General features: G+C 36.0%; 1 protein-coding gene across 1 annotated transcript; it reads right to left on the bottom strand.

Annotated features, from left to right (window-relative positions):
* Positions 1 to 47,266: 47,266 nt before the first annotated feature.
* Positions 47,267 to 49,220, bottom strand: LOC110876173. The gene is made up of 2 exons (XM_022124349.2): positions 48,106 to 49,220; positions 47,267 to 47,555 (listed from the first exon to the last, which is right to left on the bottom strand). Exons 1-2 carry the CDS (start codon positions 49,168 to 49,170, stop codon positions 47,493 to 47,495), a joined length of 1,128 nt encoding a protein of 375 aa, XP_021980041.2. The 5' UTR covers positions 49,171 to 49,220; the 3' UTR covers positions 47,267 to 47,492.
* Positions 49,221 to 72,089: the final 22,869 nt, after the last annotated feature.

The raw sequence follows: 72,089 nt of genomic DNA, 5'->3' as shown, positions 1-72,089 counted from the left end.
TACTAAAATATGTGCTACAATGATCGGCCCAGTTTAACATGGCATCTAAGAAGAGTGTGTGTGTGTGGCCCATCGGAGCTAGGTGTGGTTTAACACTTGTGCAGCCCGGTTAACCTAAAAGGCCCAATCAATTACGTAAACATCACAACCTCCTACTCCTACGGCGAAAGATCCCATGGCGAAATACCATGTTTCGTCAAGTCAATGTGTGGCGAAACGTACTATGTTTCGTCGAGTTAAAAGGTGGCGAAACTCATTATGTTTCGTCGAGCTAATTGGTGACGAAACGTGACCGGTTTGTGATGAGATCCCACTATTTCGTCGAGGAGACCTAACCTGCAAACCCTAACCGTTTCTTCGCATCAACAACATACCACCATCCATTCTATGCTACTCGACAAGACAGAAGCACTTATCATACTTATTATCCCATATACACACCAATCGATCAATATCAGCTAATAGTTATTTAACATTATGCAAGTCTGAATCACTATCCTTTTATTAACATTATCATCAATCAAAGCATAATCAAATACACAAACATCACACTTACACATACAAATCTGTTAATCGAATTCACAAATAAACAAGAACAAACAAATAAGGAATAATACAAATACGAACCTACTAACCAACAGTTGGCTCGAACAAGATGATGTCTTCAATGATGGGGGGGGGGGGGGTTGCCGTCGAACTTGAGGGAATGGAAGAGGGTGTTTAGGGTTTGCTATCTTTCTAAATCATAGTTTACGTACATTTCTAAAGTCACTAAAACAATCCTTATAACCCTCATGAATACATAAAACATGGAAATTGGGCTTTGGGTTTCGGCCAGTTGGGTTTAAATAGAATGTATGTCTGTATGGGCCGAATAAGATGTATGAGCGTATGGGCCGACTATGTGTGATCCGAGTGTGTGCAACCAATTAATGCAAAGCCTAAACATGTTACTACCAAACATTTAACAACTCAATTATAAGCCTAGACATAATAAATATTTCAATCATTCACATAACGCATTCAAGTTACGACATAAAACGAACCGTGACAGCAAGTTCTACATAGAAAAGGACCTTGAGATCTCGGGTCGTCACATCATCCCCAACTTGAAAGAAATTTCGTCCAGAAATTTTATAGGTAAACCAAAAAGGGCGAAGTGCCAGATTAGGATGACTGTGGATTTTCCTCGTGTACCACATTTTAAACTAGAAATATGAAACATTCTCTCATATCAAGGGATTATCTCTGACTCAACAATTTTAGCGATTTAATTGCCTGATCTGTGAGCTAAGGCTTGCAGATCAAACTTTCACAAATTCTGCTCTGAGTCACAGATTTATGAGATCTCTCCCTGATAAATGGGATACAACTGCTGGTTTGTTGAGCAACTATGTTGGTTTTAAGGAGATGAATTTGACATAACTTAATGCAAAACTTCTCACTTTGAGAAAGAGCTGACCGGAAACAAAAGTGATGTCCTTAGGCAAAACTGTTGATGATTACACATGTGGTACCACAGCGATGAGTCATTATCATTAAGCAGAGTAAATGAACAAGGTTATGATCATTTATTTCACATAACTACTGGTTTTAATTCTCAGAACAACATGTCACATACTTGAAATCCCAGTTATACCTTGATGAAGCATGATTAGATACCTATGGACCTAATTGACCAGGAAGAGTTTTACCTCCTTGACCAACTTCCATTATTGAATATCAAGTCAAACAAGTTTTATAATAAAACAGGTTGGAAGTTTCCTGGATTTGAGGGTAAGGGGTAAATTTGAGAAAGATAAAATCAAGGTTGAATGCTTTAAATGTCATAGGTTAGGACATTTTGCTAGAGAATGCAGAAAATCTGCACATAATTCTTTACCAATTGTGACTTATCCAAATCAATCAACTGTTGGTCAGTATTCAAGTTTTCAAAATGGACAACAATTTTTTTCCCAAATACCCCTATTCCAACCACACAGTACACTGCATAATTAGCACATGGAATAGTTCAAATGACATATCAATATGATAGTGGGCCACCTTAATATCAACTTTTTAAGTTCTCACACCTCAATCACATGCTTAGTTGCCTTCACACCCACATGCTACTTCACTAGCAGTTTCTTAAACTACTGATTGTCCTCCACCAGAACCAAATCGCGAAAGCTTCTTCACACACAACTTTGTTGACTGGAGTAGTATGCCTAATGAGATCACGAATGATAACTTGGCTATATTCATAGTTGATATCAAGGAGTAAGCACCCTTACCTGATCCCAATGAATCTGAAGATCCTTTTAAAGATAAACTTATCTATGAAGTTTCTAAAAGAACAACTATCAAGTCTCCAGAAACAATGACTATCAATCTGGCATTTGTTTCCACAAATGAGCTCATAAAAAATGGTCTTGCACACTTCGACAGTCTGTGGTATGTTAACAGTGGTGGGTCAAGGCATATGACAGGTTGTAAGAATCTTTTGTTCAACTTTAGAGCTCATGGGGGGTTTGACATATCTTTTGGAAATGATTCAAATGGAAAAATTCTTGGGTCAGGGGAAGAAAATGCTGGTAAATTGAAATTTGAAAATATTAATCTTGTTGACAACTTGAAGTCTAACCTTCTAAGTGTACCACAAATGTGTGAAAAAGGTATGGCACATTTTTCACAAGAAAATTGAGTGCTTAATTTCTAATGAAGCTCAACTTGTGGCTAATGGGAGTGGAAATGTATATGTATACATTGTTGATATGTTAAAGAATAACCCCATGCCACAAAGTGTATATCTACTCTCTTAGGCATCACCCAAAGAAACTGAATTGTGGCATAGGAGGTTAGGTCATATTAACTTAAAAACAATCAAGGATTGTCGCAACCCCCGCCCCCTATCTGTCCCAAGAACGGGCGGCCGCGAACTCAGTGTCGGTGGTATCGGTGTTTATTAATTTGGCAGCGGAAATTACATCAGGACCGTAGTTAGGAAATTTATTTTATCAGAGTAAAACACTATATTTTATATAAATAAGCACATTGGGATAAAACCCAAGTTTTTATTACAAACTGAATTATAGGGATAAATCCCATTTTATTTGAAATAAATGCCTTCTTTAGTTAGGTAACTTTTATAGCCACTTTTTCAAACCTTCAGTGCTGTCCAGCTAGCTTCTAATTGGCTTTCACATTGTGTTACCTGAAACGCGTTTTAAAAGCATTTGTCATGGGGAAATACTGGTGAGTGAATCCCAATTTAATCAAGAAAAGTGTTATCAATTTAAACAGTATTGAGAGCGATTACAATGTCTATATCTACACAATTACTCATTCAGTACTTGCCACTCGACCGTATCTGTGGCTATGGTCATATCACACATTGGCTAACCCGTTGTCCAATTGTGAAGGTTATCAAGTAATGTATACAAAACCCCATAATATCGGCAGTAATTGAATAATTACAAAGACTCAATCACTGCTAAATTGCATTGTAAAATATTTAAGGTTTTGTAAAAACTGTTTACAAAAAGGAGATTACTCACATTGCTGTCTTAGAGTTTTTAGTAAGGAGTTTCTGGGAATAATCTATAAATTACACAAACGCACGCGTGTTAGTATAATAACCCATTTTAACGTTAGTAATACCCTCCCCGAACGACTACGTCGGGTAGAACCACGACAGCCGTTACGGAACCCTAGATCAATCGGGCAGAGTATCTAATACGTCTCCAGGGGTTATGATACTTACATTGTAGCAGAACCTCGCTAATTAGGGGGGTATAATACCCGAGTATTATGCCTACACTTCAGAATTTAAGTAAGAAAGAAAGTTTTGAGCGACGGAAAATGAAATCCCGAGCTCCCATTATATAGGGGCTGATCTGGGTTTTCTCGCGGCCCGCGTAAAACAAGGCAAGGCCTTACGCGGCCCGCGTCAACTATAGTCAACGCGATATCTTAGCTGGGTCATCGAGTAGGTCTGCCTAGCTTAAGGGTGTTGCCGCGTTCTTGATCTCTCGCGGCCCGCGTAAGCTTAAGGGGTGGCTTACGCGGCCCGCCTAAACCCCAAAAATCAGATTTTTGATTATTTTTATTAATATTTAAGATATTCGGGGCCCGTTTTCACGTATGGGGTGTTTTTAGGGACATATTGGGATATTTTAATTACTTTTAGGGTGTCGGAAAATATTACAAGGGTGTCGGCTTAGGGTTGTTATATCCTCTCCACCTTGTTTTAGAGCTCGTCCTCGAGTTCTACTGGAACAGATGTGGATATTTTCTTTGCATTTCTGATTCAAGCTCCCATGTATATTCAGGTCCTCTTTTGGAGTCCCACTTCACTTTGACCAGAACTAATCCGTTGTGCTTGAGATTCTTAATTTTTCTATCTTCAATCTATAGAGGCCTTTCTACAAATTTGAGTTATTCATTTACCTCTATATCCTTAAGAGGCACTACAAGTGATTCATCAGCTAGGCATTTCTTGAGATTAGATACATGAAATACATCATGTATTCCTGCCATTTCCTCTGGCAGTTGTAGTTGACAGGCTATAGGTCCTTTTCTTCTAATAATCTCAAAAGGTCCAACATATCTGGGACTTAGCTTTTCCGTCTTGATGAATCTTACCACTCCTTTCCAAGGAGAGACTTTCAACAATACCTTATCTCCTACTTGAAATTCTAATGGCTTACGTCTGTTATCAGCGTAGCTCTTCTATCGATCACGTGCTGCTTGCAGTCGATCCTTGACTTGAATGATCTTATCGGTTGTTTCCTGCACTATCTCAGGTCCAGATAGTTGCTTTTCCCCAATTTATGCCCAACAGACTGGGGTTCTGCACTTTCGTCCATAAAGTGCTTCGAATGGTGCAGCATTGATACTTGTGTGATAACTGTTATTATAAGAAAATTCTATTAAAGGTAAGTGAACATCCCAATTACCTCCGAAATCAATTACACAAGCTCTAAGCATGTCTTCCATTGTCTGAATAGTCCTTTCGCTTTGTCCGTCCGTTTGAGGATGGTAAGTTGTGCTTAGATTTAGCTTGGTTCCCATTGCTTTTTGGAAACTTGCCTAAAAATGAGAGGTAAAACGGCTATTCCTATCAGACACAATTGATAAAGGAATTCCATGTAATGAAACTATTTCATTTACATATAACTTAGCTAATTGTTCCATACTGAAAGTTTCCTTCATTGGTAGAAAATGAGCTGACTTGGTTAGCCTATCTACAATCACCCAGATTATATCATTACCTTTTCTTGTTTTGGGTAATTTGGTAACAAAATCCATTCTTATCAATTACCATTTCCAAACTGGCATTTCTAATTGTTGTAACAAACCTAAGGGTTTCTGATGTTCAGCTTTAATTTAAGAACAAGTTAAACATTTGGAAACATAGGCTGCTATATCCTTTTTCATTCCTATCCACCAGAAATTTTTCCTTAAATCCTGGTACATTTTATCATTTCCTGGATGCATCGTATATTTAGACTTATGGGCTTCTTCTAATATACGGTGGCGTAAGTTTCTTAATTTAGGTATCCACATTCTCTTTTTATGGAATCTCCAAATTCCATCCGTTCCTTGTTCTAATTCTTTAATTATTCCTTTTAATTTTTCAGTATCATCCTTGATTACTGATTCTTGTACTTTTCTAATCTGATCGTTTAAATCTACTTGTAGATTTAGCTTAAGAGAACATACCCTTTTTGGCTTTTCATGATACTTTCGACTTAAAGCATCAGCCACTACATTGGCTTTTCCTGCATGATACTAGATATTACAATCATAATCACTAAGAATTTCCATCCAGCGTCTTTGTCTCGTATTCAACTCTTTTTGCCCAAAAACATACCTTAAACTCTTATGATCGGTGAATATGGTAAACTTACTACCATAAAGGTAATGTCTCCAAATCTTAAGGGCAAAAATTATGGCTCCTAATTCTAGATCATGGGTTGAATAATTCTCTTCATGATTCTTAAGTTGTCTAGATGCGTAAGCTATAACCTTTTGACGTTGCATCAACACACATCCATAACCTAACTTAGAAGCGTCACAATAGACTACAAAGTCTTCAGTTCCTTCTGGTAACGCAAGTATGGGTGCATGGGTTAATCTTTGCTTACGGGTTCTAAAGGCTTCTTCTTGTTTTGGTCCCCATTCAAATTTAATGGATTTACAGGTTAACTTAGTTAAGGGAATGGCTATTCTAGAAAAATCTCGAATAAATCTTCTATAATAACCGGACAATCCTAAGAAACTTCTAACCTCGGTTGGTGATTCAGGGGTTTTCCATTTGGTAATCACCTCGATCTTTGTTGGATTCACATGATTCCTTCATGATCGACTAAGTGTCCAAGAAATTGTAACTGCTCTAACCAAAACTCGCACTTAGAGAACTTAGCATAAAGCTTTTCCTTTCTTAATAAACTTAAAAGTAAGTGCAAATGTTTTGCATGTTCTTCCTTACTCTTAGAGTAAATTAGAATATCATCTATAAAGTGTAACACCCCGAAAGCAGATTTGGTGATTAAACTACGTTAGTACTAAAAGACGGGTAAAGTACCGTTAGTGGTAAAAGTAACCCGGTAAATATTAGGATTTAAATAAATAATCCTAATATTAAATAAAAGCTGAACGAGAGCTTTCAAGAAAATAAAATGGATAAAAGACGCGATTTAATGGGACATAAAGTAAAACGGGTTATCACTTCTCGAACCCATTAAATTAACTAGGAATAATTAACCTAGTTAGTAATATGTGACTAAGTTATAAATAGTGAATTATAGTTTCATTTGATCAAAATAAAACACGAGGGACTAAAAAGGGACAGGTGTGAAAGTTGTTTTTAATTAAAAGATTTAAAACACCAAAACACACACATGAGTGTGTGTTTGGTCGAATAACATCAGGAGCACAAGATGGGTTCTTTCAAAACCCTAAAGCTCACAAATCCAGCAAAATCGAAGATGAATCAAGCAAAGAAATTGGGGCTTTAACTAAATCCGTGATCACCTAAGCTAGGAGGTCACAAGGTATGTCGATTTCTACAATTCGGTGATATCTTGAATTTATGATGAACACCCACAATCAAAATTCTTGAGTGCATGTTGAATGTATGAGTGATATATGTGTTGAATTCATGTTTAGAAACAAACCCTAGTTGAAAACTCGGTGAATTAATGTTAGAAAGTAGGGATTTGATGATCACCCTTGAATATGCTAAGTGGGTTTTTGCAAATAATGAAGATGATGATATGTTTGTGCTAAGAATCATAACAATTGATAGTTGAAGCTAGATACTTAAACAATTTGCAAGTTTGAGTATTGATCATACATGATTCGAAATGGGTTTTTGTATGATATAAAAGAATTGATGTTAAGATCGTGATATAGATGCTTGAAATCATGTTATCTAGTAGTTAGTGTGTAAAATTTGATTTCGTTAAGAGTTCGGATGAAATGCCTAAGCGAAATTCAATAAACCAAATGTGCATTGAATAAGTTGATAAGTCGATTGACTTTAAAAGTCAAACCGACCAAGTATGTGATCGAATGATAAATTCGATATAAGAAGCGTAGGATGGAATAGTCATAAATGATTATGACTAACCTAACCATCTTACAATTACAATGATAGTTTGACGCTTGGCAAGCTAGGTGAAAGCTTGGGGAAGGAAGCGGGTCAAACGAATCAAGAATGACGGAAAAGCGTAATTCGGATGCAAGGTAAGTATATCTTACACTAGTCATATATTTTGGAATATTCTTTGTCGTATTAATTACGAATAAGACAAATACCTAATTGAGATATGGTATTCCGGCGTGAAGTCATACGGAACAAGATAATCAAATATGATAAGAAACCATATTGATGGCTAAAAATGAGTTAAATCGGTAATTCGATCATATTATGACTAATGAAACATGTACTTTTAATGCTTACCATATAAGGTAAATCATAATAACCAATAAGGGCAAAATGGTAGACACGTTGACCATAACCGTTAGTTTTGAAAGACAACTGTGACGTAAGCCATAATAGGCCAAAAAGTGTTAAGAAATGAATTTATAAGTGAAATGACCGCACGGTGTAAATCGGAGCGAGTCATATATACGAGGTGGTAATAAATGTCATCTCGCTAATATAATCGGTCATTTAGACCAAACGGGTCAAAAGGTGAAATTATCACCCTTTGATAATATCGACTAATGGGTTTTCGAGTTGTATAATTTTAGGGAATAAATAGCACATGGATGTTTACATCACTATTACTTAGCAGCCACTGAGGCAAGGTATTGAAACGGGTCAATATATTGATCCGAGCCAGGTATGTATAATGATTCAACTCATCATGTAGAACTTGAAGTTCTATAAGAGGTAGACAAGGTTAAAATAAAGATATTCGGTTATCTTTTAGGTAAACTGAATAAATTGAGTTATGATTATGGTGTTTTAGAAACATATTGGTTTCTAAATAAGATTGTAGTTAAAAGGTCGGATTTTGGGTCATACAAGTATTTAAAAGTCCTTCGTCGTAAAAGAAGGGTGAATATTGACCAAAAAGCCCTTATAAGCTAAATTGAACAAATGACCTATAAAGGTTGTTTGACAACGAACTTTATAATTAAATAAATACTTAGAATAAGTATAGAAAGTGAAAGATGTAAATACTTGGGTCAAATGACTATATAGGAGTCTTTGCCGTAAAACAATGATCCGAGAGGTAAAACTCGGAACATATAGATATCCTCATTAAATCCACCACACATATAGTTGTGGTGGAAGATTACTCGATAAGAAATGTAGGAATGTGATGCTAGAAACGAAGGAAAGTGATTTTAAGATTTAAAGTGCTTAAATACCCATAATGGGTCAAAATAAGCACTTGAGCGTAAACAGGTTTTAATTAAATAAAAAAACCCGTGATTTATGATTAATATGATAGGAGATATTGAAATTATGAATCTCATGAGTTTATAGATCAAATAAACATGTTTGTTTGATAAAATCACGAATGGGTCAAAATTTGGTAAAAAGGGTAATAAGTCGAAGACTTAAAAGTCAGAAATTTTATTAATCCGGATGTTGGATTTTAACTCCATTAGATGGAGAATTAAATTACGGGCGCGCAGGAAAAAGAATCGGGTAAAACGGATTAAAAACGAGAGAGTTATGCCCGTTTGCGTGAAATCGGGTTATGCTGGGAATATGCAGCACCAGCTGCACACAATCTGTCGAAACAAGGCCGTGGCGTCGCGCCACGGCCAGGCCCTTTTGCCGTCGCGTGTGGCGACGGCCTAAATGCTGAAAATTTTGTTTTATTTTGTTTATTTCGATTATTTGACCCGATTTTCTTGTTGTACTTGTTATTTGACTATCAAAACTGACTTCTAAGTTGGTTTTGATCATAGGTGAATGTCAAGAGCCCCGGATGAAGATGAAGCGGCGAGCAAGAACCGAACACACGTTAAATGAAGCTTCCGCGTCAAATCTAGAGTTGTTTTGCTAAAAGTGAATTATGTAAACAATTATAAATATCTTTTTGAAATGTTGTAAACATATGGGAATGTTAGTGTGACATGATTTTGTGAAGACACATTTTAGCAATAAAATGTGTATCTTATTATTAAAATCTTGATAAATTGAGACGGACGTTAAATAAAGACAATTATGAATTTATCCAAATATGGCTTACATATTCGGTTCATCATGTCCATAAATGCGGCTGGGGCATTGGTTAAACCAAATGGCATGACAGTAAATTCATAATGGCCATACCTTGTTCTGAATGCAGTTTTAGGAATGTCCTCTTCCTGTACCTTTAATTGATGATATCCTGATCTTAAATCGATTTTAGAGAAAAATCGAGCTCCTTGCAGTTGATCGAACAGATCATCGATTCTTGGTAATGGGTACCGATTCTTAATCGTGACCTTGTTCAATTCACGGTAGTCAATGCACATACGCATTGATCCGTCCTTCTTTTTGACAAATAAAATCGGTGCTCCCCATGGTGATGAGCTTGGCTATATGAATCCTTTCTCCAATAATTCGTCTAACTATTTCTTCAGCTCCTGCATTTCGGTTGGTGCCAATCGGTAAGGTGCTTTGGCAATCGATGTCGTTCCTGGTAGCAGATAGATTCTAAATTCCACTTCCCTGTCTGGCGGTAGTCCTGGCAATTCTTCTGGAAATACATATGAAAACTGGGACACTACTGGAATGTCTTTTAGTTCTTTTCCTTTAGTGTTAGTGATTATGTAAATCAAATACACTATAGATCATTTTCTTATGTAACTTGCAGTTTTCATCACAGAGAAGAATTTAGTGGATCTAGATGGTTTATCTCCTTTAATTGCGATCTTTTCACCCCTTGGTGAATTTACTTGGATTGACTTTTGATCACATAAAATACTGGCTTTATTGGCTATTAACCAATCCATTCCTAATACAACATCAAATCCTGTCAGATTCATTGGGTAAAGGTTTGCAATAAATTTTTTATTAAAGATTTCTATTCTTGCTCCCTGCAAGATTTCAGAAATCCTAACGGTTTCTCCATTTGTTGTCTCTACTAGACATTGTTGTGGTAGTTTAGTTAATGATTGATTTAGAAGTTTGCAAAACGAAGTATTGATAAAACTTTGGTTTGCACCAGAGTCAAATAAAACTTTAGCAAAAATATCATTAACTAAAAATGTACCAGCTATGACGTCTGGAATCATCTTGGCTTCATCTGCAGTTAGAACAAATGCTCTAGCATTTTTAGTGTTCTTGTTGTTTGCAGCTGGAGCCAATTTCGGACAATTTGGCTTGATGTGGCCTTGCTCTCTGCAGTTGTAGCATATCCTGTTGGCTTTCTTTCTGCAGTCCTCTTCCTTGTGTCCTGATATTTTGCAGAAATTGAAATATATGGAGCATCTTCCAGAATGCTTTCTTTTGCAATACCTGCAATATGGTGCAGATGTAGAACCTACATTTCTCCCACGGTTGAAATTTCCAGAATGGTATTCTTGAGTAAGTCTTTGGGTTAGGTTTCTCCTCTGATCTTCTTCTCTGGTACGGATTAATTCATCTGTCAAGGTATTGGCTAGTTCTACAGCTTCTTCTATGGTTTGGGGTCTAGCTGCCTTGACTACATGCCTAATCTCCCCTATTAATCCCCAGATGTATCGGGAGATTAATACTGGTTCAGGTGATGCAAGGGTCAGTACTATTCTAACATATTCAAAGAATGTAGTAGTATAACCCTTACTATCTACTCCGGTCATTCTAAGGTTCAGAAACTTATTTGCTATCTGCTCCTTTTCATTGGGAGGACAAAATTTCCTTTCTACCATATTTTTAAATTCCTCCCATTCCGTGTTGTATATCCTATCACTTCCTCTTGACTGGAGGATAGTGTTCCACCATTCTAGGGCTGAATTCTTAAACAGATTAGAAGCAAACATTATCTTATCTTCTTCAGCACACTTGCTTATTTTTAGAACAACCTCAGTCTTCTCTATCCAGCGTAGAGCTGCAATGGGTCCTTCATTGCCCGAGAATTCTATTGGTTTGCAGGACCAGAATTCTTTATAAGAACAACCATATGGCATGGTTCTTCTTCTTTTGGGAATGGGACTTGAAGTACGGGTCCATTATTCACGCTGTGTTCCGGTTCAATTGGGCGCTTACTGCTATGATTACTTTTATTATCCGCTTCCTTAACAGTTTGGATAATAAATGGCATCGCATCTATGATTCCTTGTGCCACTATGTGTTGGATGGCACTATTATCCACTTGGTTTCCATTGTTATTGTTGTTCGGATTCTCGTTATTCAGATTATCATTATTCGAGTGGTTGTCGTTCTGCATATTATCATTCTGGTTTTCCTGATTCACTTCGTTGTCCATCTGAATTTTAAACATTTACCACATATTAATATTATCAATAATATTTGAATATAGCCAATCACATGACACGCACTTTGGTCAAAAGCGTCGAGCATTGCGACTTACTCTATTCATATATTATACGTCTATTACACACCAGTACTGAAATTAAAATTCCAATACCAACTGAAATTTAAAATGACACTACTAATAATAGGCATCCGTAGTTTTTTTTTCTAACACATACACACATATTTTATTATTATATTATTATTATATTATTTCTACCGTCTCCACCATCGATTCAAGAATATGGATTCATCCAAAAATCCATATTGCGCTCATCGTATTTCCATACGAGACGCTCTCCAACCTGTCGCATTCACTCACTACTCTCTAAAATCTCCTCACCAAAAGTCCTAAGTTCTTATACGTTTTCTGCACTCATTGGGGGTGCAGGTTCTAGGACTGGGTTCGGAATCTTGGGTGCGGGTTCCTGGTATGGAGGTGTAGGGGCCTGAAATGGGTAAGCGTTCTCTAAGATCTCCCTAATGTACACATCGTTGTCAAAATAGGGATCTAGAGGATCTAACCCTGGATAGGCTCCTAGGTTTTGCATTGGCATGTCTTCGTGTATCGGGTAGCGTTGCACATAGTCCCCGTTGTCGTCCCACCATGGGTCGTAATTTGGGTCTAAGGGATTTGGTGCAGGTATCTTAGGGATTTCCTCTGGATTGAAGTCGTGCATTTCTACTTGGTTTTCAAGGTTTTCTATCTCCATTGGTTGATCAGGAATTGGTGGTTGTGGTTGGGGTGCTAGCATTTGCTCCAGGTTAGGGTCAGCTGCAGTGGTTGCTAAGGTATGGATTGTAACATTCCTATTTTTATATAATAATTATAGGTTTGGTTAAATTTATTAACCACTAGTAACTAGTAACTAGTTTATTTTTAATATTTAACCCAAATAGTTTTAAACACTATTTTATATAGTTGGATGAAATATTATATTAATAAATTGGTCTGTATATGAGTGACCTTTCTAATAAAATAAAAAGTTTATAAAAACTTATATTATTAGACAGATAGCTTACGGGTAAGTTAATTATTAGAAAAATGAAGTACCTAGTCGGACCCAGGAATCATTTAATAACTAAAGTATAAAAATACATTATATTTGAACCTACTCTGTTTTTAATGAAACTTGTTCAAAATGTAGACACAAATATTCTCGTTATAATGACATATTTATTATTTTCTAGAACGTCATATTTTAGAAGTTATACGCGCCAAATAAGTTAAGTAGTTAAATTAATATAATAATGAAATTATAATAAAATTATGAAAGAGGTTTTGGAAACCTGCATGTATATCTCCACGTGGAATGAAGTAAATGAAAGAAATTATATGAAGTGGACGTGGCTCGATTTCAATAGGCTAGACAAACCTTCGCGTGAAATCTAAGCTAACAACATTCAGTATATATATACAGCACATACCTTTAAAAACTTTCTAATTGCTCAGTCTCTTTCATTTACCTCTCGATCTCACTCTCTACATAATATTCTTATCTTTTTATTTATTTATTTATTTATTTATTTATTATTTACAGTATAAAAGCCATGCCTCGTTTTAAGTATTGTAACTCCCAATCACCGCTACCCTTTCCGATTGATCTGAGCCTCATAACATATGTCAGGGCTCTGCCCGACAAAGTTGTTGGGATTCTATCTCGGGACTTCGGGACAAGGTGGAATTAGGGGTACTATACTTACCACGAGTGCATTATATATTTTTTAGCCCAAAATTTATACCAGGAGATTTTCTAGTTGAACCCTAAAGTTACACAGTGGGTCCATTCTCTTTTCTCACCATTTTATTTCCTTTTTGTGATTCACCCAAAACTATTATTTATTATTGCCCAATAGGAAACCCTAATAGAGACACCCAAGTAATCCTGCACAACTCCAAAAATTTTCAGAACAATCAGAATCAGGATTAGGGCCCCTAAAACTCAGGGGGGTATTCCCTACTCGACGATTATCCACATATCTTGCTGTCTAATTCGAATTTATCATTTCCGTCGACTCAGCTGAGCTACAAATACACGTGGCAACCATATGATGAGATGTTGCCCTTCGCGTCACGCGAAGCCCCCAGGGTGACCCCTCGCGTCACGCGAGGAGGTCAAAATCTCAGTATAAATAGAGGATGTTGGCACTTGATTTCTGGAGTTGGAACGCCGTTAAAATTCATCTTACACTTCGAGTTATAGCCGTTTTACTATAAAACACCCACAATCACGAATTCTGCTACGATACAGGGTATTAACTTGATCGCTGCTACGATTCGATGTCTGATCGATTGAAACTATCCAACAGATGTTTAAGTGCTGCCCACATTAGGGTTATACTTTGTCATTCGTCGTGATTTCGACTTGAATGTTTGAGTGCTGTCCAAACTCGGGCTATACTCTGTCATTCGTTGTGACTCCGCTGGATTTTTAAGTATCGCACTTTGTCATTAGTTGTGAGGGTATTAATCTCGTGAGTTATCGTAAATGCTGTATTAGTTAATCACCTAGTTTCGTGTGCGTTATCGCTTAAATTAGGTTATTAGGCTTCTCAGTAGACTAAACACTACCCCATACAATTACAATCAAAGTAAATGCTAATTCTCAGAAGAATCTGAATCATGAAGCTTGTTAAATCAATACTGCATGCTTATAATGTGAGTCATTCTCTTTTTATCAAATTTGTTTACAAAATCATGTATATTTTCAAAGTTATAATTACAGGGATTAAGTTTATGTAATCACCAAATTACAGCCGGTATGTGGGGTATTGTGCACATTACTGCTGTTTTATCACTTTAGGTGGGCGAGCCTAAAATTTGTGATACTCGTCACTATTGGGTGACAGGACCCAATAGTGGTATGACCATAGTCACAGATCCGGTCGAGTGACAAATACTGTGGGTAATTGGTTGATAGAAACATTGTAATCTCCCTTAATACTGTGAATTATAACAACGTGTCTTTTTATTAAAATGAATGATTCACTCAGTATTTCCTGCTAACAAAACCTTTTTAAAACGTGTTTCAGGTAATTACAGTAGATTGGAGTAAGAGTTGGATACGACACCAACAAGACTTACAGAAGTGGCTCATTTTTATCAATTAAATTAAATTAAGAAAAATTGTTTTATATAATCGGGTTTATCCCTTATTAAAGCTACCATTGTAAAATATGGATTTTTATCCCATCTATTAATTAAATAAAATCCGGTGTTTCTAAACTCTGATATTTTTCCTAACTCACGGTCCTGATGAAATTTCCGCTGCAATGCTTTTAAAATAAACCACCGGTACCACTTGGCTGCTCGCGGCTCCCGATTCCGTCCAGGGTGGGTCGGGGGTCGTGACAGTAAAGGTGGTATCAGAGCCATTGCTTTAAGCCTATAAGTGTTGTGATAATAATACTTAAGCTTAAATAAAAGAGTTAGGAGATTGCTATTAACTGGTAGCACATATGATAGCAATTAGACTTGAACATAAGAAAAGATGCCTTAGTATAAGCTAAGCCACTTGTCTAAGGAATTAGATGTTGTAATTATACCTAAGTTTAAACGGAGAGTTAGGAACTTAATATTATCTGATAGCACTCAGGATGATATTTAGACTTGAACTTAAGAATTTTGCCTTAATATAAGCTTCAAGATAAATTACTTATATATAAGTATAATGTGAGGGATATGGGTATGCCATAAGAATAGGGATTAGAACATTACAAAGTATGATAAATAAGCAATAACACTTAATTACTATTAATCCTTGCTTATTGATATTACTTGGTTTAGAATAAAGATAAGTATGGTAATACAAATTTCCTTGATGCTGGATAAAAGCCCTAATAAAAGAAGCACTTTTAAAATCTTGAAAAGATACTATTTATGGGAAATAGAAAATTTTCTCCGGCAAAACTGGGTATAGAGTAGCAGACTCTCCAGCTTGTCCGGATATACTGAAGTTACCTCTCTGGCGCGAACCGGATAAAACGGGGTAAATAATATGTCAAATTCAGTGACAAGATTTCCCTAAATAATATCATGACCTGATATCTGACTTGTTTTTGGAAATATGAATCTGTTAAATACATTGACCTTATAGAGGGTATGTATATTACAACATGTGAAATATATGATTATATAGATATATATCTATAAGGAATTCCAAAAGCCAAATAGGGATAAAGCACAAGCATATGTGTCTAGATTTCTTTATTAGGAATCTCTTTTCCGATATCAAACATTATTTCGTTTGATCATTTGTCTCGTAGCTCATGTGACAAAATAAACATTGGAAACCCTTTAAGTTGGTATGCCATCAAAAGTATAAATTTACAATGCGTTACCATAAACTATTAACGCAAGTAAGAAGCATGTAAAGTTGTGCTAGTGCACAAGAAAACATAAGAAACTTAAATTATACACAAATGAGTATGTCACACACGACTTCCAAGGCAAGACCTTTGGAAAATATAAATTGGGTATGACGATACCAATACTAATTCCGTCAGTACTACTAATCAAAAAGCGGCACTTTGCCACATGATCTTACAAACGATCTAAATCTCGCTGAGGTACGTTGGAACCATATTTCACAACCATCGGTGCACAGTCTAATCAGAGCCATAATTATTAGCACTACAAAATAAGTCATATACCTTTGCAAATTTCCTATTTCATTTTATCTGACATTCCTTGGTAATGTCACTTAACAAAGGTTATCACACGAAATTCTAGATAAAGTTCTTATATTCCTTTCGTTTCAATTTTGACTTTTGCTTATAATGAGTTGACCTTCGCGTTTCTACTTCCTCTAAATGGTCATCATACCCTGAGGATTTCTTTCAACAAATATTGATCCATTTCATTTCTTGGTAAATCCACACGCTACACATGCACTGTTTGTTGCGCATGTGGTTCATTTGAGTTATGAAAACCATAGGAGGACATCATTCCAATTTGTTGTTTTTATCAAAAGTTCAAATCTCATTTTGCTATACTTAATCTTTGCATTGTAAACCGCATTTTTGCAAAACGATAATTCTTTGATATTGAATCAGTGAAATTCTTGAAAAAACTAGATTTCATTTGAAGGGTATCCATGGTTTCTGTTGTGATTATGTCCGAACTTCCTTATTAAAACTCGTTTTATTCAAACCAAGTTAACTTATTCAATTCAAGGTCCCATATGATATTTTAAGCCATCATATTCAAATTCAAAATAATCCCAATAAGCACTTTGATTCTCTTGAACTATAACATGATTGTTCGGTATTCGACTTCACTAAATTATTTCTTTGATCACGATCACCTTGTGGTGACGTTTTCACAAAATCTGAAGCTTGCGCTAATCTCGGATTTAATTAATTATTTATTTATTTATATTGAATCCGCTTTGTTAATTTATTCTATATAAGAAATCTTAACACAATCATTTGCTAAGATAATGATACACAAATTCATGTCCTATTTCAGTATATCTCTTAATAGTTCTTACAAGCATCAATCGAGCCTTTCGTGATATTTATTTATTAATCGATAAACATTATAAATATATATTTTATTGATTATATATGAAAACTTACATAAGTAATTACCTTATCTACAATATAGTATTCCTATATCTAAAATTCTTGTTAAAACCATTAAGGTAAAGAATTTATATTTTACGTATAAAATTATGTTTGAGGTATACTCTCATTTAAGTTTATATTTAGTTATTTATTATTGGTAATTAATATTAGTTTTATTATTAGTAATAATATATTAATAGTGATAGTGTTAGTATTATTTTAAAAATACCAGGGTTATTGTCAGGGGCAGATATTGGATAGCCTAGCCTTAGTTAGGCATGGACTGATCAACCATGCTTAAACAAGGCAGCACTAACCAAATATCCAACCATGATAATGACTAGTTAAGGTATATAAATTAAGTCATCATACTTACTTAATAAATTTTAATGTATATAAATATATATATATATATATATATATATATATATATATACTTTGTACTGTAAGGAAAAGATATATTTTCATAAAACAATACAAGAATTAGAGGGACGAATAAAATTATCTAAATAACTGTCTAAGTAGTCATGGACAAGACATTGTTCATCTGGATTAATATTCTACAACTATTAAATACTTATAGAAATATTATTTTATAATATATATTTTAATATCTTAAAATATCAAATGTTATTTACTCAAAGCCAATATTTAAGTATGTTTGATATTAAAAATAAACATATATTATTTTACTTTTATGATATCTTATTGTAAAATCTTATAGTTAAACATACTTGATTTTAAAAATGATAATCGTGAGTTCTAGGATATTTGAATAAACATATTAATAAAAAATATATCATTATTTTATCGAAATTACCACGGGTTTTGATATTTTAAAACTATCTATATTAAATTATTATTTTACTTTATGATAACATAAAAGGAAAAGATATTTAATAAATTAAAATATCACCTATCTTTGATCGAACATTTTAAAATATTTAATATATTGACGTGACTAAGATTTAAAATATAATCTTTGTATATAAAAAAATAGAATATATTACTTTTGACATATTTTATTATAATATATATTTATTAAATAAACATTATTTTATAATGTTAATAGTAAAAGTAATCTACTATAGTAATCTATACACAGTAGTTATTATATACTGTATTCAAACACAGTAATAATTTCACATTATATAAATACTATATATTATATACTAGTACACATTTGGATCTAAGTTTCCTTTTACATAAATTACTATAATTGAATTGAATAATGTGAACTGGGCTCCAAATATAAGTATTTTCTTTTTACAATACCTCTAAAATAATAATAAATAATTATATAATTTCGACTAAGCACTAGGCATAGATGTATATAAATATATATTATTCAAAGAAAATAAAATTTTTGCAATTAGGTATTAAGACAATAATACACTAACTCTATTGTCTTTTCGTGTATCCTTGCAACTCACTCATCTCAGCACATTGATTTTCTCATATCAAAATTCAATATTTAACAAATCATTTTCATGCTTTTATTTCATTTGAACCTATCGATTCTAAGTCTTCCTCAGTTGCCAATCAAAGTAAGCTTTCTTTTGACAAAGAATTTTATTGATTCTAAGAGTCCTTGACATTCATTTTAAATATCTATTGATCATATATCTTTTGGTCTGAACCTAGTCACCTCGGAAATTATATCATTTCATCTCACTCGTTTGTCATCGATTTCTTGAACTAATTCAGTTGAACCAGTGAATCCTACTTATTGTACAACTCGTATTCACAAACTTTGATGCTTTAAAATTTTGTGTCATCTACCTTAATATTGATTTTATTGACTAAAATATGACATAAGTCCAAAAGAAATATCGTAACCCAAATCTCGAGGATGAGATTTAAAACAAGGTGGGGAGGATGTAACATTCCTATTTTTATATAATAATTATAGGTTTGGTTAAATTTATTAACCACTAGTAACTAGTTTATTTTTAATATTTAACCCAAATAGTTTTAAACACTATTTTATATAGTTGGGTGAAATATTATATTAATAAATTGGCCTGTATATGAGTGACCTTTCTAATAAAATAAAAAGTTTATAAAAACTTATATTATTAGACAGATAGCTTACGGGTAAGTTAATTATTAGAAAAATGAAGTACCTAATCGGACCCAGGAATCATTTAATAACTAAAGTATAAAAATACATTATATTTGAACCTACTCTGTTTTTAATAAAACTTGGTTCAAAATGTAGACACAAATATTCTCGTTATAATGACATATTTATTATTTTCTAGAACGTCATATTTTAGAAGTTATACGCGCCAAATAAGTTAAGTAGTTAAATTAATATAATAATGAAATTATAATAAAATTATGAAAAAGGTTTTGGAAACCTGCATGTATATCTCCGCGTGGAATGAAGTAAATGAAAGAAATTATATGGAGTGGACGTGGCTCGATTTCAATAGGCTAGACAAACCTTCGCGTGAAATCTAAGCTAACAACATTCAGTATATATATACAGCACATACCTTTAAAAACTTTCTAATTGCTCAGTCTCTTTCATTTACCTCTCGATCTCACTCTCTACATAATATTCTTATCTTTTTATTTATTTATTTATTTATTTATTATTTACACTATAAAAGCCATGCCTCGTTTTAAGTATTGTAACTCCCGATCACCGCTACCCTTTCCGATTGATCTGAGCCTCATAACATATGTCAGGGCTCTGCCCGACTAAGTTGTTGGGATTCTATCTCGGGACTTCGGGACAAGGTTGAATTAGGGGTACTATACTTACCACGAGTGCATTATATATTTTTAGCCCAAAATTAATACCAGGAGATTTTCTAGTTGAACCCTAATGTTACACAGTGGGTCCATTCTCTTTTCTCACCATTTTATTTCCTTTTTGTGATTCACCCAAAACTATTATTTATTATTGCCCAATAGGAAACCCTAATAGAGATACCCAAGTAATCCTGCACAACTCCTAAAATTTTCAGAACAATCAGAATCAGGATCAGGGCCCCTAAAACTCAGGGGGGGGGGTATTCCCTACTCGACGATTATCCACATATCTTGCTGTCTAATTCGAATTTATCATTTCCGTCGACTCAGCTGAGCTACAAATACACGTGGCAACCATATGATGAGATGTTGCCCTTCGCGTCATGCGAAGCCCCCAGGGTGACCCCTCGCGTCACGCGAGGAGGTCAAAATCTCAGTATAAATAGAGGATGTTGGGACTTGATTTCCGGAGTTGGAACGACGTTAAAATTCGTCTTACACTTTGAGTTATAGCCGTTTTACTATAAAACACCCACAATCACGAATTCTGCTACGATACAGGGTATTAACTCGATCGCTACTACGATTCGATGTCCGATCGATTGCAACTATCCAACAGATGTTTAAGTGCTGCCCACATTAGGGTTATACTTTGTCATTCGTCGTGATTTCGACTTGAATGTTTGAGTGCTGTCCAAACTCGGGCTATACTCTGTCATTCGTTGTGAATCCGCTGGATGTTTAAGTATCGCACTTTGTCATTAGTTGTGAGGGTATTAATCTCGTGAGTTATCGTAAATGCTGTATTAGTTAATCACCTAGTTTCGTGTGCATTATCGCTTAAATTAGGTTATTAGGCTTATCAGTAGACTAAACACTACCCCATACACTTACAATCAAAGTAAATGCTAATTCTCAAAAGAATCTGAATCATGAAACTTGTTAAATCAATACTGCATGCTTATAATGTGAGTCATTCTCTTTTTATCAAATTTGTTTACAAAATCATGTATATTTTCAAAGTTATAATTACAGGGATTAAGTTTATGTAATCACCAAATTACAGCCGGTATGTGGGGTATTGTGCACATTACTGCTGTTTTATCACTTTAGGTGGGCGAGCCTAAAATTTGTGATACTCGTCCACTATTGGGTGACAGGAGCCAATAGTGGTATGACCATAGTCACAGATCCGGTCGAGTGACAAATACTGTGGGTAATTGGTTGATAGAAACATTGTAATCTCCCTTAATACTGTGAATTATAACAACGTGTCTTTTTATTAAAATGAATGATTCACTTAGTATTTCCCGCTGACAAAACCTTTTTAAAATGCGTTTCAGGTAATTACAGTAGATTGGAGTAAGAGTTGGATACGACACCAACAAGACTTAGAGAAGTGGCTCATTTTTATCAATTAAATTAAATTAAGAAAAATTGTTTTATATAATCGGGTTTATCCCTTATTAAAGCTACCATTGTAAAACATGGATTTTTATCCCATCTATTAATTAAATAAAATCCCGTGTTTCTAAATTCTGATATTTTTCCTAACTCACGGTCCTGATGAAATTTCCGCTGCAATGTTTTTAAAATAAACCACCGGTACCACTTGGCTGCTCGCGGCTCCCGATTCTGTCCAGGGTGGGTCGGGGGTCGTGACATGGATATTAGCTATTCCCCTATTAAGCATATCCAGGGCATATGCATCAGTTTCTCTTTTAGCTGCGGTTAGTGCTCTCTGCTCTTGTAACTTTTTCATACTGTAGGATCGTTCTCGGACCCGAATGAGTCGATCAGAAAAGCTTTTCTCAATACGAAAGGCGGAAACAGACGTATCAAGGTCAATTCAGCAAGAATATCACTTTAAACTGTCGATATTATTGAATTAATGATGTTTTACAGCAAGTCAACACTTCGGCAGCAGTTCGTTGCTCTGACCGGAAACTGTTACCTTGATTTCGCTTGAAAGGCCTTTATATAGGTGTGGAGATTACGCTTGAACATGTACATGTTCATCTCAAGCGGAATCAGTACAATTGTTTCAAGCGAAACCATGATGTTCTCTCAAGCGGAATCATAATCTTTTGATTTCGCTTGAAATGATCTGATGACATTTCAAGCGGAATCACCCCTAATATCCACTTTCTCGCTTTTCGTGCCCTGATCTACCTAGTTCTATACAAGACTCGATACAAGACGAAGTTGACAGACGGATGCACCAACAAACTCCCCCTCGGATGTTGACGGAGCCTTTAGTGTCGAGTCTTCGCATCTTCAGTCTTTATCAGCCTTTGGGCTTCTCTTTGAAGTATCTGATGTTGTAAGTATCCTCAAATCTCTTTCTTCTTCAACCAATCAATCTTCCCCTCGAATGTTAATTTCTTCTCTATTTTATTAACACAGATCCAGGATCATCATTGGCTCTAACTGCTACAGACTCCCCCTTTCAATAAGCTGGGATCGCAGTCTGGCTTTCACAAGTTCAAGGTCGTTGCCTGACTCAACATTCTGTTTAGTGATCGAAAGCTGGATTTTATCCCGAGATCACCTAGCTCTTATCCTGTTTCCTGCACAAATTCTCTACCCAAAAATAAGTTTTTCAATTTAACAAATTTACACTATGCTTACCACTTGTAAAACAAATCTCAACCTGATCTAACATTTAGCCTCTGATGAACCACTTTCATGAATATTGTTTTTATTTCAAAAACTTTTCTCATTTAAACACAGACTCCCCCTCACCACATGCTCATCATGTCTAGCACTCGGAATTTTGAAAATCAGCTTTCCAACATCAATTGTCGAAAATATTTTTGACTTTTTCAAAAATTATGCTAAAACACACAAAAATCTTTTTGGATTTTTGACTTTAATGAAATGCAGTAAGGAAATATTACAGACAATATTTTTGTGAGTTTGTGTAAGAGGATCATATCAGTTTTTGAGACAAATCACCAACACCATTAACCTTCATTTCATTTTAAGTTCTAAACAATTCACTTAGATTGTCAGTATATTGGTCCACTTGAAATTTTCACACAAAGTTCAACTGTTCCGAGATACGAGATTAATGTCTTAATTACTTAAACTTAATCGCGTGTCCCATCACTTGAATATACTCCCGTATCCAGATCCCAATATTCAGTCTTACAGGTGAGTATACCTAGATGATATCTGTAAGGGGTTAGATGCGAAACCGTGAGAGCTCAGGTCAGAATTTCCGTTCAGTAGAGAGATGACGGCTCGACTTTTGGTGTGTCCCCTTTAGAGGATCTTTTCTTCAATAGCACATGATTAGCATTTTTCAATGTTTCGTCATTTTTTATACTGAGGGCTGCGCTATATTTCAAGCATTTGTAGAAAGTATTATACGGGCACTAGGTCAGAATTTCCATTTAGCAGAAGTCCCGGGATAATACCCCAGATATCAATATCACTGAGTATAAAGACCTGGTATCTCAGAAAGTGGGACCTTTCAAACAAGATTTCGGGGGTTACCCATATATCCAAGAAATATTCCCCACGATATAAGCAAGTTTGAATTTAGGTTTATATCTCGTCACAATCTACTAAATGTGTAAAAACCTCTAAATGTGTAAAAACCTAGTGGCATATCCGCAGTGAGATTGTTTATCACATTTAACTTTCCATTTCTTTAGCATGTTGTGATAGTCCACTGATGTACTATCATTTCCTCTTTTATACAACAAAACTCGTTTTTGAATTTTATCATGTTTTTGACTTTTTCAAATTTTCTAATGTTTTTGGATTTTCTGAAATTTTTACCCCCCCCCCTAAAATGCAAACACATTAAAAGAAAAATTAAAAACAAACTGTACAGATAAACTTGACAACTGATATCGAATCACCTCAATTCGCCATCCACTTGGCATTAACAATCAGAACTCCCCCTTTCAACAAACTATTTTCCCATTTAGATTTCAAAATACTTAAGTTTGTTTTAATCAAAATGGTTTTTCCGGAAAATAAGTTTAGTTGATTTTACCACTTGTAGGGACGGGGTTCATCATATTGTCTTTCAACCAAATATCACTTGAAGGAAAATGCAAGTACAACTTAATGTCCTTGATTTACCACTTGCAAGTATGCACGATCAAACCTCTGTACACATGTAAGAATGAAATACTTTACGTGAATTTCTCAAGTAAAATGCCGATACCTGCTCCACGCTTACCAACGTAGGAGCTCCGGCAAGTCACACTTAACCATTTTAAAACACTACAATAAAGATGTCGATTCATGTTCCACGATTATAAACTTGGGAACTCCGGCAAGTCAGGTGTTTAATCAAAGAAAATATCCACCCAAGCCTGACCAGCCTTGGGTGTTACCGAGTCATCAACACTCGGTTTCTTACTGTTAGTGCATGCATCTGTCGACTTCGTCTTGTGTCGAGTCTTACTCTAGATAGATTAGATCAGGGCATGTAAATCGAGAAAATATCAAGTTTTATATGTATTTGATGTGATTTCGCTTGAGGGAGCTAATTCCGCTTGAAATGACCTTGATCATTTTCAAGCGGAATCACCAACTTCCTTATTCCGCTTGAACTGAAATGTGTGTGTTTCAAGCGGAATCTGATTAGTATATATAGAGGTGGAGCGAAATCAGTTGTGAACAGTTGCTGAAAATCATACCGAGGTGCTGCCGGTTTGATTCTTGGGTGTAAACAGTGTAATATCAATCAAATCATTGTTTAAAGTGAAGAACAAGCTGTTTCTAAGTCTGTTTCTTGTTTTCCGCACCTGAAACAGATCAAAACTCCTCTGAACAACTCGTTCGGGTCAAATACACGATCCTACAAGTGGTATCAGAGCTCAGGAGGAGGAGTTCTGTAGATTACAGCTGAAATTTATTGCATTTTCTTATTTCTACACCTTCTTTCTTCATTAGTACAAGATTTCACGGTCAAAATCGGTTCAATTTTTCACAGATTGTGTAAAAATACATATTAACAAAGCCTAGAAAGTTACAGACCAAAATTCACATTAAAAATGGCAAAAATGAACTTGAGAAGTGATTCCGCTCGAAAGTACAGTTGCTGATTCCGCTCGAGACTGTGATTTCGCTTGACATATTCCGCTCGAAATTGTCTGATTCCGCTTCAAGTTTGGGGTTCCGCTTGAAAAGATTCAAGCGAAATTAGCGATTTCGCTTCAGACAGATTTGATAAGATTCCGCTTGAAAAGTTGAGTGTGGTTCCGCTCCAATAGTCTATTCCGCTTGAAAGGGTTAGTTTGGAGATTTCGCTTGAATAGTACTTTGGTATTCCGCTTGAACTGCTGTTTGGTTATTCCGCTTGAAAACTGTCTGTTTTTGAAAAACGTGCTATTATAACATGGATAACGACTTCTACAACGCGTTTGCTACTCCATCTACTCCGGCTGTCATTGCTCAAAACATGAATTTGGAAAACGAAACGGGAACTACCCAAAAACCCCCGAAACTAATGAGCATTGAGGAGTTTTACGGATGGAAAGATAGGTTCGAAAACTGGGTACAAGCTAATCATCTGAGATCATGGGAGTGTATTTTGAAGAGATATGTTCTACCTGGTACTGAACTGCAAATTGAAAAAGAAATCTCAGAGTTCAATGACAAAGAACGAGAAATGTATAGAGCTGAAAAAATGATGACCAGTCTACTTCAGCAAGCTATCAAAGAAGACATCTTCATATTGCTTCAGGATGACAAAACTTCAAAATCAATTTGGGATGCTCTTAGAGTCAAGTTTGAGGGTAGTGAACACATGATTAAAAGCAAGAAGGCATTGCTTAAAAAGGAATTTGATCTTTTCAGTAGTTTGCCTGGGGAAGACACAAAGAAGCTTATCGAAAGATATTGCCACTTAGTGCGATCCATGTCGATGCTTAGTATAACAAAAGATCGTGAAGAATGGGTCGACAAGTTAGCTGACGCTTTACTGCAAAAGGAATGGGGTACCTACTTGATGATTTTAAAGAATACCGGGGTGTATGATGGGTTGACGATTTCTCAGTTTATTGAAAAGATTGAGGGCCAAGATCTGGAACAGCAGAAGATTGCAAGGATGAACAATCCAAGTGGTCAGCAAGATGTGAAAATGTACTATAAAGGTAGTGTTCCAGAAGTTAAAAGAAGCCCGAAAATCCAAACTGCATTTAGTGCTGGAGATTCATCTGAAAAAATTGATCAAAGTTCAAACAAAAGTAGTGGATTCTCTTCATACCCAAGTGTTAATCCAAAAGATACAACATCAAGTTTTCATTCTCAAAGCACAAAGACTGGAAATGGTTATGTGATACAGTGCAACATTGCTTTGAATCTTCCAGATAGTCAAAGTTTTTCTGAAGAGGTTGCGAAAGATCACATGGCATTACTTGGTTCCGTGCTATTATCTTATGAAGGATTAGTTGCCGGGAGGATCGGAAATCCTATGCTAACGAAAGAGGATTACGATCAGATAGATGCTGAAGAGATGGAGCTAATGGACATCAAATGGTGTTTAGCAAGTGTCCTAACAAGAGCAGAGAAATTCAAGCTGATTACTGGAAGAAATGATTTTCTTGATGCACATGTTTCTACTTTAGGTTTTGATAAATCTAAAGTTACTTGTTTTCGATGTAGGGAGAAAGGTCATTTCAAGAGAGAATGCAAGAACAGAGAAGCTAGTGATGTGAAGAATCCGTTCAGAAAAGATGACTACTACCGGAAAGCCATTTATCAACAAGTTGGTCAACAACAACAACAAGAACCACAAGTGGCTCATGGTAGAAAAGTGATAGAGGATTCAAAGAGGGCATGTCTGGGGAATCAAGAAGACTTTAACTGGAACATTCAGGATGATGAAAGATTGCCTGAAGGCTTTAGCTGGGATATGTTTGTGGATGATAAAGGAGAATTCAAAGCTTTCATTGCAAAGATTGTGAGAGAACCTGATATGTTTACAGAATGGATGAAGTCTATTGGTGAAATTTTGAAGAATGAATAGCAAAAATCTGACTCATCAGATGGAAGTTCACTCAGTTCAGATGAAAGCTCACTCATTTCGGATGAAGGATCAGAGAAGGCAGTTGTTTTTGATCAAACACCATCTGATTCTAGTTTTTTAGATGATAGTTCCGACAAATCTATAGAATTTGATCAATCACCAACTGATGATAGCAGTGATGATGAGGAGGAAAAACATATTAATATTGCAAAATCTCATCTCTCTCCTGAAAGTTTTCATTTTTATTTTGCAGATCGCTTGGAGAAACTGAAGGAGAAACAAGCTGCAAAGGAACAAAAGAAAATGAAAATTGAAGGAGATGTTGAAAAGGATGAGAGTGTTCAAAATGAAGAAGTTAATGTTACTGCTAAGAAGATTGCTGAGACTGAGAAGGTGACCGAAAAAGAAAAAGTAGTTGAAGCTGAGAAGATAATCGAAGTAGAAAAGATTGTGGAGGTCATCAAGCCTTGCAAAAAATGTCTTGAATCTTGCAAAGCATGTGCAGCAAAAGACGAGAAGCTGCTTGAGTTTGAAAAGATGAAAGAGCAATTAGTGTTCAATCTCAACTATGTGAAGGAATCGTATGATGTTTTAAACAGAACAGTAACTAGTCTTCAAAAGACAAATTCTGAGAGGGAAGACGCTTTGACAATGATGAATGCTACGATGATGTCGAAGCAAAAAGCTATAAATCACTACATTGAAGAATTTGCTACACTAAAACAAGAGTTGGAGAAAGAGAAGATTGAGAATGAGAGAATCAGACGCTTATTACAAAGTTATTCTAGTTCTGATTATCTTATTGATCGAATTTATCCAACTGTTGCAGGTTTCGAAGCATTCAAGGATGAGAAGTCAAAGAAGAAGGATACTGGTAAGAAACCGAATGTTAGCTATAACAAGTGTCCGCCTCCGATCTGGGAAGGTTATTCTCCCAGAAAACCAAATGAGGAGCAAGTCGAAAAAGCAGTCAATATAAAGTTAAAAACCGACACAATAGATGAATTATTAGAAAACATTGACGTTACTTTCACATCGTCTGACACTGATCATGAGTCTGAGTTAATCAAAAAGGTGGTCGATCAGGTGTTGGATACTGATGAGGAGTCTGAGTCAAAGTCTGAGTCTGGAGGGTCAAGTTCGTCAGTCAACAGTCCAAAACCGATGGTTAAATGAGCATACAGTAAAGAGTTTTTGTTATCAAAATCGAATTTGGATGATGAAACATTTGAAGTGGCTTATACTTTAAATGATTCTGACAAATTATATTCTGACAAAGAGTTTCCAATAAGAAGTGTTAGATTTGAGATAATCAAAAAGGTTTTCAAAATGACAGAAATTAATATTTCTGAAATAAAAGATTTAAATCTTACTGTAAAACCTAAAAAATACACATCAAGAGTACAACAACGATTAAACAAGAAAAAGGGTTACAATTCTGGTTCTGGTTTTAAAAAGAAACCAAACCATAATGGTAATTTCAAAAAGAAAGGTCTTGGTTTATTCCACCAGAAAATTATAAAAATAAGAAAAATTCTAAAACAAAAACAAAATTTGTTTCAGGTGGAAGTGCTGAAGATGAACAGAAGAAACCGATCTGTAGACAATCAAACCAGGAGTTTCTTGCTGAAAAGAAAAGAAAAGGAACTGGAGTTTTTCATCCAAAAGAGACTCGAACCTGTTTCAAGTGCAATGAAGCTGGTCACATTGCATGGAATTGTCCAAAAGAATCGAAGAAAAAACAGGGAGTTTCCGAAAACTTAAAGAAAAAGTTGTTGATGTTGAACCACCAACTGAAAACTTTAAAATTTTTGAAAATTCAATTCATGAAGTTGGTGAGTGTTCTAAGAAAGATTTTTACAAAAAGAAAGCAAAAGACAACCAAGTGTGGGTTGTTAAGAAAGTTGATGAGAAAGTCGGCGATGAATCTGGTTCCACAAAGCCAGAAGAGGCACGTGTTGAGGTGAAAGAAATATCTTTAATGGATGATGTTAAAATTCCGTCATTGAAGAATGTTGGTAAGGTTGAAATCTTAGATCAGTTTTACTCTGAGAAAAATGAGTTTGATGTCGAGAAAACATTCAATGGGAATGCTAAGAAAATTTTTGGGAAGATGATTGATGGGAAAGTAAAAGAGGTTAGATATTTTTATGCAACTAAAAAGGCAACTTATAACCCAACTGAACAAGAGTTGAAAACACCTAAGGCCGGTAAGACCTGGGTGGAAATTCTCTTTCCTTGAAAATCTGGACTGGACGGAGATCCCAAGTTTGTAATCGTGGATCAGGAATCGGCATCTTTCTTGATGATTAAAATTGTGAATGAATTTTTAAATGTGTTTAAATTTTACAGGTGAAGGACTATGCCGGAGCTTCCAGGATGGTAAGTGTGAAGCAGGAATCGGCATCTTGATTGGTAAAATGGTTTGTGTAGATGTTTATTCCTACATATGGTTAAATGTTTTGGATATACTTACAAGTGGAAAGAGGTTGGATCTTACAAGTGATTCGTCAAGGTCATTAATGATGAACCAGTCCCTGCAAATGGTAAAAACAAACTTATTTTCCGGAAAAATCATTTTGATTAAAACAAACTTAAGTGTTTTGAAATCTTAATGAGAAAATGGTTTGTTGAAAGGGGGAGTTCTGATTGTTTAAGCCAAGAGGATGGCGAGTTGATGTGATTTGATATCGGTTGTCAACTTACTGTATAGTTTGTTTTTCAAAATTTGTTTCTTCTAAGTGGGTCAAGAGATCAGTTTGTTTTCAATTTTCTTTAAATGTGTTTGTATTTTAGGGGGAGTAGAATATTTCAGAAAATCCAAAAACATTAGAAAATTTGAAAAAAATCAAAAACATGATAAAATTCAAAAACGAGTTTTGTTGTTAAAAGAGGATATGATAGTACATCAGTGGACTGTCACAACATGCTAAAGAATTGGAAAGTAAAAATGTGATAAACAATCTCACTGCTGATATGCCAGTAGGTTTTTATACATTTAGTAGATTGTGAAGAGATATAAACCTAAAATTCAAACTTTCTTATTTTGTGGGTAACAACTTCTTGGATATATGGGTAACCCACGAAATCTTATTTGAAAGGTCCCTCTTTCTGAGATACTAGGTCTTTATACTCAGTGATATCTGGGGTATTATTCCAGGACTTCTGCTGAATGGAAATTCTGACCTAGTCCCCGTATAATACTTTCTGCAAATGCTTGTAATATAACATCGCCCTCAGCAAAATGATGAAACAATAAAATTGATAATCATTGCTGTTGAAGAAAAGATCCTCTAAAGGGGACACACCAAAAGTCGAACCGTCATCTCTCTGCTGAACGGAAGTTCTGACCTGGGCTCTCACGGTTTCGCACCTAACCCCTTACAGATATCATCTAGGTATACTCACCTGTAAGACTGAATATTGGGATCAGGACACGGGAGTATATTCAAGTAGTGGGACACGCGAATAAGTTTAAGTGCTTAAGACATTAATTTCGTATCTCGAAACAATTGAAATTTGTGTGAAAATTTAAGTGGACCAATATACTGACAATCTAGGTGAATTGTTTAGAACTTAAAATGAAATGAAGCTTAACGGTGTTGGTGATGGGTCTCAAAAATTGATATGATCCTCTTACTCAAACTCGCAAAAAAATAGTGTTTGTAAATATTTTTTTAATGCATTTTATGTTTCTTAAATTCAAAAATCCAAAAAGATTTTAGGTGTGTTTTAGCATAAATTTTTGAAAAATTCAAAAAGATTTTTGACAACTAGTGTTGAAAAGCGGATTTTCAAAATTCCAAGTGCTAAACATGATGAGCATAATTTGAGGGGGAGTTTGTGCTTGAAAACAAATGTGTTTTGATTAAATTTACTAGTGGTTCATTAGGATTTTCATTGACAAATCAATTAGGTTGATTTGAGAGAGAGTTTGAGTTGGTGTATACATGTTAATGTTAAATGAGGTATTTATTTTGAGGTAGAGATTGTGCAGGTGAAAGTTTGAGCCAGGTTTCGATTCTGTGGACAAAATTTGAGCCAGGAAACGATCTTGAACCTGTGAAAGCCAGACTACGATCCTGAAGCAGATGATGCTGATGAACTTAAGGAATGCCAGCACATTGTTAAAGGGAGTCTGTTGATGCTGATAGAAAGAGTGAAGCCCAGAGACTGATTAAGACTAAAGTTGCAACGACTCGACACCGTAAGACTCGTCAACATCTGAGGGGGAGTCTGTTAGTGCATGCATCTGTCGACTTCGTCTTGTATCGAGTCTTACTCTAGATAGATTAGATCAGGGCACGTAGATCGAGAAAATATCAAGTTTTATATGTATTTGATGTGATTTCGCTTGAGGGAGCTAATTCCGCTTGAAATGACCTTGATCATTTTCAAGCGGAATCACCAACTTCCTTATTCCGCTTGAACTGAAATGTGTGTGTTTCAAGCGGAATCTGATTAGTATATATAGAGGTGGAGCGAAATCAGTTGTGAACAGTTGCTGAAAATCATACCGAGGTGCTGCCGGTTTGATTCTTGGGTGTAAACAGTGTAATATCAATCAAATCATTGTTTAAAGTGAAGAACAAGTTGTTTCTAAGTCTGTTTCTTGTTTTCCGCACCTGAAACAGATCAAAACTCCTCTGAACGACTCGTTCGGGTCAAATACACTATCCTACACTTACCTTCCATTTTCTTCTCATAGAACTCCTTAACCCCTTTGACTTTTCGATCAACCATTTTACCAAATATGTGTTTTACCTTGGGGTTAAAGGCCTTTTCAACATCAAAAACCTTTTTGTCAGAATAAAATTGGTTTGAAATTTCAATTTTACCAATTTTCTTCTTAAAATTTTCAGCCCGAAGTGGTGGAAAATCTCATCATCCACAGTAGGGACTGATTTTTCACCATTTTTCTCAACCTGTGGCTCCTCTGATTTTGTGGAATCGGATTCATCGCCAGAAGATAGCTCTTCTGATTTTGACTTATCAGAATCATCGCTAGAACTATCAACAGACTTCTTAACAATCCATTTCTGGTTGTCAGATTTAGCTCTTTTCTTGTAAAACCTGTTTGAACATTCACCAATTTCAAATTTTAAATTTTTGAATAGTTTTGTTCTATCAATTGGTGGCTCAAACTCAACCACTTTCTCTTGCAGTTTAGAAATTCCCTGTTTGGTTTGAATTGCTTGCGAACAGTTCACCGCAAGATGTCCAATTCTACCACATTTGAAACAGGTTCGAGTTTTCTTCTTCTGATAAATAGTCTTCATTTCATCTTGCTTCTTTGCAAGGAACTCTCTGTTTGACTGTCTCCAAAATGCTTTCTTTTCTTCTTCTTCTGCTGATGTACCTGAAACAAATGTCATCTTTGGTTTAAAATCTCGAACATATTTTTCATTTTTCTGTTTTTCTGTTGGAATAAAACCAAGACCTTTCTTTTTGAAATTACCGTTATGGTTTGGTTTCTTTTGAAAACCAGAACCAGAATTATAACCCTTTTTCTTGTTTAATCTTTGTTGAACTCTTGAGGTGTAAGGTTTAGGTTTTTCATTAAGATTTAAATCTTTTATTTCAGAAATTTTGATTTCTGTTAATTTGAAAACCTTTTTTATCATTTCTGTTTTGACACCTCTTATTGGAAATTCCTCATCAGAATATAATTTGTCTGAATCATTCAAAGTATATGCCACTTTAAATGTTTCATCATTCAAATTAGATTTTGATAACAGGAATTCTTTATCATAAACTCTTTTGCCCTGTTTTTCATTTTGACCCGGAGTGCTGGACTCAGACTTTGACTCCGACATAGACTCCGACTTTGACTCCTCAGTTTCATCATTGTCTAACACATGATCCACCACTTTCCTCATCAATTGAGATTGTTGATCAGTGTCAGACGATGTAAACGTGACATCAATACTTTCTGGCAAATTGACTGAAGACTCTGACTCCCACTGTAAGTTTGTAGCCTTTTGGACTCTTTCCGAATTTGGATTTCTGGGCAAATATTTTCCAGCGGGGGTGGACACTTGTTATAGCTGACACCTTGTTTCTTACCAGAATTCTTCTTGTCAGCCTTTTTCTTTGTGTCATTCTTCTTTACAGTCTTCTTTTCAGGAGTCTTTTTTTCAGTTTGTCCTTCTATCACTTCATCCCCTTCAAATGCCTTCATGCCTTCAACAGTTGGATAAATCTTGTCAATGACATAAGAAGTACATGAGTAACTTTTCAACAAATGATTAACTCTTTCAGTCTCAATTCTTTGAGCGTCCAGTTTTTGTTCTAAAACAACACACTTCTCGATGTAGTTGTTCACAACTTTCTGTTTGATCATGAACGCTCCTTGAAGTGTCTTCATTGCTGTTGTTTGTTCTTCACTCGTATCATTATACATATTCATTGCTTTGTTCAGTACATCATCCGATTCCTTCAACCTGTTCATGTTGTGAATCAACTTACTGTTTTGTTTTTTTACAGCTTCACAATTTTCACAAATCACCGGACTTTTCTTTGCATCAACTTCTTCACTAATCTTGAATTTTGGAACTTCTTTCACTTTTCTTCTGACTACAGGAACATCTTCATCATCACTGTTGACCGGTGTTTTGATCTTTTTCTTTTTTTGTTTCGCTTTTTCATCTTCACTGTCACTTTCTGCCAGCATTTTCAAATGATCTCTCATTCTTTTTGCATAATATTCAGTGTCATCATCACTATCTTCTTCAATTCGGGCAACAAAAGCTGTGTGAGCTGGAGCTTTGTTAGGATCATAATCATCCCAATTGAAATTTTCCCAGCTAAACCCTTCAGGTAGCTTTTCATCATCTTGGTCTATCACACATGCTTTACCATCAGCTGGTATATATTTGTCCCAATTGAATCCTGTTGATGGTTTCTTTTCATCTTGATTTACCATACAAGCTCTCTTTGAAGAATCTTCAATCACATTCCTTCCATGTGCTGTTTGTGCCTGTTGTTGATGTTGATTAGGTTGTTCAACAACTTGATGATAGATGGCCTTCCTGTAGTAATCATTGTTGTTGAAAGGATTTTGAGCTCCACTTGCTTCACGATTAGTGCACTCCCTCTTGAAGTGTCCTTTTTCCCTGCAACGAAAACAAGTGAATTTAGATTTATCAAAACCTCAAGTAGAAACATTAGCCTCACGGAGATCATCTCTTCCTGTGATCTGCTTGAATTTCTCAGCTCTTGGCAACACACTAGCCAAACACCATTTTATATCCATTAGCTCCATCTCCTCAGCATCGATCTGGTCGTAATCCTCCTTAGTCAGCATTGGATTCCCAATCCGACCTGCAACAAAACTGCTGTATGATTCTAACACCATTACCAACAAAGACATGTGATTTTTAGCAACTTCCTCTGAGTAATCTTGATCATTCTCAAGATTTAATACAATATTGCACTATAGTTTCCTTCCATTCTTTGTTGCTAAAATGATTGGATCAAATGATGAAAATGATGAGAAACTTGTGTTGCTGTATGATCCTTTGGATGAACTTCCTGATGAACCTTTAGCATTGAAAGCAGTTTCAACCTTTGGTGATAAGTTGATGTTTTATCGTTTAACCCTGCTTGTTCACCGTCAAAATCTTTCATTCTGACAATCTTCCGTTTCTCCATCTCTTGAGCTTCCAACTTTTCAATGAATTTACTCAAAGTTAGCGTATTAAATCCTTTCTTGTTTCTGAGCATCATCAAATACGTGCCCCAAGTTTCATGTGGCAATGCATCTGCTAATTTTTCAATCAACTCCTCATTATCTTTGTTGATACACACCCTTCTCATGTTAACCAACAAATTGCAGTATCTTTCAATAATCTGTTTTGTGCTCTCATTTTTCAAACCACGAAACAAATCAAACTCTTTTTTCAGTAGTGATTTCTTGTTCTTGATCATTTCTTGACTACCAACAAACTTTGATCTTAAAGCTTTCCAAATCGAATAAGAACTTCCATTATGTTGCAATAAGACCATGATATCTTCTTTCACCACTTGTTGTAGCAGACATTGTGACTAACCTAAAAATTACGGGTATCCGTACAATTAATTTATATTTAATTTGTGCTTAATGACTGTGCTGATTACAACTGTTGATTTAACTGCTTACTGATTTCTGTTACATACATACACATGCATCACCTTCATACTGTCACTCCATTTATTATATACAAACTTTAGTGACAAACTTGATGCACAAAGCACAGTTAGCACACTGAGCGGATAACCCAGTAAACATGCTGACATTGCCAGCACTAGACAGACATTGTCTCTAAGGCCAGTATGAGCCGGGAATAGATTACTACACTAGTAGGGAGTGTAGGGAGGTGAGGTGTCACACCCCAACCAATGGCGGAAACATCGGGATGAGACGAAGTGTGAAGATTGCTCGAGACATCATAACGCTATTTGTGACAATAATTTAATAATCCAAATTTCATTTCCAAACTTCAAGTAGTCATCAATACAAGATCCCAATTAACAACAAGTTTAATCAAAATAACAAACCAACATAACCAAAATTCGATACAACATATTAAACCTAACGTCTAAAGTGTGTATCTAGGCATCGTGCTACCTCTTTCATTTCATCATCATCAACCTGTAACATGTTTAAAATACATTTCAATGCAAAAGCAAAGGCGAGTATACAAGTTTTGGTACATACATAGCATAAGATAAAAGTGTGAACAATCCCTCATAGCATGCATGCGATTCAAGATAAACATTAAATATGGCATGTGTCTAACATATCAAACCAAGAAACGCAACTTGCTCATGACATAACCAAAGTTTCAGTAGAGGCGGGTCGTTAATCCTATAGCGCTACATATGTCAAGGTTTGGCTCGTACGAAGTTAATGATAAGTTCAACACATAAGAATCACCCAAATTTAAAGTATCAAGCCATCACATATACAAGCATGTTATAGGAATGTTCATGTGTTTAGACAAAAGTTCATGTGTAAGTTTCAATAGGTAAACATGTTACACCCCAAAAGTGGTAAAAGTAAAAGGGGAAAAGTACGAGTATACTCACATTGGTTGCGTTCGCGATTTCATGTAAGTAACGCAAGGAAAAGATTGGGATGTCGAAAGAATGAACGTGAGAGGCTAACCTAAATATGAAAGTACCCCACGTAAACGATCTAATAATATTCCTAATATTTATTGCTTAAACCTTCATTAATCAAATTGAATTCTAATCTTAAAAGTAAATAAAATAAAATAAAATAAAATAAAAATAAAGTAGATAGGGTCAACCGGGTTTGAACCCGTGACCTTTCTTTTAAGAGAGGTAGAATTGTAATACCCAAATTTTCTTTTTAAAAAAAATAATAATAAATTAGTATCAGTTACTGCATGTTAAATATGAGTATTATTGTTTATTACAAATTGATTAACTTGAAAGTTGATTTTAAAAAAACATATATGAAGCAACAGAAAGTGTTTGATAGTTTTTTTTTTCTATATAACCAAACTAACTAGTTCTTCTTCTTTACAAAAATACAAATCTACTGTTGTGTTGATAATATATATACAAAAAAAAAACAAAAGATGAAAGGTTTTAAAGTAAAAAAAAACATAACAGAATAAGTAACAACACACCACGAAGAATAGATGTCTTCGTGCATCTCTTGGTCCCTTTCTCTCAATACATATATATATAAATATGTATTAAGTAGATTAGAAATTTGATGTTAAAAAAAAGAACACAGAGATATGTATACATATACATATATAACGGAGGGGTGTTGAAGATACTCTAACCGATATGCTTCGTAAATGGAACTAAGAATGAACCGAGTGTGGGAAAATAATACCGAACAATAAGCCGCGAGTTTCTGAGTATGCTCCGGCAGCGCCTTCGAGTTCCGGCGAGGATGCTTCTTGAAACAGAGAGAGTGAGGTGTATACCGCAACGAGAATGGCGTGCACCGGAACCAAACTTTATCATCTTCTTCATTAGCGAATCCAAAACGAACACTCACGAAGTCGAGATGCCGCCGTTGAACTCCGCTGCTGCTGAACGTCGCCGCCGCTGAACGCGGCTATCGCCGCCATCGGACACCACAGCCGCCGGTCGGTGCCTCCTTCTCTCCTCGGTCGGGCGCCCATCTCTCTCTCTCTCTCTTCGTCCTGTTGCCACCGTGTGCCGCCGCCACCAGACGGTGGTGGTCGCCGGCCATTCAATCGAGCAGAGGGTGTTGTGTGATGGGTTTAAGAAGAAGAGGGGAGGTGAGTATGGGATCTTGTTTAGGAACACAGGGTTATACCGACAATAAAAGGAATACAGATGGTCAATTGTTTTGGGCGGCAAGTTCATGATTCAAAAGGAATTGTAATGTAATGTGCGTATAATATCATTTTGCTCATGAAGTTTTCACAAAGGTCCCTTAACTTTGAAAAGTAACTAAATTAGGTTAACTTTGTTTAAGTTATATTTCTTAAATAGAAGTAACCTTACAACCTAACATGGTTAACTAGGTTATTTTATTAAATATATAAACAATTTTTTTTTGTAATACTAATCACAAATAAAAAAAATATAAATATTTAAACAACCTAATTAATTTGATTAAAGAATAAATTCTTCAACGATGATTTGTTTCGAAAAAATTTATGTGGTTCAAAAGGTGAGGATCCGAATTTCAACCCGGGTCGGATTTTGGATATCCGTTTTTGGCGGATGTTACAGTCTCCCCTCCTTTTGGAAATTTCGTCTCGAAATTTATTCAACAGGAAGATTTGAAAAGAATTTTGGCATAAAGTTGATTTTTTTTTTAAATTGGGACTTGGAGTTTGAGACGTTTTGGAATGTAAGAAATTTTTAAGGAACGAAGAGATAGGTTCGACGTTTTACTTAAAACGGTTTTGGAGGTAACGATCAACTACGGTTGTTTGCACATGAATAAGGAGTAGAAAGATAGTTTTTAAAAGTAAGGAGGTAGATTAGGATTCGGGCGTTTAAAAAGACTAGATTGTAAACGGGGTTAGTATAAAGACAAAGAATAATGGAGAATAATGGGAGTATAAAAGTGAACGATTGAGCTTTAATAAACGAACGAAAGTATAAGATTGGCATAAGTATTGGATAGACGAAAGTGATGTGTTAAGAATGAGGTCTTGTCGTGGATAATCGGATATAATACGTTTGTGAGTTGTTAAAGTTCGAATTGGGTTTAAAAGGTCTGCAAAACGCCGAATTTTCTCATGGCACGTCTTACGAAATTTTGGGTAACATGATGAAAACACTTATATATAGGAAGTACCAGCGGCGTATCCACCATGCTTTGACCATGTTGCATCCGTTTCGTATTCGGTGTCATGTTACGTTCCGTGTCTTACCATACACAGTAGTACACTCTATGGTTTTCATACGCCCATCACTATAATCCCGTGTGCACCCGCGATTATTTTGATCGTCACATGATCCGCATAGCTTGTACTAGTTGGGTATGAATCAGGGTATACATAATAAAAAAAATAAGAATGTGCACGTATAAGAATATAGTATATAAGCAAGTCCATGCTTAAGTATATATGGGACCCACGTAAGCGAATCCATCGGATTGCACTCGCGTACGGGTATGAATGTATGAATCATGAGTATGAGTATAAGTACAAGTTTAAGTATGAATATGAACGTAAGTATGAGTATAGACTTAAAACGTATGAGTAGTATGAGTATAAGTATAAGCATAAACGTATGAGTATAAGTGTAGGTACGAATAAAAATTACATATATAGTGTATGTTGAAGCATAACGAAATTTAAGCATATAAAAACATTCAAAAGGTTGAGTATGTAAAACGGACGGTTTAAGTGGAGTTGTCGTGAGATAGTGACAAAACATGTACGATGATATGCATGTATAGTTGTTCAAGCGAAACGTTGAGTTTATCGAATCGAAATATATTGAGTTTGACTAGTAATGTAGATTCTAGTTTGTAAATGTAAGAAAAAAAATAAGGTACTTATTGTAGATCCCAAAACGTATCCGGATCACAGTGGTTGGTTGTTTTAGTCCAAAACACCTATTGATTAAGTGTTTGAACTATGACTAGTCAAGAAATATCAAGAATGAAGATGAAGGTGAAGCTAATGGATTGAGGAATACAACTAGTGTTGTATTGAATCCAAACAGAATGATATAACAATAAACAACCTTGGAAATCAGATCAAAGCTCAATAAGAATGTAAACAACACTTGATTCCACCAAGAGCCAAAAGCTTAAATGTGTTACAATGCTTGGGGTATTTATACTAGCATCCTGACTAACCAGCAAATTTATAAATTTGCTGGAATCTTAACTACACTAGGTCAGGAATATAACTTCTAGATAATTACAAAACAAGCCCCTAAACATTCAAAAAGCATACAAACTACAATTAAACTGATCCAGTACAAGTACCAACGATCTCACATGTTCTAACAATATCCCCCCTAGATCGTTGCGTGCTTGTCTTCTCATTCTTCAGTGGCGACCACTGGATCTTCTGTTGTAACCACTGGATCTTCCGTAGTTTGCTTTTCTGGCTCGATTGGATTTTCTTCCACAATGATCGTTTCTGGTGGTGCGACACTCTCCGTTGGTGCTACCGGAGGTTCCTGATTAATGACAACTTCACTTGATTTTGGGTCCTCCTTAGCGGCCTCATATGTGGATGAGGCCGGAGGTGTTGGTGTGGCTTGAGAGTCGGTGGTGGTTGGATCTGCAGTTGCAGTAGCGCTTCCTTCCACTTTTGTCTCATGTTTCTTTTTCTTTCGAGCTTCTCTCTTTTTCTGCTCTTTCTCTTTTCGCTTCTCTATTTTGTCTACCATGTCGAGCATCTCCCTTTTTAATCTCCAGGCACGTTCCACTGCTCGCTGAAACAGTGCTGCCTCTTCAAGATTTGCATTTCCAGCTCCGACATTGATACGACTCGCATTCAGCATGGTGAGATCAGACAGCCCGAACTGAAACACGTCCATAGGATCCAGTATTCGAATATCAACATTGTCGTTCGACCTTATTACAGCTTCACCGGTTTGACTATCGTAGAACCATTTCTTGAAATCCTTAAGTGCCACAGGGATTTCTTCCGGAAGCTTGACTCTGGTGACTACTTTAGCAGGGTTAATAACCCACGTCACCTTTCCCTTGCCTGTTACTGGATCGAAAGAGGTTTTGGACACTCGGCGTCTTGGGCGCTGTGGGGCATGATTCGGGAAGTTCTTGTCGCATTCGCTTGTAATTAGACGTTCAAAGTCTCTTCCGATGCCTCTGTCACCATGGTTGAGCAAATTCAGACGCCCAAGCTCTCTTAAATCCCACCTTGGGAGCGAGAAAAGATCAAATCCTGTTGCGAAATATTGTATCACACCACCCCGTCTCTTTACTACAAACATGCCCCTGAGGTTATCATACATCCAGCTAATTATTTTCTCAGTTTCCTCAGATTTAACGACCTTTATCACTTGATGAAGATCAGGGAGCTTTTCTCGTTCTTTTCTGAACCACTCGGGATGTTCAGGAGCAAATGTCTTGCCGTCTTCTTGCTCATATAAGACCTCGTCTTCTAGCCCCCACTCAACAAAGGTTGGTGGCATGATTTCTCGATCTGCTTCCTCTTCTTCGCTTTCGTTTCCCTCCAATGCCTTGTCAACCGACTCTAATCTCTTTTTCTTTGCTTCGGCTTCCTTTTCTTTGCGAGCCGTTTCTTCTTGAATGAAAGCTTCAAAATCGAAGATTTCATCAAATGTAAACATCGGCTCAATGTTCGCTTTTTCACATATTCCCCGCATCATCCTGTAGAGCTTCTCCAAACTGGCTTGCTGAAATCTGACAAACTTGGCTTGCTTGGCCATGTATGCCGTCATTTCCTTGTTCTTCTTTCTCTGATCCTTGAGTTTCTCTCTCAGGATGTTTGTATCATTGACTTGATTCTTTAACAAACAAATTTCTTTCGCCACGGAAGGCCCGGTGTCCTTTATCAATCGATCGAACAAGTCTTGAAATGGTCGTAGCCTTTGTGGAACAACAGGTGGTTTTGAGATTCTGGTGGGTTTGACTGGGGAAACCTTTGAAGTACCTTCGCCTGCTTGTGCCTCGTCAGGATCAACAAGAATTTGATCAACGAAATCATTGAGGTCTTGAGCTTCTTCAGGAACTACTTCGGGCATCTCGGAAGAAGATATTTCTTTACGTTTCAGGCTCTTTTCTCGTTTCTCTTTCTCCTGCATTGCATGAATGGCTTTCAGATCTTGAATATGTTTGCGTTGCTCTTCAGTTTGTGCCGCACTGATTGCAGAACTCATCAAACGTTCAGAACCTCCTGTTGTCTTTTTCTTCTTAGGAGGTTCTTCATCTGCAGGTTGCTTGCCCTTTCGTTTTTCTTTGCTACTTCCTTCTTTGGCGGCTGCTTCGGCCTGTGCTTGTGCTGCTCTCTGTTGTTTAGCTTTGACCCCTTCTTTGTACCTCTGATATGCAGCTTTCACGATGGGTAGTCTTTCAGCTCTGTACATCCAGTCGTGCAACAAAACCCATTCGTTGGTTTTGATTTCAGTATATTGTCTACTTGTGGGCACGTGGAATTTGTAGGTATTTCCGTCATTGGGGAGGTCTTTGTGCTGATCATTTATGAGCATCTGAATAAATCTCGGATACATCGCCCAAGTCGCTCCATTTGCATTTTCTCTCATATAATTGAAAATTAATCCAGAGAGATTGAATTTTTGATTTGTGCATAGGCTCAGCATAGCTGCAGACCATTCCAAATTTAAGCCATCAAACCCGCCTTTTCGATGCGCTAGACTTGTCGAAATTACATAAACAATAAACCTCCAATCCTGAGTTAGACCGCCCCTTTTAATCTCCTTCTTATTTCTAAAATCCCCTGCGTATCCCATTCCTTTGAAACCGTCAAGAATATCGTCTTGACTCATGCTTTGTGGTTCATCACTGTTGTCTTTGAGTTTCAGAACTTTACGTACCCTTTCCTCTGTCACTTCAACTCTTTTATTGCGTACTGTTGAAGAGATTCCCGGTTTGTTGTTAATTGATTCCAGCTTTACGTTCTCCCAGAATTCTCGAATGTGAAGAGGGTAGACAGGAACGGAAGTCTCCACTGCATAACTGATTCTGCTATCGTGAACCCATCTAGATACGTCCTCGAAGTTGGTTGGAACTAGATTAAGATTTATACTCTGGTTATGCTTGAGGGTTTTATCCCATTCGAGCACTTTCACCATTCTGCACAGAAAACGAAGCAGGTTAGAGTGTGTGGATACCAGATAAACTATGTACGAAATGAAATTTTACAAGATGAATAAAACAAAACATGTATTAAATCACCCAGCGAATATGGCGAAGACATGATCTTGACCGGATTTGACTTGTCAGCGGAGATCACAATCTATCTCGCCATCCGGGCGGAATAGATCATGTGACTCGATGCTCGAACTCGCGTTCGAGACTTGTGATCTTCGCTGACTTCGCTAGCAGAACGACCTCAACAATACTTAGATAACATCGCTATGTTCGCTAGGGTTATGACATGATTTAACTGATAAATTCGCTGGCGAACATAGCGATGGTATCATCACTTTTTCGGAAACGATTTACCAGCGAACACATCGATCTAGATCGCCACCCGAGCGAAATAGATCATTTGCTGGTCGCTCGAACTCGCGTTCGAGACTTTTGACTTTCCCTAACCTAAATACGCTAAGTTCGCTGGCACCATGTTAAATTCGCTGTGTTCAAGTTTTTCTTGAAAAACCCTTTTCAAAAAACCCCAACCAGTTTAAGATCAAACGATTCCCTTTTAAAAACCTCTTTTAAACAACACAAAACTGACTCGACTATTAACAACAACGACTGATGAGGACAAGAACACGATTAAAACCTCCTGATGTAAATTCAATAACTGATACATCTACCAATCCCCAATAAATAACCCAAAAACTTCAAACAATCTCAACACAATGATATCCACTATGAACAGAGATTTAAAACAGATACCTATCGAATCAATGAACTATAACCTTAATAGACAAGCATACCTGATATTCTTTGACTGATAATGAAATTGTGTTGATGATTATGAACAAGTTGAAATCGGAAATGAGAGGGACAGGAAGACCGTCGATGAAGTGATTAATGTAAAAATTTGAAAAATAACTGTTGAGAGAAAAAAAATATATATATGTACGGTTAAAAAAGTGACCAGCGAATATATAAATTCGCTGGAATCTTAATTTCGCCGGCCTATTTATATTTTCAACATGTTTTTGGTTTTTGCTTGAGGATTTCAAACGTTCTCGAAAAACGTGCCCGTTTATGTTTGAAAGCTTGTTTATTTCGGAATATTTACAGTGATGCTAAAATTTGGGCCATTTTGACTCCGAACTTTAAATATCTTGCTTTGCGAGGATTCATTTAACTTAGAATTTCCTGATATGTCCGACACTTACCGAACTTTCCTGCAGAGGATCATACTGCCAACACTTGCCACATTCTTTATATATTATTACTATTATATTACTAACCAGGGCACAAGAAAAAACTGTCAGTATGTTTGTCCGCTTAAATCCATGCATCCTTCTTTCAACGTACCTTCGGAGAGCGTGTTTTATCATGTTTTTGGTAATTTTGACAAGTCTTCGATGGCCCCCACACAAGCTATTGAAAAATAGAATCATTACGCCCTCGTGAGTCCCACATCAGGACATACCCCCGCGATCAAGGTATGCACAAAGATTCCTCATAACGGGTGAGTATATTGGATTCATTCTCTTCAACGATAGAACGGAGATCAGGTCTGTACTTTCGTACAACAGAGATTCCAGGAACTATCGAGGGTTAAGATAGATGGTTCGGCGAACAGGTCAGTACTACCGTACAGCAGAGTTGCCTACTGATCTATCAGAGAATTTGGCCAAAGATGGCACTTATTATGGATTTTGGCCAATAATGGCGCTTATTATACAGGGTTTGGCCTTTTTTTTTTTTTTTTTTTTTTTAAGGCACTTATTAATAAGAGAATATCATAGCATCGCGTCTAGGTCAGTACCACCGTACAGCAGAAGGGCAACTATGATATCCTCCGAATGACATACCAATATAAAGACCCGAAATCTCAGACTTTGGCAATCCGTCAACGCAAGATTCAAGACCATTAAGCCATATGCCGCAACGTGTTACCCACTGAGGTACGTAATGCCTGAGAAAAGCCAGAATTCTTGTGTAGATATTATGTTCGGCTCCCTACCAGCAGTTTACTCGTCGGTGTTGCTGAATCTACCGACACGTCGTTGCTTGGTACCCTGATTGTATATTGTATTCTGTTCAAAGAGATGACAAAGTGTTAGCAATTTTCTATCACTTCTTCTAACAGGAGTCTGACATAAGCATCTGTTTCAAGGATTTTCTGAATATCCCCCCTAAAATTTTCATTTTCGTAAGTCCATTAGCCCGAAAATAAAATTTTAACAAGAAAATCTTTTTGGTGGGCGACATTTTTCAATACTAGTTTTATTTTCAACAAGCAAAAGCTTTATTATATTGATTTTAATTAAAAGTTTTTTTTTTTTTTTTTTATAATCAACACAAGATTCATTTCCAGTCAAGGAAATTAACCATTTCTAACCAGGTTACCAACTGGTTAAAACGGGTTTTGTCAAACGCTTTCGTAAAGATGTCGGCCCGTTGCTGTGTTGTATCCACATGCACCACTTGAATATAGCCCTTTTCGTAAGCGTCTCGAATTGCATGAATGCGAATTTCGATGTGCTTGGTTCTTGAGTGGTGCACGGGATTCTTCACAACTTGAACGTCTTCGACTGGCTCAGGGTCAGACGCAGTTTCCGGAATTTCAAAGTTATTGAAGATCACACTCACATCATAGAACCAGTCAGGAGTGCTTCCAGTGTTGGTGTAATTTCCTTCTTGAAAGTCCACATAGTACGATTCGATCACCATCTTTGTTCGTTTGTTGTAAACACGGTAAGCCTTCTGAGTGGATGAATACCCCATGAAGTAGCAGATATCACCCACAGCTTCAAACTTGACGAGATTTTCTTGAGTGTTCAACAGAGTGCACGAACATCCAAATGGCCTGAAGAAATCTATAAGAGGCTTTCTTTTGAAGAGAAGCTCGTATGCTGTCTTTCCATGAGGTTTCACGATGAGCACCCTGTTCAGAACGTAGCATGCTGTATTAACTGCTTCAGCCCAGAAGATAATTGGAAGCTTGGAGTCCACCAGCATGGTTCTTGCAGCTTCAATCAACGTTCTGTTCTTGCGTTCAGCGACTCCATTTTGCTGAGGAGTTCTGGCTGCACTGTATTGAAGATGAATTCCTTTTTCTGCGCAGAATGATATGAATGTCTGATTTTTGAATTCAGACCCGTTGTCGCTTCTTATGGACTTCACTTTCCGTTTGATTACGTTCTCTATTAAGGGAATGAATGCTTTTAAGACTTCAGCAGTCTCGCTCTTTGCTTCAAGAAAATATACCCATGAAAATCGAGAGAAATCATCTGTTACAACCAAACAATAAGAGCTTTTAGCGAGACTTTTAACACTGATAGGACCAAAAAGATCCATGTGCAGTAACTGAAGTGGTGCAGAAATCGTGTTCACTGCTTTGGTCTTATGAGGTTTCTTATGCTGTTTTCCCTGGGCGCATGCAATACATTTTTCAGAAAATGGAAATTCTTTAATCGGAAGACCTCTAACTAAGTTTAACTTAGATAGTTTATTCATATTTTTGAAATTGACATGGCCCAGTCGTCTATGCCAAAGCAGTGACTCCGATTCTGAAGCTTTAGAGATAAGGCATGTTAGATTGTCATTTGTCTTGGCATTCTTCATGTTGAGCACATATGTGTTGTTCTGTCTTGGAGCAGTAAGCATGATCATTTCTGCAGGAACAACATAACCCGGCTTCAGGAACAGGCATTCCATGTCATTGAACAGCACTGAGATTCCTTTATCACACACTTGAGAGACGCTCATGAGATTATAGCATAACTCTGGAACATAGTTGACATTTTCCAGCGTGAGAGCTTCGGATACTACATCGCCTACTCCAACAATCTTCCCTCCCTTTTCGTCACCGGCAAAGGACACGAAGTCGCCATCAATAAAGCGGAAGTTCTTCAATAGTTCTTTTAACCCCGTCATGTGTCTTGAGCATCCGCTGTCGACGTGCCAGATGTATTCCATGAGCATTCGAAGCCATTTCTGGAGCTTATTCTGATATATACAAATATACAAATATACAGATTAGTTTGATTTAGGAACCCAAATCTGTTTCATTTCAAATCTATCGTGGTTTTGACCCACTTTGACCTCTTTTTGTTTCCAAAGATACGCAGTTGAATCAACCAGATTTTTAACAGATTTCTTAAGATAATTTAGTTGCTGCGTGACGTTTGTAATAAAATCATGTTCTGGTTTAGGAAACTTTTTGGTTTTACAATGTTTCGCTGTATGTCCTAAATGACCACAGCGAAAACATCTTTTATGTCTGGGTCTTTTGGTGTGAGAAGATGATGTATGTGATGAGAATCTTGAGCTTTTTGCTTTCTTCATTTTCTTGTCCACTCTGCTTTCATCTTCGGGAAATTCTTCATCACTGTCTGAATCGAGTGAGCTTTCAGACGTGTTGTCCTTGCTTGAATTTTGTTCTTCACTTGCTTCACAACTTGAACATTCGAAGCTTTCATCACTAGTTGCTTGATCTTCAGTTGAGATTTCTGAATGCGAACTTTCTGATGTATGTTCGTCTTCTGTGATAATGGCGCTTGATTCTACATTATCTTGATCTTCAGTAGCTTTCTTTTCTGATTTTGTCATACCTGTTCTGGAAGGAATAAATTCGGGAATTTCCTTTGTAAGGAATTTTCCAAAGCTATTCCTTTTTAATTCTGGCACAAATATAGGAGATTCACAAGCAACATTATCATCACGACACGCATAATTCAAACCATGACATTCAGACACATAAGGTTCATGATCACGGGTCTCAAATGTAGGCACATGGCCCTTACAGTCATCCACAGATTTAGTTTTAGGCACTTGGCCATTACAGTCATCCATCCTACTTAAACTATTACATTCATCCTTAACATTGTTTTTAGAACAATTCCAGACAAACCAGTTAACGGTGGAATAACTGTCGCCTGAATAACCAATTCCTATTTTTGACCCTCCGCAGTCTCCATCATCATCGCACACATCTTCTTTACACTCAATGGAATCTGCATTGCTTTTAGAACAGTTAGCAGTTGTCTCATTTTCATAAAATTCATTTTGTTCAACTGAGGCCTTTTCATTTATGAGATCATTTTCGGGATGAGGAGTAGGCATAGGCACGTAGTTTTTGCTGTGAGGCGGAAAGAAAAGTTTTCTTTCATTTCCGTGCCTATCCTTATAACCAATCCCGTCTTTCACAAACGTTGGTCGTTGGCAATTTTTGATGTCAGTAAAGGCCTTTTGACTGACATTCCATTTATCTATTATAATCTGGAGTTTGTTCTTTTCATTTAACGCTTTTTCTAAACTTTCAGTAAGATCATTTATGATAAAATCTTTTCTAAACACAAATTCTTTAAGAGTTTGCATTTCAGCCAAAGTTGAGTTCAACTTTCTCTGATATGCAGCCTCATTTTGTTTAAGCTCATTATTAATTTTTAAAGCTTTGTCCTTTTGCCTTTCAAACTCCAGATTTAGGAATTTATAATGTGCCACGACATCAACGCATGCTTCGGAGCATAACTTCTCCTTGAAACTAAGTGGAATACTATTTACCAAGTCTTTGTCAGCCTTCTCTTTTGATGCATCTGCTTTCATGGCTGTAGCTTGAACTTTATCCTTTCCTTTCTCAGCATCTTTTTCAGCTTTATCACCAGACTCCACTGAAGGCAGAATACCTTTCAATCCCTGGTCAGCATCATTGTTTCCAGTTGGGATTCCCGTTGTCTGCTTCTCAAAGTGCTTTGCAGATGATTCACTAGAGATTTTGGCCATCAGTGCTTTGTTGACTTGTTCCTTAGCTTCAGTGATCTCTTCGCTCCAGTCATAGTCTTCAACAACCAAAGCCTTTGGCGTGCTGGGAGAAGCGTTGCTTTTGTTCTCTTCGGCAGTGATCTGTTTAGCAGCAGGAGTAGCTTCACTGTTTCCCTCTTTCAACATCGGACAGTCACGCTTGAAGTGTCCAAGATTCTTACAGTTGTAGCACCTCAGCTTAGACTTGTCAAAACCAGCTTTTCCAAGACCTAATCGCTTGCCTGTCTTGTCTTGAAACTTCTTCAATCTCAGAGTGATCATGGCCATTTGCCATTTCAGATCCATTTCTTCCATATCATCTGGATCAACCTGATACATGTCTTCGGCAGTAAACATCTCCTTCTTCAATTCCCCAGACATTAGGGCTTCATAGCTGCTTAGGAAAGTGTTGAAGAGTGCCACATTCTCGGTTGAAACTTTCAGTGCTTGAGTATCGACAGTGATCGTTTTCTCAACAAGTTGTGGGGCTTTAGATGCGCTTGCGGAAGCATTTGCATAAATTAGATCAGAAGCTTGTGGAGTAATGCCCCCTGAAGCGAGAAACGCTACATTCTTCAGTCCTGCTGAAGGTTGAGTTGCTTTAGGTTGATATCCAGCAGTGTTCATCTCTCTCTTGTTTACGTCCATTTCAAATGCCCTTAGAGTGTTGATCAGATCTGACAGAGTAACAGGATTAGGATTGTTGAGGAATTCCTTCTTGATCATCATACACTGCAGGCTCCATTCCTTGGGGAGCGAGTCAAGCAATTTCTTTATTGCAGCACGATTGGTTACAGGATTTCCAGCTTTCTTCATTTTGGTCATCATGTTTAGGAAGCGGCTAATGTGATCAGACAGGCTCTCTCCACGGACTCCGCAAAACATGTCGTATTGTTTTTGCACCATATCTCTCTTGCTTTCGATCAGTTCTTCATTTCCCTCATAGTACTCGATCAATGCATTCCAGAGTGCATTAGCAGTTCGGTGTTCTTCAAACATGTTGCAGTCGTTTGTTGATAAAGCCATGGTTAGAGCGGCGTGTGCACGACGATCACGTTGAATGAGGGCCTTGTCTTCGTCAGTGAAGGTGGTAGCATCGTTGTTAGGAACCACCGCATCTCCTCTAACTACCGTAGGAACGTGAGGTCCGGCCGTAACGGAGAGCCACAGATTGTAATCCGTGTACTCGAAGAACGATTGAATGCGAGTTTTCCAAGTGCTAAAATCTTCCGCTCCTTTCACTTTGGTGGGCGAGTTGTGGTTCCAGTTTCAAGTTCCGCTTGAGCGATTGGACTTAGTTGATTTAGCGACATTTTTCTTTGTTTTTGACAAACGTGTGCTGAAACAGGCTTAAATTCGCTGACAGATCTTTAATTTCGCCGGCGAACGATGTTGACTGATGATCTCCGCTAACTTGTTCGCTATCTTCGCTGACACGATGTTGGATCCTGCACGAACACCAATTTATCTTCGCTGACAAATCAAACACCAAACGAAGTTAGGTTATAATTGCCGGAAACCGTGATAGGAACGCTGTGATTCGCTAGCACGGTTCTCGAAGTCGCCTTCGATAAATTCGCTAATGGGTCAAATGATACTGTTTCGCTGATGATCAGCAAATTCGCTCGAACGTTAGTCGGCTAATTTGCTGATTATGCGACGGAACACTCAGCGATTCAGACAATATCGCTATGTTCGCTACGTTCAAAATATATATTCGCTGTATTCAAAATTATCTTCGTTGTATTCAAAATTATCTTCGCTGTATTCAAAAACTCATCGCTGTATTCAAGTTATCTTCGCTAACCAGAGGGTTTATCACGAACTAAAACCCTCTAATCACTCAAAAACAGCCCAAAAACCATGTTTTGATGCACCAAAATGATCAAAATGACTCCTTAACCAAGTATTAACAACAACCTATCAATTAAACACACCAAATCAATCCATTTTAAGCCCAAAAATTTGAAAAACCTTGAAACTTTGAAAAACCTTCAAAACAATGAAAAATCTTAACAAGAACACAACAACCAAGAGCACAAAGGCTCTGATACCAAATTGTAGATCCCAAAACGTATCCGGATCACAGTGGTTGGTTGTTTTAGTCCAAAACACCTATTGATTAAGTGTTTGAACTATGACTAGTCAAGAAATATCAAGAATGAAGATGAAGGTGAAGCTAATGGATTGAGGAATACAACTAGTGTTGTATTGAATCCAAACAGAATGATATAACAATAAACAACCTTGGAAATCAGATCAAAGCTCAATAAGAATGTAAACAACACTTGATTCCACCAAGAGCCAAAAGCTTAAATGTGTTACAATGCTTGGGGTATTTATACTAGCATCCTGACTAACCATCAAATTTATAAATTTGCTGGAATCTTAACTACACTAGGTCAGGAATATAACTTCTAGATAATTACAAAACAAGCCCCTAAACATTCAAAAAGCATACAAACTACAATTAAACTGATCCAGTACAAGTACCAACGATCTCACATGTTCTAACACTTATTGGTTATACATAACGTATTTTGTAAGGAATAAAAATGCTACTGCTCTTTTAAAAGAAGATTTACGTAAGTTGAAGATTGTCGGTCCCTATGAAGTATTCCTGCCCACGTGTTTAGAACTTTGAATGACGTATTTAGCAGTATATAAAAGTTCATTGTAAATAATAAGTTCGTATTATTTCAAAGGATCTTGTAATAAGATATAAAATTTGAAATTTGAAGGTTCTTGTGAAAATGTTGGTTCTTAAAAGAAGTTTAGCAATGAACTTAGTGTTCATTGAAAAGAGTTTTTAACAAAATGATTGGTTGGTTTTGAAAAAGAGTTTGTGGTAAAACGATTTGATAATATCTATAAGATCTTATTAATATATGAGGAAGTTGGTTTGATTTACGATTGAGAATGAAAGTCTTTAGTATAATAATATAACGTGAGCGCGTTTTAGTGATTAGATTAAATATGAAGTTCATGGGCAAGAGATCCATTGGGCCGATTAAGTTGATAGGTAGCATTTCGCAAGATTTTGAAATTCGGGTGATAAAACGTTTTAGGGCATGATTAAGAATTTTCATGTATATGATTTACGTGAAATAGAAGATGAGATAAAGAATACGTTTGATAAACTAATAAATTTTGAAATTCGCATAAGTAAGGATTTTGATGAATGATAAACGATTTAGGTGTAAAATAGGACTGTGTTGTATGATGAAGTCTTTTTTTCAAAAAAAAAAAAAAATATTGGTAACGATCACCTAGGTAAGGGAATCACCCCTAACTCTTCGGTGAGGTCGTTTTAAGGAAAAGGGGAGTGGAGTTAATCGTCAAGGTAAGGAAATCACTCCTATCTCGATGATATGTCTCCACTTGTCGCTACAAGGATTATGAATTTAAATTATATGAAATCATGCATATGTATAAATGTATGGAAAAGATTCAATATGTTGTGTGTGTAAAAAGAGAATATCGAAAGTAAATTCAAATTTGAAAGATCGTATCGTATAAAATGAATAATAGAAACACATGTTTGATCAAAATTTGGGTGGTTCCAAAACGGAACTTTGACTAACCAAAGTGGTCGAAAAGTCTTTTGAATTTGAGGAGCATGCTTTGGCCTAATAGGTAAAATACTCTCGCCGACAAGTCGGTTAACGGTATTTACCCTTCCGGTTACTACATGTCCCAAATCAATCGAAATTTCGAGACTTGGCGGGATTAAAAAAAATATATATATATATATCAAGGAGTGGAACTAGTCGCCAAGGTGCGGGTTTCACCCCTAACTTGACGGTTTCGTATCCTAAGTGTGGTTGGTACTTGTCGGGTCGAAATTTAGTTTCGACATGTTGACAAGGGTCCACTAGAATTTAAAATTTGAGATTTACCATTAAGATGTGGATTTCACTCCTAGCTTAATGGCGATATCTCATGTAAAAAGAAGAATATATAGATTGAGCGTCGTTCACCAAATTGTGGGTTTCACGCCTATTTTGGTGAATTCGTCCCATTTGTATAATGTGAGGGTTTACGGATTTAGAATAGTCAAGTAAAATGCATGAGGAGAAGTGTATGTCAAAAGAATACACAAACAAGTATAAACACATAAGAAAGCATATCAACAATGGTACATAAAGAATAAAGTATGAAATAATAAAACAAGTATTAACACATAGTGAAATATGTCAAGAATAACACATAAAGATTCAAACAATGAAACAAGTGTTAACACATAATAAAACAAGCACTAATGCGTACGAATAACATGTCAAATATTACACATGAGTAACATACATGTTAAAAAAAAGCATAGATAAGTAACAAATAAGGTATCATGTAGTGGTTCAAACAAAGCATACGAATAAGGCTCTAAAACTATAGTCTAGGTGAAAGCATTCCTACTTTTCCCAATTCCCTATAGTTATGGCTCTGATACCAATCTGTCACACCCCAACCAATGGCGGAAACATCGGGATGAGACGAAGTGTGAAGATTGCTCGAGACATCATAACGCTATTTGTGACAATAATTTAATAATCCAAATTTCATTTCCAAACTTCAAGTAGTCATCAATACAAGATCCCAATTAACAACAAGTTTAATCAAAATAACAAACCAACATAACCAAAATTCGATACAACATATTAAACCTAACGTCTAAAGTGTGTATCTAGGCATCGTGCTAACTCTTTCATTTCATCATCATCAACCTGTAACATGTTTAAAATACAATTCAATGCAAAAGCAAAGACGAGTATACAAGTTTTGGTACATACATAGCATAAGATAAAAGTGTGAACAATCCCTCATAGCATGCATGCGATTCAAGATAAACATTAAATATGGCATGTGTCTAACATATCAAACCAAGAAACGCAACTTGCTCATGACATAACCAAAGTTTCAGTAGAGGCGGGTCGTTAATCCTATAGCGCTACATATGTCAAGGTTTGGCTCGTACGAAGTTAATGATAAGTTCAACACATAAGAATCACCCAAATTTAAAGTATCAAGCCATCACATATACAAGCATGTTATAGGAATCACTACAACAAAAATGGCTTTTTAGGACCTTTTCTGTGGGACGCTTATAAAAGAGGGTCCTAAAAAACTATTTAATAGGACTAATGAACTTTTGGGGTCCTTTTATAATATACTCTACTAAACCGGTGTCCTAAAAAAACTATTTAATAGGATGGATGATTTTTTGAGGTCCTATTATCATATAATTTAATAGGACACTTAAAATGTAGATCCTATTAAAGTACTTTATAAGACATTTAATTGTTAGTGTCCCATTATGTGGTACTGTATTAGGACACTTGATCATCTGGGGTCCTATTATAACATAACTTAATAGGACACGTTGTAGTTAAGTCATAAATGTTCAGTGTTATAGGACCCTTTCTAGTCGAAGTCATATTAGAACTTAACTTAATAGGACACTTACACTTGGGTCTTATAACCTTAAACTTTATAGGACGCTTAATCATTGTGGTGTTATTATAATACACCGTAAGAGGACACTTGATATTTGAGTCATAAAACATTAGTTTTATAGGACGCTTATTCCCTAGAGTTTTATTATAATATAATTTAAAAAGACACTTGACACTTGGGTCTTATAAATTTAACCTTTATAGGACGCTTAATCATTATGGTGTTATTGTAATACACTGTAATAGGACACCTGATATTTGAGTCATAAACCTCAGTTTTATAGGACGTTTATTCGCTAGAGTTCTAATATAATATAACTTAATAGGACACTTGACACTAGGGTCTTATAACTTTAACCTTTATAGGACGCTTAATCATTATGGTGTTATTATAATACACCGTAATAGGATACTTAATATTCGAGTCGTTAAACATAAGTTTTATAGGACGTTTATTCGCTAGAGTTTTATAATAACATTAGGTTATTGAACCGTGATTACACGGGATGGTAGTAAACAAACAATAATTTTGAAACTAAAGTTTCATCATTCATCCTGCTACATTCATTTCCACCCTGGGTTGTGGTTTTCTCTGGTTGAACGTGGGACACAAACTCAATCAATATTTTTTGAATGGGCAACTCAAACTTTCATTCATAAATTAAAACCGAGCAAGGTGTTGGGGTATACACAATCCAAACCCCACGGTTACACCATTACAATAAAGTACATAAGAATATTTGTCTAGCCCAAACATGACAAGTCAAAACTACTCTATCTATTCCAAGTGAGTTCCAACCCCAAATATTTATGATAGAACATCCGAGGCAAGATCTGATCTAACCCAGCAGATGTACTAGTTGTGATACATATCTGTTCGCATAGACATTACTATTAAAAACAAGTAATTGCGATGAAAAAATAATTATTGTAACTACAAACAAAAAACCATTCAGGGCCACTGAAATTTCAAGCCTTAACCTGATATAAAAAATTTGCCAAAAAATAAAAAATATCCAAAAACAATAATTTTTTACACTTTAATATTTTAAATTAAAAATATTGTTTTATTTCAACTTCAAAAAAAAAAAAAAGAAAAAAATAGTAAAACCTTTTTTTTACATAAAAAATATATAAACTGCTTTTAACTTTTATTTCAGTTTCCCTCTCAAAACCAATTTCCCCCCTAAATCTCAAACTTTTAGACTATAAAAAAATTTTAGTTCCCTCTAAAAATCTTTTAATTTTCCCCCAATTATCTATATATTAAAATTACCTTTACCTATATATTAAAATTAGAATGGAATGAATAATAGTTATATATTAAAATTATAATGGAATTATCTATATGAATACAAACTGCCCATAAATAGTGAGCGTTTGATAAAATAAGCCGCCGGCGATGGTTTTTTTTTTTTTTTTTTATTATACCTCACTTTTAATTAGAGAATAAAAACAATTTCAAGCAAGTTAAAACACAAAAACATTGCTGCACCATGTTCGAGCCAAGGGAGTGCAATATTTTTGCCTTGTTTTTCTTAGTAAAATCTTTAATGAGCATTCTCAATGCCAATTGGTTAACAAGATTTTATGGTTTTAATAATAAAATTTCAATAACGTTTAGCGAATTTTAGGATTAGTTCGTTCAATCCAAAAAAAATCAATGGCTCGAAATTTTAGATTTTACTATATATAGTAAAGAAGGCATGAAGGTGCGAAATAGTTATTTTAATACATATCATTTAATTTTTATCTTTTATAAATTGCATTTTTATCAAGTTTTATTTATTGCGACGTAGTACGTTTCGATAAAAATTCTTCTTTTTAAGTGAGCGAGTCAGGTATAAATGATTTTGTGATCTTTACCTTGACGAATCGTCCAGACAACATCGAACTGTACCAGTATTCCTTTTTTGGTTTTCTCAATGTTCCTATCGAGGTAGTGGCAAAACGAACAGATTTCGATCAAATAATGTCGGTATTGATACCTGTATTATCGGAGTTTGGTATTGATATTCATTTATATTGTTTTCAATTGATGTAATTCTTTCGGTTGCTAAATTTAGTGCCACTATCGTATCAGTATCGTAACAAATCAAACCGATACTGGCCGAATGCCCGCCGCAACGCGCGGAAAATCTCACTAGTTATATAAATGGTTAGTGAGCGATTATGAATATTGTTAGCAGTAAAATAGTAAAAGTAAAATATAGCAAAGTTTTGCTTAGGTTAAAAGAGAAGTAACATCTCTTATATTTCTTGCTTTGCCATGCTTTATCATAGATCCTACGTGCTATTCTTCCCCTTTTGACACCACTTCCACAAATTGCTAGGTAGTGTAGACATCAGAGTATTTTAGATTTGAGTTTCATGATTGTTATGCAAGTAAAAAAATGAGTAAACTACGTTTTTCGTTCATGTGGTTATATCACTTTTACTATATTAGCCTAAAATAAGAATTTTTAACATATCTACCTCATGGTCTCTATAACTAACCATTTTAGCCCCCGTGATATCTAGACTTAGGGGCCAAAATGGTTAGTTATAGAGACCATGGGGACATATATGTTAAAAATTCTTATTTTGTGCTAATATAGTAAAAGTGATATAACCATAAGGGCCAAAAACATAATTTACTCTAAAAAAATCCTTTGTTTAGTATCTCTTCCAACTCCGGAGCCCTGCTCACGTCATAAGACTATAGGGTATGTGGCGGGGGTTGGGTCGTGGGTTGGGTACAAACGCCCACGTCACCACCCCGGGTGGGCTTAGGTTTGGGCGTGGCCCCTTGGGTGGGGGTTTCAGCCCGAGCGTTGGGCGGGGCTACCCACATGACATGGCGGAACCTCATTGGCCAAGAACATTAGGCCTTTAAAATTTGCTTTTTTTTCACGCCACCCGATATGATTTGAAAGAAATCGCATTCCCATCGTCTTTGCCCGATCCCCCTCATTTCAAAAAGAAGAGAAAACTGACATGGAAAGAATGGTATTTGGTGAGTCTTCTTATCTTGGTTGATCAACAGTAACACGGATTATTATAAGTTGAAGTGATGCATTTCGGTTTTGGTGGGTTTGATCATTTTGTTATGTATTGAACATTGAGGACTTGAGATCGAAATGTTGCAACTTCTTAAGTATAAATCCTACCTACCTGGAGTTTGTACTGCAACAGGTCAACTTAAGAAGCTGGTTTTCATTACTTCCTTGTTCTCCACTATCTTTTATTTTTGACAACTTTACCATCCCCTGATATATATGAAGGTTATTAGAAAATACAAATTATTTATAGTTTTCATATTGTCTTGTAGAATAATTAAATTTCTAACTCACCATGATAGGTTTTCTATACTGCAAGGTAACCATTGGTCCATTGTATTTGCTAATATGCTAAAAAGATAACTATAGTTTGCAAAATGAAGTTGCTTTTGTTTTGCAATGTATTTTTAAATGTTTTTTGCCTAATATTTTTTATATTGCAATATCTTTTGGCATTTTGCGAAGAATGATGATTTAGTTTGTAATGTAAAACCAAGACGAATGGTAAAATGAAAGTTATAATATGTTGCAGGAATGACGGTTTGGCATTTTGCCAAGAATGATGATTTGGTTTTTTATATTGCAAGTATTTTTTTTTTTTTTTTGGCATTTTTAATGCTTCAGAGGCACACAAGCTTTCTTCTCAAGAGTTGAAGGTTATTTCATTATTTACGCTTTGTTATATAAATAATAACATGTACCAAATAAACATAGGATATTGATTAATTTTGTTGTGTAATATTTGAAGGATGAGATACTTGAAGCGGATGGTAAAATTTACAAAGCATGAATCTCACTCCTTGTCATTGACAAAGGAAAGAAGTTTGTTTTAATTGGTTTTGCCGAAGAGATTGTGCAAGTAGCCCAAGGTATGATTTCATACAACCCAACTGTTTTATAATTTGTTTCAGTTAGAAGCAGATGTGCTATGGTAATATCAACTCAATGTTATCGTAAGTGATATCAACTGATTTTATATGCGTGTTAATCGTTTTTTGATCCGTTTTCTTTTAAATAGTTATATTGCGTCTGATCGGTCAAAGCATAACCCAAGGCGGTCTACTTATAAGTAGGGGTGCAAATAAGCCGAGTTGAGCTTGAATTAGACTAGGCTCAAGCTCGAGCTATTAAAGTTCGAACTCGAGCTCGGCTCGATTCGATCTTTGTTTCTAAAGCTTGAGCTCGGCTCGTTTTATAGTTATTAGTTATTTAACATTAATTATGATTATCACTTTATATATAATTTAGTTATTATTCATAAGTTTATAAGTAGTAACTATCATTATTTATATATAAAATTAATATATTATATAAATAGTAGGCTCGTTTAGGCTCGCTAGTTGGTTAGAGCTCGATAAGCGAAGCATGGGCTTGTTAACTAAACAAACCTGTTTTAGGCTTGGGCTTATAATGAATATTTATTTATTATATGTGAACTGATGATTAGATTTGAAATGATTACAAAGAGACTGATTATTCTAAATTGATATTGAATAAAGAATTATTGTTTCATTTTGCAGGAAAGATGCCAACCAAAAAGTAAAGGGTGCTTCTTCGATGGATTCACAAACTATTGATCACATCATAGATTCACAAACTATTGATCACATGAAGAGTGTTGTGAATGCTATGGCGCCTATCATCATCCAAGAACATATCCCTAATGCAAACCTATCTTTGGTTCTAAGTTCTTTTTTTGGTTCTTAGTAATACGAACCTGTTACATGCGTGAACCTTCATTTGTTCCTTTATGATTACATATTTATTTGAAATATAATGATTCTTTCATTAGTTGATGTTATACTATAACTAGTAGGATGTTATATGTTGATGGTCTGTTTATAAAATTGGTTTTATAATCTTCTTTGGGATATTAGGACCATTTTCTTGATATTAAAGTAGCTATAACGTTACATCATAAGGGTCCTATAAATTAATTTTTAAGAACGCTTGTACGTGTATCAAAAGATTAAAAGTAGATAATCACATATTAGAACATTGTAAAAGTGTCCTAATAGGTCTTTTTAGGACGCTATTTAAGTTGTCTATAGACATATTATGCGACCATAAAATTGGTTTCATAATCTTATTTGGTATGTTAGGACCTTTTTCTTGGTACTAAATTAGCTATAATGTTACGTTATAAGGGTCCTGTCAATTAATTTATAAGGACACTTGTAAGTGTATCAAAAGATTAAAAGTATGTAAGCACATGTTAGAACATCATAAAAGTGTCCTAATATGTTTTTATTAGGACACTATTTTGATTGTTCAAAGACATATTACGCGACCATAAAATTGGTTTCATAATCTTATTTGAGATGTTAGGACGCTTTTTTAGTTTCGAGACTTATTACGACCCCTTTACATGAAACGCTTTTACCGTTGGTCCTATTAAATGAAAGGTCCTATAAAATAGCATTTTAGGACGCTTTTGCACCTACTAAAAACCTAGTTTTCTTGTAGTGAATGTTCATGTGTTTAGACAAAAGTTCATGTGTAAGTTTCAATAGGTAAACATGTTACACCCCAAAAGTGGTAAAAGTAAAAGGGGAAAAGTACAAGTATACTCACATTGGTTGCGTTCGCGATTTCTTGTAAGTAACGCAAGGAAAAGATTGGGATGTCGAAAGAATGAACGTGAGAGGCTAACCTAAATATGAAAGTACCCCACGTAAACGATCTAATAATATTCCTAATATTTATTGCTTAAACCTTCATTAATCAAATTGAATTCTAATCTTAAAAGTAAATAAAATAAAATAAAATAAAATAAAAATAAAGTAGATAGGGTCAACCGGGTTTGAACCCGTGACCTTTCTTTTAAGAGAGGTAGAATTGTAATACCCAAATTTTCTTTTTAAAAAAAATAATAATAAATTAGTATCAGTTACTGGATGTTAAATATGAGTATTATTGTTTATTACAAATTGATTAACTTGAAAGTTGATTTTAAAAAAACATATATGAAGCAACAGAAAGTGTTTGATAGTTTTTTTTTTTTCTATATAACCAAACTAACTAGTTCTTCTTCTTTACAAAAATACAAATCTACTGTTGTGTTGATAATATATATACAAAAAAAAAAACAAAAGATGAAAGGTTTTAAAGTAAAAAAAACATAACAGAATAAGTAACAACACACCACGAAGAATAGATGTCTTCGTGCATCTCTTGGTCCCTTTCTCTCAATACATATATATATAAATATGTATTAAGTAGATTAGAAATTTGATGTTAAAAAAAAGAACACAGAGATATGTATACATATACATATATAACGGAGGGGTGTTGAAGATACTCTAACCGATATGCTTCGTAAATGGAACTAAGAATGAACCGAGTGTGGGAAAATAATACCGAACAATAAGCCGCGAGTTTCTGAGTATGCTCCGGCAGCGCCTTCGAGTTCCGGCGAGGATGCTTCTTGAAACAGAGAGAGTGAGGTGTATACCGCAACGAGAATGGCGTGCACCGGAACCAAACTTTATCATCTTCTTCATTAGCAAATCCAAAACGAACACTCACGAAGTCGAGATGCCGCCGTTGAACTCCGCTGCTGCTGAACGTCGCCACCGCTGAACGCGGCTATCGCCGCCGTCGGACACCACAGCCGCCGGTCGGTGCCTCCTTCTCTCCTCGGTCGGGCGCCCATCTCTCTCTCTCTCTCTTCGTCCTGTTGCCACCGTGTGCCGCCGCCACCAGACGGTGGTGGTCGCCGGCCATTCAATCGAGCAGGAGGGTGTTGTGTGATGGGTTTAAGAAGAAGAGGGGAGGTGAGTATGGGATCTTGTTTAGGAACACAGGGTTATACCGACAATAAAAGGAATAAAGATGGTCAATTGTTTTGGGCGGCAAGTTCATGATTCAAAAGGAATTGTAATGTAATGTGCGTATAATATCATTTTGCTCATGAAGTTTTCACAAAGGTCCCTTAACTTTGAAAAGTAACTAAATTAGGTTAACTTTGTTTAAGTTATATTTCTTAAATAGAAGTAACCTTACAACCTAACATGGTTAACTAGGTTATTTTATTAAATATATAAACAATTTTTTTTTTTGTAATACTAATCACAAATAAAAAAAAATATAAATATTTAAACAACCTAATTAATTTGATTAAAGAATAAATTCTTCAACGATGATTTGTTTCGAAAAAATTTATGTGGTTCAAAAGGTGAGGATCCGGATTTCAACCCGGGTCGCCGTGATCCTCCAACCAGAATTACCTCAAACGGACTTACGATAAATTTTAGATGAATTATTCCGTGGATTGCGGTCAGAAAAAGATGAATCTGACTTCAGCCCGGAAAATGATTTTCTATAAAATATTGGTGATGATTTGGACCACGATATTTTTACACAATAATATTTGGGTCGTATAAGATATTCTGCAAAAATTTGGGAATTTTTGGAATAAGATAACTATTTTATTAAAATACCCGAAAACAGCCCAGTTTTGTGTATTAAAACTGAATCGATATAAGTAGTATTTTGCATGCCTAAATGTCGGGTTGGTTATTTGAAAGCGATCTAACGTGTTATATGTTAAAGAAAATGATACGCTAGTAAGCGTGGACGCCTTCATTTATAAAGGAAACTCTGGCGAATTTTTCTAGAAATTCCAATACTTAGAAAATATTTTTCTAATCAAGTGTTACTAGTATACCTTGTAACTTGTGTTTCAAATACAAACTTCGCCATAAATTTTGTTACGAAATACAAAGTATCTGAGGTTGGTTTTCGCAAATAAAAATGGGTAAACATATATTTAGAATATATTTTATGCTGAGACACTTATGTGATGGTTTGTTATTTTGTGTACTAGATATATTATTTTTAGGGTAAAAATAATATAACTTGAAAATACCATGAAAGTACGATTCCAAAATAATACCAACGCTCTCACAAAAATGATTATTTAGTAACACAAGTAATGTTATATTACGAACGTTGGAACGTAACTTACGAAATTTTTCAGAAAGTCCCTTTACACATATGTTTTTGGTGGAATATTATTTTGGAAATCAAGGAAGTAAAAATATATTATTTTTGTGAAAAATACATATATTTTGGAAATAAGTTATTTTGGACAAATAAGTTAAGTATATTTTCTAAGTGGGACTTAAAATATATTTTCGGAATTATAAAGCATACATGTATTAAAAACCCCCATCCTTGGGAAGGAAACACGAATACGAATACTCGAGAAGTACTAATACAGAAATACTGTATAAACAATTATTCCAAAACTAAATACAATTATTACAACTTGGAATAACACCAGAATTGTAACTCAAAAACCTACAAACTAAGACAAGGCACGACCCGTTCGTCTAATAGACGTTAGACCATTGTAGGTAGTCGTGTTTGCCGCGGAGATTTGGGTTACAAGTACGAAGACGCAATACTGTGAGTTCATGTCCCCCCTTTTTCTCTTAACTGTTTTCAGTTTTATACTTCGGGGGTGAAATACATGTTACAATGATTACGGATACTTTTATACATGGTATGGTTAGCTTAAGGAGGGTTACTACTTAGATCATGTGAGGGGGTAGGCAGAAACTAGAGCCCATTAATCCTCGTCGTAGGACCGAGGGACATTAGTGATAGATCTATTTGGGTGTAGCGAGCCCCACTCCTGAGTCCGCTGAGTGAACCATGTGGTGACTAAGTGCCCACGCACAAATCCGCTAGGTTTGAGTCTTCCTGCATCACTTCACACATATCATTGGCTTTGCAACCCAATGGTGATCTCTTTTTCCTTATTTGCTACATACCAGGGATTTTCATACATACAAACATCTTTAAAAGGTTTATACATACTCACTTACACATGAACTCACTCAACTTTATGTTGACTTTTCAAACTACATGTATTTCAGGGAACTAATGGATCTGGCACGGTATGCACGTATTTTCAAGATGCGTTTGAATAAAGAAGTCATCCAAGGTTTAGAAGGTGAAATCTCTTCCTGGATGGGTTACATATCTCTAAACCAAGTATTGTTTAAATTCTTTTGCTAAGTTATTACGAACTCATTAAATCAAGTCAAGGTTTGTAACTTATTTTGTGATTGATGTTTTAAGACAAGTATAATAAGGTATTTTTCTAAACTCTATTAACGGGTGAATATCTCATGTTTTATCAAATAGCATTGTTATGATTGTTGCTATGGTATTAAGAAGTCACACTAAATAAACCACGCTTCCGCAAAGCTAGGGTGTGACAGCTTGGTATCAGAGCTTCGGTCGTAGCGAACTAGGATTCTTTCTTGAGTCTAGACTACGATCATCAGGGCTCTCATGAAAACATTTTCAAACACTTTTACATTGCATACACTAAACGTCCAGATCCAGGGAACAAAACATTTTTACGAACAAAAAGGCACAAATACACTTTCCAAAGTTCATGTTTATAGTTCAGTCTTATCGACTGGGAGGTTGGTCAGGGAGACCAGGGATTCAGTCTTATCGACTGGGAGGTTGGTCGGGGAGACCAGGGTTTCAGTCTTATCGACTGGGAGGTTGGTCGGGGAGACCAGGGATTCAGTCTTATCGACTGGGAGGTTGGTCGGGGAGACCAGGGATTCAGTCTTATCGACTGGGAGGTTGGTCGGGGAGACCAGGGATTCAGTCATATAGAATAAGGGGCCAATCTGTGAGATTGGGGAGGTTTTTGGTCTGAGAGGCCAGGGAGTTAGTCTGAGAGACTAGGAGGTCCAGTCTGAGAGGCTGGGAGGATAGTCTGAGAGACTAGGGGGATCAGTCTGAGAGGCTGGGAGGATAGTCTGAGAGACTAGGAAGTTCAGTCTAAGAGGCTGGGAGGATAGTCTGGGGAAGACTAGGATGGTTACTTGCCTACATTAATTGAGACTTACATGCTTAATTGATTTAAGGTTGATGTACGTGCATATGTGGTAGTCGTTCGCATACACTAATTGTTAGTAATTACTATGAATATACATGCTACGCACCGACACACGTGTCACTCTAATCAGAGAACGAGTTATCGGACATTGATAACCCTACGACCACCGCCACAGATAATGAGACTACATCCGCGCCAGAGACAATTACGTCAGATACTGAGAGTGATCCTGATATGCTAATGACGAGGACGACTTCTAACAGTCTGTGCTACCAGACTTTGGTGATACTTCATCTCTGCTGATGGTTTCTCTGACAAGAATCTTTCTGTCACTCTTGTTTCAATCCATGACCACTCCATCACTGGTCATCCCAATGATGTACACACCATGGCTCCAATCATTGATGATGCACCTCATGCGGACTGTAGGACCGGTTTTGACTCCGAAACGATTGCGTAACCGAACGTGTGACGTGCGGAATCCGTACACGAACGTGACCGAACACACGAAACGTAATATAATCTGTGATTCTATTGATCAGATCTGAAAACGTACAAGAACCTGAATCACGATGTCACTTTCTCTCTCTAGTTTCTCTCTCTAACCTCTAAGCTCCAAATGGCAAAAGTCTCTAATCTAACATAAAGTCTCCTATTTATAGGCCTTGGCTTTTAATGAGATTTCTCATTAATTACAATTATGCCACCTTGCCTTTTTGACTATCTATCTCTAATATTACAATATAAATCTCATTCTCTTCTGTTTCTCGCTACGGCTCGGATTGACGAAGGCTATAGACATGAATGTACTAACAGACTCCCCCTTGGATATTGTCGCAGCCAATCTCGTAGCGTCTTGTCTTTCTCTAACTCTATTTAAGTCTTCTTGAAGCTTTAACACGTCTTCATCAACGTAGACTCTCTTTTATTTGAACAGAATCCCCGTGGATTTGTTTTCAGCTTCGGCTTCTCCTTTCTATAGACTCTTTTCTTCGTCAGGCTCCCCCTTTCGTCAAGCTTCCGTGCTTTGGGATCGACACCTTGCTTTCCGTATACAAGCTCCTTTAGAATAGTTACATGGCTTCTTGAATCCACGCTTCCTTTTGCGTTGAGCTCGTCTTCAGACTCCCCCTTAGACTCGGCTTTCAGGATCGTAGTCTGGTATAACATCTGCAATTCTCAAACATTTATAAGTAACAACGTTTTGAACATTCAATTTTCCAGAAATCGTAATCTGGTACTATTCGACTCTCTAAATCATTCCCCCTATCAACAATCTTTACAGATTTGGCAGTGTTAAAGAATCTAACTCCCTCACAGTTAATCTTCCAAGTCCAAACTAATGACCTTTGAGATATCACAAACTGTTTTTGAAAGTTTTGATTTTAATTCAAGTATCAAATTAATGAACTTGTTTTATTTTCAGAAACACAATCAGCTTACTTAGATTTTGAAACTCAGCAACTCAGACATCGGTTTATCGAAAATAAAGCAGAAATCAAAATCTTTTTGTATTTTCTGAAAATATAAAGCAGTAAAGAAATATATACAAACATATTTACAGACAATATTTTTGTTTGAGTATACGTCAGAGAATCATATCTGTTTTTGACAAGTCACAAGTACCGTTGAGCTTAGTTACACATTAAGAATTAAACAATTCACTTAGATTGTCGATATACTGATGCACTTAAATTTTCATACAAATTTCAACTGATTCAGGATACGAATTAGATGTTTTAAGAACTTAAACTCATTCATGTGTCCCACCTCTTGAATATACTCCCGTATCCAGATCCCAATATTCAGTCTTACAGGTAAGTATACCACAGATGATATCTGTCAGGGGTTAGATGCGAGGGTCGTGAGAGCTCAGGTCGATACTTCCGTATACGCAGAGAGATGACGGCTTCGACTTTTCGGTGTGTCCCCTTTAGAGGATCTTTTAGTTACAACAGCAACGACTATCAATTTTATTGTTTCATCAGCTTGCTGAGGGCGATGCTATATTTCAAGCATTTGCAGAAAGTATTATTCGGGGACTAGGTCAGAACTTCCATTCAGCAGAAGTCCCGGAATAATACCCCAGATATCACTGAGTATAAAGACCTAGTATCTCAGAATAAGGGACCTTTCAAACAAGATTTCAGGAGTTACCTAAATATCCAAGTAGTGTTCCCCACGAAATAAGCAAGTGTTTGAATTTAGGTTTATATCCCGAAAAAAATTACTAGGTGTATAAAAACCTATCGACATATCATCAGTGAGACTGTTTAACGCTATTTAATCATTACATTTCTTTAGCATACTCTAACTGTCTACTGATGTACTATAATTTCCTCTTTTTACGCAAAACTCAAATTTTTGAATTTTATCATGTTTTTGGCTTTTTCAAATTTTCTAATGTTTTTGTATTTTCTGACAATTTTTCTCCCCCTAAAATGCAAAACCAATAAAGGAAATTTGACAACACGATGCTGATAGCTTTGTCTCGCCATCCATGTTCTGTTAATCATGCACTGAATTACACTAAAAGTAGTAATTACCCCCATGATTTACAACACATTGATTTTTATAATTTGAAAACCGTTTTTCAATCTGGTGAATCTAATCATGTTTGTTCAGCCGTGAGGGTTTCGGCTTATTCAATCAACACAAATTTTTGAAATTTTCTATTTTTGACAAAAATTAAAAACAAACATATTTTTGGTTTTTTATTTTTCAAATTTTTAGGGTTTTGAAAATATTGTTTATTTATGTACAAAAAAACATATAAACTCCCTGTTTCAACCAACACAGGGTCCAGCAGCCTCTGCCTCCTCTTCATGTGCCAGGCTGCTCCAACTTTCAATCTCACAATCTTCAGTATTCTTGAGCACCTGCACATTCAACTAATTGAATTACTTGAACAATTTAGCCCAGGTCTGTTGGACCTTAGGCATTTCAACACAATAATTTTCATTCAATGCTGGAAATTCATTGTCATTTTTCACAAAAACTTTCTCAATTTTAACTTCAGCTTTCTCATCTTTTACCGAATCAACATGTTTCTTAACACTCCATGTTTGACCTTTCGGTGTACCACGTTTGTAAAAATGTGAATCTTTTTGAACACTTTGGTTTTGAACAACATTTTTTGGTTTCCAAAACTCTTGGGGTTTTGTCATATCAACTGATGTTTTCCAACTTTGTGTTGTTCTGAATCTGGGTGTGTGAGAATTCCAAGTCTGTCTTGAATCGAACCTGTTCTGGTTTGATTTCCAATTTTGATTTGAAGCAAACTTGTTTGTGTTGTACCTCCAAGTTTGTTTTGAATCAAATCTGGTTGACCTTTGTCTCACATACTCAGATTTTTGTTTCTTAGAATCAATCTTCTTGTGGTCAACATCCATAGGTTTTAGATTTGGACACTTTCGTGCAAGATGTCCTTTTTGATCACATTTGAAACATGTTCTCATGGACACATCTTTGACCTGTGGTTGTTGCTTTCTCTTTTGTGCCTCAAACTCAGCATTAGACTGTCGTCTAATTTTAAGTTCTTTTTCTTCATCTAAACTGTTTCCCTGAACAAAACTCATTTTTGCATGATAATTTGGCGTCTCATTTTTCTTTCCATTCTGTTTCTTCTTATAACCCAACCCAGCCTTCATGTTTTTCTTTTTGAAACCAGGTTTGTTATACGAACCTTTATGACTCTTACCAACAAACTTTGAAATCTCAGATTTCTCAATCTCAACCATTTTGAAAACTTCATCAACCTTTTCTGAAATCACATTCTAAATCGGGAATACAACATCTAAGAATAATTTGTCCGATCCAATCATGGTATAAACCAATCCCTTTGAATCATCATTCAAATTTTTCTCGGATTTTATGTTTTTCAGATATGCATCATGAAGATTTCCTTCATCTTCATCCTGTAATTCAGATTTACCTGTAACAATCGACTCTTCTTTCAACACACTTTCAACGACTTTACCTACCACCTCTGAATCATGAGAATCATCAGATTTAGAATAGGTTATGTCAATGTTGTCTGGCAATTGGTCTAGCATGTTGAAAGCTTTTTCGACTTTTTCCTCATCATAAAATGCAAACTTTTCCGGTGGTGGAACTTGATGAAACTCTGAGCCAATGCCCTTCTTGTTCTGCTCAGACTCACCATCTCCCGGTTTTATATTGAAAATTCGTTCAAGCACATATGACGACACGTGGTAACTTTTTAGCTTGTTGTTATCCTGTTCTAAATCAGCAATCTGTCACTTTAACTTAGCAACATCCTCAATATAGGAATTAACAACATCTTGTTTTATAGCATACATTCGTTTAAGTTCTTTAGTTGTTTCAGAAAGATAATTCATTCTTGATTGAGCATATTTCATTTCATCTTTCACTTTCTCATATGACTCTTTTGTAACATGATATGATAATTTCATTGAGTCATATTCCCTTTTCATTTCTTGATAAGCAATTTCTTTTTGTTCGCATTCATTTTTTATTTTCAAAACATCTTCTTTCAAAACTTCATTTTCTTTTTCTAACTTTGTACATTTTCCTGAAAGTTTTTCATCATTTTCGTTAAAAACCTTTTCTTTTTCTAACATCTCTTTGCATTTTTCTTTGAAAATGTTTTCGATGTTTGTGAATTCAAGATTTCTTATTCTGAATTGCTCATCTTTTTCAGTACAAGCTCTGCACGGTTCCATGCATTTCTTGCACTCATCAATCAGTTTTAAGTTTTCAGAATCAGAATTTACCTCAGTGATTGGCACCTCGGTATCTTCAGCAGCTTTTGTCTGCATCTGATTTGCATCATCTTGCTTCTCTTCTACTGACTTCCTCACCATCATTACCAGCATCCAAATTCTCATTCTTTTCTTCTTTTTCTTCTTTCTTCACCTCTTTTTCAATCTGCTGTTCTTCAGTAACAGCTTCTTTCACAACTTCAACTTTAACAGCTTCTGTTTCAACCTCTTCAGCAACCTTCTTCAGATTGTTCACCATCTCTTCAATACTCTTCTTCATTCTCTCTTCATCCCTTTTTCTTAGACATGACAGCATGGCATATCTGATCTCCTTTTCAAGCCTTTTAGCATATGTGTCATCTTTAATCACATTTCGATAATATTCGGCTCTCATTGGGACTACGAGAAGAACATCATCAAAAATATGTCTTTCATTGGAACAACCGGTTCTCCTTCTCTGTGGTAGTAACATTCTCTCTTCTTATCCCATCTTCGACTGCTGACAGCATTTTCATACTCTTCCTGCATGTCGTCCATTCTGTTGTAGACCACATTTCTTTCTTTGTAAGTCTTCTCACTCAAGATTTCTTCTCGAGTTTTCTCTTTGATCTCAACTTTTTCTTCACGGATTTCAGCAGTGTCTTTGTCTTTGTTTTCATCTTGAATCTCAGCAACAAAAACAAACTTTCTTTCCTCTGTCATAGCTCTCCCATGAGCTGTTTTATGAACATTCTCTAAACGATCTTCTTCTGGACAAATATCAGACCAATCATAGCCTTCATCATCGTAAATTACAGCATAAGCTCTTGACTTTTCTTTCGGTTTATCTTCAATTAACTTTGGCTCTTCTCTGCTTCGATGGTAAATCGCCTTTCGATAATAGTCATCGTTGAAAGGAAGTTCATTTCCTTCAGCAACTTCAGAGTTTCTGCATTCTCTTTTGAAATGACCTTTTTGCTTGCATCTGAAGCAGGTCACTTTGGATTTCTCGAATCCAAGTTTTGTTGAAGCACCTCCAAGCGATTGTTTCCCGGTAATCTCCATATACCTCTGAGCTCTGCGAATACAACTAGCTAAACACCAACGGATGTCAATGAGCTCCATCTCTTCCGGATCAATCTGGTCGTAGTCTTCTTTGGTCAACTCGGAGTTTCCAATTTTGCCAGCTACAAGACCTACATATGACTCCAGAACCGATGCAAGAAAACTCATTTGCTGCTTCGCTGCATTGATGCTCATTGCTGGAGAATTCTTCAGTTTAAGAGCAATGTTGCACAGAATTTCTTCAGTTTCATCATAATTTGTCTTTGAAGATGAATGATATCCAGAATGATGACTTGTTGACGTTGTTGGTGGTTCTTTCATCTTTTCACCACTAAATGCTGTTTTTGGTGAACCAACTCCTTTATCAGAAGGTACACTACCTTGGTAGTACAAACCAACATTCTGGTGATGTGAAGAACTAGTCATCTTGTTCTGTTTCTGCAACTCCAAATCATGACTTTCAATCTTTTCAAACAAAACATCAAGAGCAATATTGTCATAAGAAGCATCATTTTTAAGATAAAAACAAATGTTTGCCACTGATCAGCTCGTGGTAACGCTTCAATGACTTTATCAATAAGCTCCTCTCTCGTTTTATCAATTTTAAAACGTTCAAGTTCTATTTTAAGATGACAGAATCTCTCAATCATTTGTCTCACTGTCGCTCCTTTTATATTATCAAACAGATCAAATTCTTTTTTTAGTAAAGCAATTTTATTTTTTCTAATCTGTTTTCCCCCCTCCGCTTTAACACTTAAAGCTTCCCAGACTGATTTTGAGGATCCATCATGAGTAAGCAAAGCAAATATATCATTTCTGATTGCTGTCTGGATCATAGCAACCATTCTCTGTTCAGCTGCAAACTCAGATTTTTCTTCGCTGGAAAATTTCTTGAACGGTAGATCTTCGTTTTTGTCATCTTTTGGCCTTTCGTATCCGAACTCTAAGCAGAACCAGCTCTCATGTGCATATGCTTTTGCCCAGTTAATGAATCTTTCTTTCCACCAAGTATAATCCTCAATGCTTTCAAGAGTTGGTGGTTTTGATTGCGTTCTATAAAAGTTATCATGCTTGATGTTCTCGTTGATAGCCTTCGTGATAGTTTTTGGTGTAATATTTGCAATCTCAAATGATTAGAATGTGAACGCGTTAAAAAACGTGTTGTAGAATTCTTCAGCCATGATGCGAACTTCTTGAATTACCTTGAATATCTCGAATTACACCTTGAATATCTCGAATTACCTTGAATATCTTGAATTACCTTGAATCAACAAACAAACAAACATAATCAGTTTAAACACTTATCAAACAACTGAATCAAACTAATACTCGAACTGGTGAATATTCTTGTGCAGACAGAAGGTTGACAGACTGTGCGGACTGAACTTGATGTGAACTGAGATTTAAGTTGTCAAACCGTACGAAGTGCTATGACCCGGATCAAATTCAAACGACCTTTTCCAATGACCTGACAAGGTTCAAATGAACTGGACCACCTCTTTTGAACTGTTATGCTTTGAACTTGGGCCAAAAAAAATTACTCTGATTGGACCTCAATATGTATGACTGACATATCAATTAAAATCAACAGTTTTTAATTTGTCTCACTTTGATCGATTTTATACCACACAACCACTCACAAAGCTTTCATATGATAAACTAACTTCTCATGCAAAACATTTAATGCTTTGAGCCGTTACAATTTACTATGATTGAGCTAATTTTTTGTAATGATACCAGCAACGGCAACAGACAACTCAATTTTGTGATTGGGCCGCTTTAAAACACAACAACTATGATTAGGCCGACAACATCACTTTGTTAAATGCACACGGATTGAATCAAATGTGGCCGACAACTAAAGTTCTTCATATATATATATCATGGGACCTCTAAAATGCACTTATCCGAAACATGATTGGGCCGATATTTGTAGTGGGCTGACACAAATCAGTTTACTCAAATTCATACATGCAACCTCTTGAGTGAAACACTTAATGGCCGACAACAACTAAATGTTCAATTGACAATTTTTGTTTATTAAATCTCAAACACTTCTAATGGGTCGGTGCCTATGTATGATTGGGCCGTAACTGTGACTTAGTCTGATTGGGCCGAAAATACCACTAAACCAACACTTTAATTCTCATTGGACCTCATACATCAACACGCAGGTAATTTCAATTCAAATGTCCGATAACAATCAATTAATATGTATCACGTGCAGCTATTAAATGAGTTTACAATATCGATGTGGGTGACCAACAATCAATGCAATCTTATTGAACCGAAGAACTGTAATCACGTGATGACTGATAAGCGGACCTAATGAGCGGAACCTTGTTGTGACCAAATGAGCGAACCTGTTTGGACAAATAAGCGGAACAGTTTGGACAAATAAGCAGACCTACTGTTACACCTATGAGCGGAACTATCAAGTCTGTATAAGCGAAAGTGATTATGACCGAATAAGCGAAACTATATTGTACGTATAAGCAAACCTGCAATTTTGACAGCGAATTCAAACTGAAAATCTTAGATTTCTCCTAAACGGTTAGGAATTTGGATCTGAAACTTGGTAGGGTTATAGATCAGGTGT

This window comes from Helianthus annuus, chromosome 9 (genome assembly GCF_002127325.2).
Source record: "Helianthus annuus cultivar XRQ/B chromosome 9, HanXRQr2.0-SUNRISE, whole genome shotgun sequence".
NCBI lineage: Eukaryota > Viridiplantae > Streptophyta > Magnoliopsida > Asterales > Asteraceae > Helianthus > Helianthus annuus.
The sequence above is the reverse complement of the archived record's forward strand: the minus strand, read 5'-3'. Positions and strand labels throughout refer to the sequence as shown.

What these genes read in the sequence shown, in the direction of transcription:
- LOC110876173 (XM_022124349.2), bottom strand. Translation starts at nt 49,170, where the DNA reads ATGATGACCAAAATGAAGAAAGCTGGAAATCCTGTAACCAATCGTGCT. An exon ending in AGAAGGCTGACAAAGACTTG is followed by an intron (nt 47,556 to 48,105) that starts GTAAATAGTATT and finishes AAAGCAATGCAG; the next exon opens with ATTCCATTGAGTGTAAAGAA.